Genomic DNA, 53909 nt, shown 5'->3' on the forward strand with positions numbered 1-53909 from the left:
GTTAAGTTGTGCCCTGAGGGTGTCAAACCGTTGTAGGTACAGTTAGTATTATGAGTTTCCGTTTTGTGCCTCGAGCCATAGTAAATAGTGCCAGGTGGCGATACTGGCCAAGTATTTTATAGGTGTGTATAATTTATTATGAAAAACTGCTATTACCGGTAGACAGATTTGCGGATACGTATTAGCGATTATGTTAGTAACGTTTTTTGGTACATGTTTCGAAATCTTTATGAAATGTCTGGAAAGTTCTTTCATAGCCTTAAGGTTGATATTAAAATTTATTTTAAAGCTTCGTTTATTAGTCATAAAGTATCATAAATATTTTGCTAATTTGATAAATTTTAATAATTGCAAATACCATACAAAACAGCATTTTCTAATTTCTAAATAGGACTTTAGATTTGAAAGTGATTAAAAGCGTATGATGACCAAATGAGTGTTCCGATTCTTAAAAGGCAAGCTACGCACTTCCGAGCACACCTACCCGTTTGCCCAAAATTCTATAAAAAACCTGCTCTAATAATTGTAAGTTTTCGAAAGTATACATTTGCAATCAAATGCGATTTAAATTTAAAAAGTTTTTTAACAGATTACAATATCAAGTTGGTACAAATAAATCAAACTTAACATACCATAGAATAATTGGAACATTATAAAGATAAAAGAAACAATGTTTATTTGTTAAACTAATTCACAGATGGAGAACTCTCCAGTGAAGAGCTGACGCGTGGCTCAGACATCAAAGCGACCTGACTCCGCATAATGCTGATGTAACTAAGCCAATCATTTGGACGTAAGTACAAGAAAAATATTCCCGCGACACATACACACAAAGTGCGTAATATTTGTGTATAGTAGAATAGTATTATAGGTTATTATAGTAATGAATGTCAACGGAAAATATTCTGACCAATTGTTCCGCATATCTTTTTTGTCTTTAAATAAATAAAACAGGCAAACCTTAATTTCCCAACCACTGATTTTATACGATGATATTACTATGTTTATCAGCTATTTCCTTATTGAGAAAGTCTAAAGCACTCAAAACTTTGAGTTGTAATGTAATTTCAATAGGCTATTTATAATATTTTATTATTATTCCTAATTCTTGGCGGTGGGTCTGTTTACCTACAGACGGAGGGAAACAAGAATTTCTGATGCTCACAGAACTATAATTTGTACCTATTTTAAGTAGTTAAAAGGTTTTGTATATGATTGGTTATCGGGATACAAAGGGTACAACTCACCTAATATCAAGTAATACCGCTCGTTAACGAAGACCTCGTAAGTACGTTACCGGCCTATAAATAAGCTATCAACCCTGCTAAGCACTTGATAGGACATAGCTGTTAATAAGTTATTATTAACTAGTGTATTGGAATTAATATAATGTATCTTGTTTTTTGGAAAAAAATAAGAGATAGAAAAAGTCCATGGACATAAATAATGGCAGTAGAGATTAGTAAAAAAAATATAAGTTATTATTACAAAAAGTACTCTAATATGTAAAGCTTTTCATTTTGCGTCCTTAATATCATTTATGTAAATTATACATGTTCTATGATGTTTTTGGGCACGCGACATGCCCTAACAAAAGGGTTCAGACCCCTAACTAAGGGTAGTTCACACAACCCTTGCGATTGATATATCAATGTTTATAGTACGGGAGGTAGCAACGTTTTCGAGAAAGAATTTCAGGTCAGCTGATTTTGTGATATGTCTTCCTTCTTGCACTTCCGGTTAGAGTCTGGGCAATCTGGCTGGCGGTAGCGGTTGCGTTCATTAGTGCGCATCCTATCTGTCCAGGTAATAATCCTGGATTTTCAAAGCATTTTAAGAAGCGTAATTTTTAATTTTTCGTTTTTAAATACGTCTACCTGACATACTTTTTTTATTGCCAGACATTTTTCACGTTGCTAACTATGTGCCAGACGCGATTTTAAGTTTTATTTTTATAAAAATTTCAAAGCATTTTAGAATGTCTGTAATTTTAATATTATGTTATTTAAATATAAGAAAAACTGAAAATGAATTTGCCAGACATTAATTCGGTTGTTAAGTCTTGAATTAAAATGATAAAGTATTGCAGTATGATGAAGCATTGCATTTTAAGAAGCGTAATTTTAGATTTTTCCTTTTTAAATACGTCTACCTGACATACTTTTTTTATTGCCAGACATTTTTCACGTTGCTAACTATGTGCCAGACGCGATTTTTAGTTTTATTTTTATAAAAATTTCAAAGCATTTTAGAATGTCTGTAATTTTAATATTATGTTACTTAAATATAAGAAAAACTGAAAATGAATTTGCCAGACATTAATTCGATTGCTAAGCCTTGAATTAAAATGAAAAAGTATTGCAGTATAATGCTTGTAGTACGAGCATAAAAAGGAATATAAAATAAGATTAAAATTAATAATCAACACTTTATTTAAATTGTCCTAATTACTAAATGTAAGTTATGAATAATTAATATTAAGTTTTCAAGTTGTTTTAGCCTATAGTGACGTCACAAAAAAGAGGCATCTTCATAATCATCATCATCATCGTCGCTGTCTTTGTCGGTGTCATTCATATCATCTTCTTGGGAACTTTCGCTATCTTCTACAACAGAAAAAAAATAAACAGTGTAATTTTTCTTGCTCGTTATTAAACATTTTAGTTATTATTGATAAATGTTCCATTTAACACTTACTTTGAACAATAATATCTGCAACTGAGGATGGTAATTGATAGAGTTTTAGAAGATAACGAAAGTTCCCAAGAAGATGATATGAATGACACCGACAAAGACAGCGACGATGATGATGATGATTATGAAGATGCCTCTTTTTTGTTACGTCACTATAGGCTAAAACAACTTGAAAACTTAATATTAATTATTCATAACTTACATTTAGTAATTAGGACAATTTAAATAAAGTGTTGATTATTAATTTTAATCTAATTTTATATTCCTTTTTATGCTCGTACTACAAGCATTATTACTGCAATACTTTTCATGACTTTTACATTTTAATTCAAGGCTTAGCAATCGAATCAATGTCTGGCAAATTCCTTTTTCAGTTTTTCTTATATTTAAATAACATAATATTAAAATTACAGACATTCTAAAATACTTTGAAATTTTTATAAAAATAAAACTTAAAATCGCGTCTGGCACATAGTTAGCAACGTGAAAAATGTCTGGCAATAAAAAAAGTATGTCAGGTAGACGTATTTAAAAAGGAAAAATCCAAAATTACGCTTCTTAAAATGCAATGCTTCATCATACTGCAATACTTTATCATTTTAATTCAAGACTTAACAATCGAATTAATGTCTGGCAAATTCATTTTCAGTTTTTCTTATATTTAAATAACATAATATTAAAATTACAGACATTCTAAAATGCTTTGAAATTTTTATAAAAATAAAACTTAAAATCGCGTCTGGCACATAGTTAGCAACGTGAAAAATGTCTGGCAATAAAAAAAGTATGTCAGGTAGACGTATTTAAAAAGGAAAAATTAAAAATTACGCTTCTTAAAATGCAATGCTTCATCATACTGCAATATTTTATCATTTTAATTCAAGACTTAACAATCGAATTAATGTCTGGCAAATTAATTTTCAGTTTTTATTATATTTAAATAACATAATATTAAAATTACAGACATTCTAAAATGCTTTGAAATTTTTATAAAAAAAAAACTTAAAATCGCGTCTGGCACATAGTTAACAATGGGAAAAATGCCTGGCAATAAAAAAAGTATGCCAGGTAGACGTATTTAAAAAGGAAAAATCAAAAATTACGCTTCTTAAAATGCAATGCTTCATCATACTGCAATACTTTATCATTTTAATTCAAGACTTAACAATCGAATTAATGTCTGGCAAATTCATTTTCAGTTTTTCTTATATTTAAATAACATAATATTAAAATTACAGACATTCTAAAATGCTTTGAAATTTTTATAAAAAAAAAACTTAAAATCGCGTCTGGCACATAGTTAACAATGGGAAAAATGCCTGGCAATAAAAAAAGTATGCCAGGTAGACGTATTTAAAAAGGAAAAATCAAAAATTACGCTTCTTAAAATGCAATGCTTCATCATACTGCAATACTTTATCATTTTAATTCAAGACTTAACAATCGAATTAATGTCTGGCAAATTCATTTTCAGTTTTTCTTATATTTAAATAACATAATATTAAAATTACAGACATTCTAAAATGCTTTGAAATTTTTATAAAAATAAAACTAAAAATCGCGTCTGGCACATAGTTAGCAACGTGAAAAATGTCTGGCAATAAAAAAAGTATGTCAGGTAGACGTATTTAAAAAGGAAAAATCTAAAATTACGCTTCTTAAAATGCAATGCTTCATCATACTGCAATACTTTATCATTTTAATTCAAGACTTAACAACCGAATTAATGTCTGGCAAATTCATTTTCAGTTTTTCTTATATTTAAATAACATAATATTAAAATTACAGACATTCTAAAATGCTTTGAAATTTTTATAAAAATAAAACTTAAAATCGCGTCTGGCACATAGTTAGCAACGTGAAAAATGTCTGGCAATAAAAAAAGTATGTCAGGTAGACGTATTTAAAAACGAAAAATTAAAAATTACGCTTCTTAAAATGCTTTTAAAATCCAGAATTATTACCTGGACAGATAGGATGCGCACTAATGAACGCAACCGCTACCGCCAGCCAGATTGCCCAGACTCTAACCGGAAGTGCAAGAAGGAAGACATATCACAAAATCAGCTGACCTAAAATTCTTTTTTTTCAAACGTTGCTACCTCCCGTACTATTATAAAGATGTCCCAATTGTGATAGGGCAGTTGACATGTACGGTTCTATAAAAGATAATAATAACATTTAATTAATAGATATAATAATAATGAAGCAGAGATTTTGGTAGTTATGGTTCTTTGGTAGTAAATTATAAATTGGTACGTGTTTATTGATAGAGATTTTAAGTATTAATCCGATTAATATTATTCTCATGTTTCGTATTTGGATAAACAATATAGTTTAAAACCGAAATATCCAAAACAATTCGTAATCAAGTATAATTTCTGTGCTTAAATTGATGATTGGACTTTGTAAAAGCTGTTGTCCAATTTGTAATGTTTTCTTATTATTTCTACAATTAAAAAAAAAATGAACTCTAGATTAATTGTCGTAAAAATGGTAAATTATCTACTATAACCAACATCAATGTCACACTATAAAATCGCTCTTTAGACTTACGACAGGGAATTAAAACCCTGGTAAAAGCGTGGGGCGGCATTTAATATGCGGGGATCCCATCCAGGGTGCCACTGTCAATCGCGGCCGCTTCGTGAACACACGACTTTACCTTACAACGTCAACAGTTTAGTGCCGAAATATCCAAATAATTGCGTAAACAAGGATAATCAACGAGTAGGTGGAGCCGCTGCCCGTACGCCCCTAATCTTTTTCCGTCGTCTGGGCGGCGCGGAGAGCACGCCTTTCGTCCCACGCGTTCGAACGCATCCAAAGACGCCATAGACAACCCGACGGCATCGTGCCGACGGCGTAAACAAACGCTTGATTCTAATCAATTGTGGCGAATTAATCGTGCCTGTGACCTCTGTCCCAAACAATTTGAATTTCGAATACCCGAGTTACAACAGTGTACGAACTCAGTGACGGAAAATGAAACAATACAAGGATGTAGTGTTGCCAACATGAGTTCCGGGGACAACCGCAGAATGACCTGGACAGTTCCAACGATAATAATTTTCTTATTCGTCCCCCTGAATATGGCGAGGTGAGTTATCGCGATTTAAATTGTACTCTTTGACGCAATTATAGTTCGTAGAGCTTGGTAATTTGGCTTGTATTAGCGTACTCTAACTAATCAGTGGTATAATGCATGGGGCGTCAGTGCGCGACACAAAACAGAGCACTAATCATGCAAATTGTAAGTAGACAACGACCGTTTAATGAATACAGTAATGCATGCAAATTTAAAAGGTGACGATCAGGTATCAGGCCACCCATAGGCCGGGGGTTTAGTATGTAAATTGCAATGAATATGCCACTGCACGTGGTCGTAAAATACATTAATATTGACTGCATAATTGACCACTTAACTATGTGATTGATACTCAACGCCGATTAGCTTTAAGCGGTTCGCGCAATTTATGAAGTTGTCACGACAAATATAAATTATTGTTCAATAATAGGAGTCATGCAGAACCATGCGCCAGTTAGACGGAAATATAATATCTTATACGTACTAAATAAGATAAATATTTCGAACAACGAACATTAACATCGCTAAACTTAAAAAAATATGAAATTTGCTTAAACGATTTCTTACAAAAATCAATAAAATAAATAAATTTTCTCTAATACATGAAAACCTAATGTATTTTAAATATATAGTATGGACCCACTGAAAATGTGGTGACAGCAACTTAAAGTTGACATTGACATTTAATTTTCTTTTTATTTCTTTGAAATATTGTAGTTTTCTTTAAATACAATCAAGTTGAACGAGTTATATTTTTATACCTACATCTTATTACTTCTTTACTTATTGGTGAATCACTAATACTGTATAGGGTTCCCAAGACGAAATTAAGACTATTTTTTTTTAATTGTGCAATATAAAATTAAAAACAAGAATAATTAAAACAATTTATATCCAACTTAGTGTACAAGTGCTTCTTCACTTAATAGCTTCGAACAAAGCAGCCAATAAATTCTACGCAAAAGATAAAAATGCACCATACATACTTATCAGAAGAAATAATTCCACTGCGATCGATTTCAATACTTAAATGACTCTGTTCTGCACGTTAAGAATCCCTTATCTGTGGTACTAATTGCCTATATTGGTACTTAAAGGTTACGCCAACAAATCACGTTTATCCATTGTAGATTATAAAGCTACAAATAGGCTTCAACCCATCCTACACATTGTTGGTACACGGAATTTCAATCAGTGCATTTAAGGCTCTATACGAAACGCTGAAAGCGCACAACTCTGATATGCGATTAACGGCTTTAATGTATAGAATTAAAGTGTAATTTGTTGTAGTCGTGTTTCGATTTAGGTTGTTACTGTGGTGTGGGGGTTGGGAAAAGTATGTGCACAATTGTCGGTATGCAGAGAGAGGCAAGGCAAGTAGCTGTAATTTGTATTGAAATAACCTCTCTGAATGAGTATCTAGACGTTTCATCAGTCCGACTCAGATTTATTATTTTTTACTGGCGTTCGTTTAAAGCACGAAATTATTGTTTTTATCTCGTCCCCGAGGAATTTTCGATGCAATTATATTAAGCTGAGCGCGGATTTTTAATTGGATCACGGAGTTAAACGACTCTAAAAAGCTGTTGGTTACATCCAATAATTGTGGGTTGATGATAACTCTGTGTTATTATGGTTATAAATACTTGGATAAATCGTGAAGAATTTTTTTTTAATATCTCCGTTCACCGCCTTTTGAGGCAAATTGAAAGGCGTAAACACCTTTCATAAGAAGCGAAATTGACGTGACACTATTTTTTTGGAAATATTTTAAGATATGATTGAAGATATAAGGCAGTACATTTTTACTAAACGGACGTATAGGACTTTATTCCATTACAGTGAACAAAAAGGTGTAAAATCCAAATCTACAAAAAAGCTAATAGAAAAGATGATTTAAAATTATCCGGGAATTTCCAGATAAATCAATTAATTTTTGAATTATATCTACGTAGAAACTATGTACTATGTAGTACACATTCGTTATCCGGGTTTTATGATTCATCGTTCATGAACCGTGACGATTCTTAATCACAAACATGTAGGTGATATATTTTAACCATATACATTTCTCTTTCTTCATAAAAAGTTATGAACTTATCATTAATAGAAAAATGCAAAAAATTATAACGATTATAATGATTGCGTTTCATTAAGTGTATAAGCGTTTTCCGAGCATCCCTTAATGATACGGCCGCATTCCCGCTCCGTGGGAAGACACAAGATAACATAAACAGTTATGCAAAGACGGAAAACAGTGTTTAACTTTTGTAACGATTACTTTTTGGCGTTCCTTTTTTAAAATTTAAAAGTTATTAGACTAATAAATGAGTCTACGTAATGTTTTATCATTATTGTCGTTTAATGATCAATAATTATGTTGCTATTCTTCAGCTACCCCCACGAACTTCATTTCGCCTTAATTTGATTTTTTACTCCGCCTACCTTTTCTATTATATTTATTAATTTAGGTTACACAATGTACACTTATGAACTTGTAAATTATACACATTTACTGCCAGTTCTCAAATCAAGGGCGTACGGACGAGAAGAACTGGCAATAAACTCTCCGCCATCCATTTTAATCGCCAAGTTTTTTGTTTTACAAAATGTTTGCAAGGCGCTGCAACCATTACACTAAGTTACACATGACATCTTTAAGTAGGTAGTTAAATTTAGTAGCTATTTACCAATATCCATCAATTGCAGCAAAATCATTCATAAATATGCTGCCATAAAGGCAGATCGCTTTTCCGGAATAAAACCTTTTAGCGTGCAATTTTTCCACTTTTTCTTTCGATAAACCCTCTCTCAGAGTTTAAGGAATTAATAAAAAAAACTCGAATTGGTCCAGCTGTCTTCCAGCTTATTTATATAGATGTACAACAATCTACAATATACTAATAGAGTAATGTTAAAACTATATTATTTTGACACAGATGTTTTATTAAAGTATACCGGTGGCTAGTGGCTTCAGCGTGCGACTCTCATCCCCGAGGTCGTAGGTTCGATCCCGGCTGTGCAACAATGGACTTTATTTCCATATGCGAATAAAACATTGGCCCGAAAGGTGAAGGAAAACATTGCGAGGAAACCGTGTTGCCTTAGACCCAAAAAGTCGACGGCGTGTGTCAGGCACAGGAGGCTGATCACCCACTTGCTTATTTTTTTATTTAATTGGGTGTGGTGTCGTATACGGATAAAATGTTGTGGAGGAAAATATGTTCTAAGTTCAGTAAAAGTATCTAGGATTTCAAAATATTCGAAAATTTCAAATATTCTAGACTGAAAATGAAGAAATTTTCTCTGTTTCCCTCTAAACCTCATGTAACATTTTATTTCAATATACAGAACCATATTTTTACTACGGTATATGGTTTTCAAATAGACGCCTGATAAGGCCTGTTCTCATTCATAGAAGTGAACTAGAAATGTACACAGAACACATATAAGTACCTATGAACAAACAGTTGACACACAGGTCACAATTATGTTTAACTTAATTATTCAGTTCAACTTCAGTTTTTGAATTAGGAATTCTGGAATTTGAATAATTTAATATGACAAGTGTTTCGAAATTTAAAAAGATGAATTCGAAATTTGAAAAGATGAATTCGAAATTTGAAATCGCAAAACAGTTTGCCACGTCGCTAGAAACTTTTAGTTATATAAAAAGGTTGACAAAGCAATAATAAAGTTAAGGTCCCAAAATCACGTATTAGATAGAATCTAAGGCATAATGTGAGCAAGTGTTGAATCACGTAAATGTAACGCCATCTGATTGACGTGCCTATCTGTCCCGGAAATATACAAGAATTAGTTTACCTCGCAAAAAGGCGCCATTAAAAATTTTGTAAATTGAATTTAATTCCCGGCGAAATTTGAACACAAAAACCTTGCCTTAAAAATATCAATGATGTCAATGATGTGTAACCTATAAACAATATATTTAATAATAAAAGCGTTAATTGGTATTAAACATAACATCATTATAATTAATTTATTCTAAACAGATGGTATCGCACGAGCGAACATTAATGGAACAATTTGTTGGGCTCCCGGTCTCGAAATTTCTGAAGTATGTGAGTTGTAGCTCAAGATGCTAATTAATATTGTGTAAGGATGGGAATTCAATGTATGGAAATAGTTTAGATCAAAGTTCAACTTGTACGACCACCCGCTTGGAGTTTCGAATATTAGTTTAAAGCAGAGCTTAGCCTCAGATTTTAGGTTTCCCAGCTGAACACCAATGGATTTTATCTAGATACAACTGAATCCGAAGATGGTAGCGCCAATAGATTGTTATTTTTAATATAAAGGAAATAAATTTCTTTGATACTTTTTCATCAATCCGCTCGTTTCCTCACGATGTATATACCCGTGTAACCTATGCGAAATGAACTCACTATTGACGACACTATTCATATCTATGAAATTTAAACATAAACAATACCTTCCAGCTCCAAAGACAACACAATCCGACTGAATTCAGCTCTCACTTGCCGAATAGTACGTGGTCTGACGAGAGAACAACGCTCGATATGTCATGAGGCCCCTGACACGGCTTCTGTTGCTTTCGAGGGTCTGCAACTGGCTGTGAAAGAGTGTCAGCACCAGTTCCGATGGCACCGGTGGAATTGCTCAAGTTTGATACTGCGGAGCTCGAATCCTCACGCCAGCGCGTTAATGAAACGAGGTGAGTGGTTTTATGTATGTAACAAGCTGTATTTATACATATACTAAGTAGCCCAATTTCGGCACTTTTATTGTAAATATTATGAGTAATACAGTACGGGTCGTTGAATAGAGTTTATAAATAACATATAAAATCAATTAAAACGCATTAATTAATTAATTATTATTTATATTTTAGTTCATGTTAAGTTTAGTTATTTATTTCAATGTATATTATTTTATTATTATAAGTATTTAATTAGAATAATTTCAGTGTACATTACACCTACATAATTGTAATAATGTATAAAGTTCATTTATATGCGATGCACATAGAGAGATGAAGTATATAAAAATAAAATATAGAGCTTTCTTTTTAGTTTTTAACTAAATGATTTTTTTAACTTTCAATAGAGATTATAAGATTTCCTCCCCAAATACTTCACCTTCGCAGAATACTCGTTCCAACAATGGAAATAATATTAAAACGCTATTTAGTAACTATTAAACTTAGTTACCTAGGCTTTTTTGTTCCTTGTACTTATTGCATTATAAATTAATAAATTAATTATTAGTGGAAATATACGCCGTATATACATCTTAAATTAAAGTAGCAATAAGTTCGTTTTGTCTGTATGTCTTATGTATTTTTGCAATCCTCGTTTCTTTTTTAAATTTCCTCACATTGTTGTCCTGGAAGAGATCGCTCGAAAGCGATAAGGCCACCAGTTGCCCTTCTTTTCATTTAATTATGTCAACTGTATTATATTTCTGTATGCAACGAAGTGATAATAAATAAAAAGAACTTACAAATTTTAATACGATTAATTATCGTATTCGCATACGTAAATAAAATACAATTTTACATATTTCAATTTTATACCTACGAAAATAATACCTGCCAGTACAACGGTGGCTGTATCCTTAAACTTTTAATTACAAAGACACTGGTCTTGGATAATAAACTGTACAAAGCGATACTAAACAAACGGGTTTATTCTTGAAAACCTTGTGAATGGTTGACAAGTAGGTAATTACTTTTCTCAATGTTGGTGGCAATATAGACAAACGTCAAGAAAAAGTTGTTTTATTCCGTAAAACATTGGTTTATGTAGTTATATACTTAAGTCGTACTTCAATTATCCTTTATGTATTTGAATGCTTATACCCCAACTCCGTTGCAAATCTTAATGCTCGATTAAAGGAAGATTGACGTTGGAAATCTGTTCATATTCTAAAGTCAAATCTAACATACATTCAGTATGACGACGGACGACTCATTGGTCTAGTGGTTAGTACCCTTGACTGCGAATCCATGGGTCCCGGGTTCGATCTCCGGCTGAGACGAACATCGATGTGATGAGCATTTGGTGTTGTGCTTAGGTCTTGGGTGTTTAAATATGTATTTATATGTGTAACTATCTATAATATGTATGTATATCCGTTGCCTAGTACCCATAACACAAGCTTCACCAGCTTAACATGGGACTAGGTCAATAGGTGTGAATTGTCTTTAAAAAAAAAATCAGTTATATAGTATTGTCTTTGATTTACATAACCTTTACACATTTAAAGAAAAACGCTTTTTACCGGATTAAAGTTATGTATTATTATTATAAATTTACAACTATTTGACATAATTTTAAATTTATCCGACGTTTCGCGTGCTTATTCTTTTCGACCCTCCATCTTTTAGTCGATACCAACTCCGGGGAAACAAATACAGATAAGGCAACTTTCTCTGCTGCTGTGATACCTTTTGACATTCAACATCTTTTGTCTTCAGTCACCGTGACCACGCACGCTGTAAAGCACGCGAAACGTCGGATAAATTTAAAATTATGTCAAATAGTTGTAAATTTATAATAATAATACATAACTTTAATCCGGTAAAAAGCGTTTTTCTTTAAATCAGTTATATATAAGAATTCCTATAAATACACACACAGCAATCAGCCCTCACAGATTACATAAAATCATTGATATTTCTTCATCACGAATAAAACCAATTGCAATTGACCATTCCAATCCGAATTTATTACAACAAATTATCCACGCATATTACAAATCTGGAATGCGGCCGCATTATGTCCAGTATTTACTGATCCCTTTATGTATCGGGTGTGAAGGGCATTGTGTTTGTAGCATCGCACACGATGGAAATTTACGAGCATGGAGGATGGAAGACAACAAATCGCTTGCCAGGTGGGTCCGCTCCCGAGGCTGCGATTTCATGCTTCGTGTGTGACCACGACGCCCTTAGCAATTAATATTTAAACTGAAGAGTGCGCTGTTCATCATCGGATTCTCACGTTCGCTTTATTACTTTATTGCTACGATATGTGATGGATTTTTTCTTCATCTAATGTAGAGCTTTCAGTAATTTGTTGAGCTTTAATTTGGCTTTGGTTTTACAAAGCATATTTGTTATTTCAAATATAAATTGATAAATATATAAGCAATTCAAATTGAAGATCTTACAAAAATAAATGTACAATCTTAGCAATGAAGTCATTATCAATATAAATTATTATATTAATACATGTCTTTGAAATTTGTTACAAAATGCGAAAATCCTATCCAGCCGTACTCAAAAGCTTTATCCCGTAATGCGCATTGTTGAATTCATAAGCAATACTTGGCAATCCTAACACGGCGTATCGACACCTTCCGGCCCTACAAACACGAAACTGTTTAAATTGAAAAATAGTGAAAAAATAGCGTAACTAAATACTTAAACATCTTTCTTAACTCGGCCATTGTTTGGATTGAATCCAAACGTTGACGGGTGAAAGAAAAAATCTAAGATGCTTTTAAATAAGATAATAGCGATCGGTGATCGAAGAAAGATAATGATTACGGACCGCTGGCTTTTTTCAGAAAGGCCTTAGGATGTTAGAATTTGTTCCGCTTCCCTGATCCTCCACACGTTGTTAACGCTCTTGTGTACGTGACGCTTATGTAAAGAGGACAATGTTGATGATTTAATGACTATTGTTGTACTAATGAAACGGATTTCTGCTCGTTTTTGTGGTGGACTACAAGCTACTCGTACTGGCTTATCGTATATAAGCAATGTCAATAAAACATTGGTTGTCAGAGAGTTAGTTATAATGAATTTGTTCATTAAAATTCCGAGATATAAAAATTGGTAGCTCGATATTATAGCTGAATTCATGATCCATCAAATTCAAAATCATTTATTCATTTAGGTAACACAATGTTCATGTATGAACAAATGTCAATAAAGAAATACATATTAAATGCTTCTAATTTTCATTTACTACCAGTTCTCAAATCAAGAACTGGAAATAGACGAGAAAAACTGGCAATAAACCCTCCGCCACCCTTTTTGCATTACTAAATCTGGAGCTGCAACCATTACACCATGTTCCACATGACATCTTTAAGTCATTAACTATAAAAAAAGCATAGATTTGACCTCTATCAGCAGTAGACATGGTGAAATAGGAGCACGCTATTTGCGTGGTCGTTGCATTCTTGTGGAAACAACACGCAAATCAACTACGTTGGGTACCTTGAGTGCATGGGCCAAGCTCAGGCGGTAAAGGAAGCTTACCTGAGCCGGCCTAGAGGTCCGAGAGCAGTAGGTCAGGCTAGGTACTGCTGGCTGGAGAGAGTGGAACAGGATCTGCTGCAGCTGAAGGCCAGCAATTGGAAGGAGATGGCACAGAACAGGGAGCGCTGAAAGTTTCACGTTTCGGAAGCCAAGACACTTTTTGGGTCGCAGAGCCGGCGGAGTAGTAGTAGTAGAGTAGAGTAGCAGTAGTGATTTACTCCAGCAGATATGATACTGTACTGTCATGATATACTACTGTATTCAAATATCTGCTAATATAGATAATCTTATTCTAAAGAGTATGTTTCTCCCTTTCGTTGAAAGCAAAGTGATAAAACTAACATTGAGTTGTTGCAAATTTGACTTTTCAGTATAAGTATTACCCAAAAGGTATTGAAACTTCATCGTCACAAAGTTGCTAGTATTACTTAAACTATATATCAGTGTTGTATCATGTATCTAAAATGTATCTAAAAAAAGACATCTTCATATGTCATATATATGAACAATATGTAATATTTATGCGTCGTTTTAGAGTCCAACTATATAGACCGATAGACCTTGAAGCGTTTTATACCTACACCACTCAGAACTCGAGCTTGCCTTAAATCCTCTACCCTTTTATCCTATTTAAAATAAAATTCGTGCCGCTCCTCAACCTACGCGACGTGACGTTAAATGTCGACAATTTAACGACTTTTGTGGAGCTAATGAGCCAATTGTTGGAAATCTTTTCAACGAGCGTTAATAGTCGATGAGAGATTAGCGCAGTGTGAGTGAGATATGTTTGTTAGAGATACAAGACAGTACCAGCCAGGGTGGCGGCGATACAATCATGCGCGTGACCTGAACGTACGTGTGTCATAAAAAAGTGACGTTTATTGGCATTTTATATCAACAACGTGTCAGGTGACAGACAATACACTGTGATGCTGCAAAAACACGATCTGAGGCGTCTGTCGGCTGTCGTGGGAAAGATTTGATATCTCATTCTGTTCATGTCTGGCATTTTGTAATATTATTTAGGATGGATTGCTATTAATATTTTTTGGAATGACCAAACAATTGTGCTTTATTTTATTTTAGGTAAGAAATTTTTTTATGTCAACACATACCAAGTTTAAACAAAAATTGTTACCTTATAAAAATATAATAATATCGTAGCAATACCTAACACGACAGCGGTGGTATATGACAAATACTATTTTTTGGCGATCATCTATCGCTCGCATTAATATGAATATTGCAACTTACTCTTATTAATTAGTATCAAATAATTATGTGGACGTAGCAGTCTCACGATGTTAATACGATCAATAAGTACAATTGAATTGAAACATAATAGAAAATGAATAAAAAATACCGATCAGAAGGCGTTCCTCAAACAGAAATACGGAATAATTAATGTGTCTATGAAATATGAATAGCTCCGTCCTAGTACTAGAAATATTCTTAAATATTAAATATCGTATCCATTAACTAGTTGTTAGCCTAGTGGCCCTAGCGTGCAAACCTTAATAAAGGTCTAAAGAGGTCCAAAGGTAGCGCGTTCAAATCCCGTAATCGATTTTAGAAAAAAAAATTATATTAATGCGTTAGCTGTGTGATATATGTGGAATAGTACAACATGTAATGTTCCTTAAACCTAAAGGGAGGTTCCTCGACCAGTCTAAATATTGTATATAATTTGTATCCGTCAATGAAGTTTTATTCAAACAAGTACGTATTCATAATATTCAATACGAATACTTGATGGAACTATCGAAGTTTAATGTGTGCTAAGAGTACGTGGTAGGATGATTGACAGCGAAAAATAACAATTTCGGTAAAACTAAAAGCGGACGTGTTGAAATGTCTCAATGTAAGGGCTCGAATAGAGATAAGATCTAACCGTTTCAAGTCGTGCTCCTTCAGATGCCTCTAAATGTGAGAAAAAACACACAAAAGGCCCATAAAAATATGAATTTGTCCAAAGTACTTCTAATACCTGACATTGAGTGATTTTTTGTTGTCAAGAAAAATTAAATAATTAAGTTATGATGATGCGAATTTCTCTATAATAGCTTTGAAAGTAATTTAAAAAGTCTTATTTAATAGTTTTGTTTATTAAGCGTAATAAAATACATAACATACAATGTTTCTTTTACTGGTTCTATATTAACCAACGCCTGTTTTTGAAGGAACAAGTCGAATAGATTTTTAGATGACCTAAGAACGTAAACACACACTTATTCATACCAACACATTATACATGCCCTCACACACCTCAAGCAATTTATTAGTACATAATTTTCGTCTGTATATATGGTGTAATGCCTTTAGGCTATAGTTTTAATGTAAACATTGTAAATATTAACTTTGTTTAAGCTGTAGATTGTTAATAAAGTGTTAATTAAATAAATATTTTCCACTTTTATATTGGTTTACGCAAGTACTGTAACTATTCAATCTAGCACGTAAATTACGTGGCATTCAACTAAAAGCTCTTAATCGAATAAAAAACTTAAATTAGATTATTAATACTGGTCCACGTATCAGCTTGCGTAGTCAGTGAGACACTTAATTTAACACCATGAAGTATGATTTTTTTATCACATCGCTTACATCTGGTACAAGCAAATTTGTTTTGCGGGTCACGCGGAAAAAGTCCGTCTGAGACGCTTTCCTAATGACCTTCAGCCGAACATCGAACTCTGGGCCCGTGAGGTGAACTCATTGTTCGGTTTTGGTGATTAGCAATTCGCAACGGACAATCTAAACACGTTCCAAGCACCTTAATTGGTACAAAATTCTGGGCTTGACGCTTTCGTAAAAAGTTAATTAAAACGTGTATAAGCTCGTATGTGTATTGGTATGTTCATAAACATGCCTCAATTTTAAAATTCACATTCCTTTTAATTTGGAGAGTATTTTCTTATAGGTATGAATGTTATCTAATATATAAAATTCTCGTGTCGCGGTGTTTGTGGTTAAACTCCTCCGAAACGGCTCGACCGATTCTCATGAAATGTGAATATTGGGTATATATGAGAATCGGACAACATCTATTTTTCATCCCCCTAAAAAAATTTTTTAATTTTAGATAAAAAATTTATTCTTTATTTTTTTATGATACAGTATTAAAAAATACATACAACCCCTAATTTTCAACCCTCTACGATCAACCCCTATTTTTTATTATAAATGATATACATGGCAAAACGACGTTTGCCGGATCAGCTAGTTGATTTATAAATGTGCTAGCTATTGGCTGAAACGGAAAAAACAAGAACAAAACACAATCTAAGAATATCGAGAGCCGAGACTTAACTAAGTATGACTCCCTTATGTCATAGCTTAACCCTAAACGTAAAGAAGTGGAAAGAAGCTTTGTATTTAATGCAGATATTATTATATGTACCGTCCTTTTGAATCCCTGATTCTATTAATACAAGCTACATTAATCACACACATCTACGCGTCCAGACGCCATTGTTTAAACTTTAATCTAGAGATTGTAACAATGATTATCAATAAATAGATTAAAGTATCAGCGCAATGAAAAGATAAAACGTGAGCTTTTAATAGAAACAATGGAAGTTAATTGTTAATTGATTGGGTCATTTTGTGAATTGACTAAAAGCCTGCTTTCGTGCCGGACTTGTGTTCCATCGAAGTATACGAGTTGTGGATATAGAGATATATCTACGCCTGCGCTTTTGCAATAAAATATCTCCTGCGTACATGGCCAGTAGAATGTTAATACTATGGCTGAAACGAAGGAAATTATTACTAAATTCAGAGCAGTGTTGGCCTAGTGGCATCAGCGTGCGACTCATACTGGAGGTCGCAGGTGCGATCCCCGGCTGTTGGAGTTTCTTTCTATGTGCGCATTTAACATTGCCGGCTTACCTTAGACCCAAAAAGTCAACGACGTGTGTCAGGCACAGGAGGCTGAACACCTACTTGTCTATTAGATTGACAAACGATCATGAAACAGTTACAGAAATCTGAGGCCCAGTAGAACCTAAAAACCTAGAACCTAAAAAGGTTGTAGCACCACTGATTTATTTTAACTTTATTAAAACTCAAGACAAATATAGCAAAGTTATATAATCTGCAAAATGTAAGTAGTTACGCAATCATTCAGTCCCTTGAGAAAATTTACAGTGCATGGTCGAAGCGTTGAAAAAAACATTAAAACGAAATCCTCGTAAATCACATCAAGTGCGCAGGAGCATCTCAACGGCGCGCACGCCTCAAAAACTGTAGCAATATGGAAAAAGACGACCACCTCAGGTGCGTTGGAAAAACCTTAATATGCGCATGCTATTAGTTCTAAAGTTAACTGACCACTGCGATACGCAAAGCGTTTATTTTAAACATATTGTCTTTATTTATTTGAAAAGGTTATTACGAAACAATACGCACTATTTACTACTCGACTACGATTGGATTAATCGGACTGACTCTCTATCTCTATCTAAATCATGAAATGGTTATGTTTCTTCTGTGTTTGCTTGCATTTCATCTTTTTTCATAACATTCAATCGGTCTCTTTACAAATATAGGTTCTTTATAAAATACGTGGTTTTATTAATATTATTATATAATAATATAATAACTTCGTTTATTCTTAAGGTGATTTTACTTATAGACAACATTTTGCTATGCTACCCCAGAGACTGTTCGGTTTTATGGAATGACAACTTTTTAGGTTTTTCTGTGATTTTTTTCTCTATAAATCTCAGAGTTCAAGTCATCAGATTTTAATTAACAAATAAAAAATAGGGATTGATCGTAGAGGGGTGAAAATTAGGGATTGTATGTATTTTTGTATGTTGTATCATAAAAAAATAGAAACAAAAAAAATATTCTAAAAAATAAACAAAAATTTTTGGGGTGGACACTGGACACCCCTTATTACTTAGGGCTTTAAAAGATAGATAGTAGCCGAATCGGTCGAGCCGTTTCGGAGGAGTATGGGAACGAACATTGTTACACGAGAATTTTATATATAGAGAGATTTATTCATTATATTCACGTCTAATTCCCGAAGGGGTAGACAGAGACCACGGATCTCCACGTGCTACCGTCCTGTACCTCTCTCACTTCATCCACTTTCATGACATTCACCATGCATGTTGATTATGGAAACTTTAAAAAAAATGTCTCCAGGCATGCTCTGTATTGATAATTTATAAAGAAGTGCGTTGTCACATGTCCATCAACGCTAGCTTCTTAGGTCTTTTGAAAAGGCGTGACTACACTGCGATATCTCAGTGTAAACTATCCTTAAATGTACTTGAACGTATTGTGAATAAAAAAGTTCGATATGATAATTGAAATTTGTGTTTATTTAGAGGCCTGTGAGTTTTTTTCTGCGCCGGCGCCCATTCCTTATACGGTTGAATGGAGATTTGCCAATTTAATCCGAGCTTCGAGGAATCGCGACTGTCCCTACTTTAGTATTAATAAAACAATCTAGTATTATGTACAATCTATAGATGGAGTTTTTTGGGCTTATGCTATAGAATCTTCCTAAGTTATTTAGCTGTTAGTATCTTTTAATAAAGCTACTAACGTGCGGAGTTTTATATACGTGAAATACAATATATATAAATCATTACAATGTTTTTTTTTATAAAATCCTTTTTAATTTATTTTGATTTTTAATTTTAATAAATTGTAAAATAGCATGCCTATACAATTATACATAATTGTTTCTCTTGTACCTTTTATAAATATATTTCCGGAGGGTGTTTATAAATAAGAACATAAATATTAGAAATAGATCGATCTGAAAATGTTATAACTTTTTTCGCTGACTGTACCGAAAATAATTACATATCATGAATTATTGATGTGTACAGCAAAAAGCTAAACTACAAGTGTAAGGGAAGAATTTAAAATCTGTCACCCGTTCGAAATTCGGGGTATTCGATTGAAAAAATCGAACGAATGAGTCGAATTCATTTGAATCGATTAAGGAATTCGATACATGATCGATCGCGACCTTAATTTCCTCGATTTTTCGTTTGCAGTATCTCTTTGACATAATCGGATATAAAATAAAAATGTAATTGTAAGTTAGTTACATAAATTTTTTTGCAATTTCATTAAAGGTGCCTCAACAATCATATCTTTATTCAGACATAGTTATTACCAGCCTTTTGTGATTCCATCCCTCGTCACTGATCTTAATTTTACCTTATATAATATTATTTCTATTACCTTTTATATACTTTTAAAAAACTGAAAGAATAGGTATTATTTAAGACTAACATTCTAAATTTAAAATGCCAATTATTCACTATTAAAACAACGCGGTAACGGTAACAAAAATACCCTTATTAGTACATTCAGAGTTGCTACCATCCTTTATGGGTCTTGCCCTCTCAACAATCACCTCCACTGATCTCGATATTACCTTTTAATAGCCAACGATATTCTAAATTCAAAATGGTCAGATTCACTCACCACCCTTACACGCGTAAAATAAACAAAGATTATAAATTTATCCATAACCGTACTCGACGATAACTCGAATCATCAAAATCGATCAATCGAGCGTGACATAAATCGTTTCAGATCGATACTATCGCGTTTCATCAGCAAATATAAATTTGTCACTGGCCTCTCGGAAAAAGCGAGTTGCTCTTATAAATAAACAATAATGGCCGTATATGGTAACACCGTAACATTCTGAAATGAATTCGATCTTATTGATAAAGAATTAAGAACTGTTCATATTGTACGACTGTTCTGACTGCCGACTTTATTATCTAGAGGTAGACACTATATAGTAGAATTTATTTGAATAATATTTTTTGGAAATTGTTGACTGCGTGTGACAGTTGACTTAGGTAGACTTTTCTACGTGTATGTACTGTGGAATTGACTCCCAGTGGGGGGTTTTCTCTGAGAGATACGACCTCCAACTATTCAAACTTAGAGTGTACTCCTCCTTAAAGTTCGGCAACGCATCCTCTAAAAATGGGTGTCCATAGGCTGCGATGACTGCTGTTTTTGAGCGTCCCGTAGGCCGATAATATAAAAAAAGGATAAATTGTCTAGGTCTTTATCTATATGTCTATTATCGATGACCTCTTTAATGCAATTGTGTTGGAGCTACCCCCGGTGGACTTGGTGAAGAAGCACAGAAGCACCCAGTTCTCTGAGTGAGTCCCAAATAACCCTATCTCTTTTGGTGATGGAGTTGCGTAACACATTTGAGCAGAGGTGCATCAGCCTCATTATTAGGAGATTTGGCATCTATCATGCTTGTCGAACGACGCGTCAGTGGAAGTCGCAAGTTGTAAAACGCTTTTCACTCGCAAAGTATTAATTCACTTGACAAGCGATCATTGCATCAGATAACTCCTGATTTATAATGATTATCATTATTGTACTTCAGTCATCCTAAATCATTTGCCGTCGACTTTTTGCTGCAAGTTTGATGACCTAGAACCGGGGAAACTGATACATTTTTCTAAAGTATTGTTCAATACGACACGACTTTTTATTTATAATGTTACATATATTCTTTTCTTATTAAAATAAACTTTATTATATTATATATATTATATTATATAACTATGAAAATCATTTTTGTTTTAAATACGTTCTACTAACGTGTAAAAATACGTTTACAATGTTTTCCACTCTCATATTATATATTTGCTAAAATTATTTTTGTTTCGGAACACAAAAATATTTTTTCTATTAAAATGAGTTAACCCAAATACCCCAGATAAGCGCGTATAAACCAACAAAACATCACACTCTTCAGATTTTTGGTATACAGATACACAAGTATATATAAACATCCCATATTTGCGGATTCATAAATTTTTCTTATAGAATTCCTAAAGTATTAAATCTTAAATGCAATACTTAAAGTATTTATCTATAAAGATTTAATACATGTCGTAAAAAATAATTATCACCTTTCCATACAAATATAATGACCAAAACACAAACAGAACTTGAGAACTAAAAAACAAAAACTCATAGCACGAATTCCATAAGAAAACTTTTTAATTTTAATCAACCGTATCTCGACGTCAATTAGAGTTGCTGCTCTAATCCATAGATAAGGTATCGTATTAATCACTCGATACAATAAATTAATTTATTCGATTCTCATATCGATTCATCAGACTCGAATGCTTAGCTTATAAAGTTTTATTTAATCTGTTTACTCTTTGGAAACATAGACAAACTTCATCATTAAAATGTGTTCGATAAATTTAGTACCGGGAAAAGTATCTACAAATAGAAAAAACCTTAAACAATAATTGAAACTATTATCAGAAAGATTATCGAGTATAAATAAACAATTCTTAAACATTGACTAGAACTCTATATCAAAGCTAATTTAAAGCAACAAGACTTTTTAAGACACTTTAAGATTGCACAGAGAATATATTGCTTGTAGTATAAGGAAAAGAATTCCGCACATTTATCAATTACAGATAACCGTAAACACTATAAAAACTAGAAATCGAATCGGTGAGCAGGTGGTCGGACGTTTACAGGGCCTTAATTGCCTATTAAAGCACTAGAGAACTTAAAATTGTTTTCAAACCCATTCAGTTTCGCACAAAGACATTGCAAGAATTGCGCATTATTCTAACATGCAACGATTAACTGACCTTACTCAAATGCAAATGGACGAGAGTTCTCTTTAAGGTAAAAAGATTACATTGTCCGATTCAATAGTTTATCTTCAAATAGCACCGAGATTTAATTTATTGCATAAAATAGATAAATGTTTTGATCCTACGTTCCGCATTCTGCTGCGGCAACGGGTAAGACTGACAGATACCAGTTGAGATATAGAGACGTCTTTGGATTATAGGTTTCTGATATTTGTGGCGAGATTAAGAATATGGTTTGAACTACTTAGATGGTATTTTACGCCTTTGAGATCGTGATGCTGTAAGGGATTAGACATTCCGACTTGCCATAAATATTATGGAATTGTTATATATCTGAAATCAGTGTGTGTTTTGAAGTTTTAACCAATGGATTTTCTATAAACATAGTGAGGGACCTGTATGTCTAAATCATCAAAATTTACGGTGACAGAGAAGGCTAATCATATTAGAAATGTTATTAGAAAAGTGATCAACTAAATATAGAACTTTCTGTACCAAATGAAAGCGCCATTGTTTCTTTATGACTGAACAGCTTATACCTGGCTGCTGCAGTAGCGCATTAAATAAGATCAAAATGAATTTAATTTTACGCAGTTTTAATTGCGATATCTCCCACTGAATCATAAAGTTTCACAATAAAAGTTAAAGTACTTGTAAACATAAAAGCCCTTAATTATAGGCATTACAAAATTATCGTTTTTACGACTTTGCCGTTTTATTGTGAAGGAATCTCGCTGCATTAAATGATACTTTGCTACATAATTGTTAATGACTGTTATACCGTTTAACACTGTACTAGCGTATTTTTCTGTTCCTATTTTAAATATTTTCATAAACTTCTACCCTCCATTCTTAATAATAAACATTAAATAGATATTGTATGTCCTTATCACTCTCGTGTGTCTTGACCTACTTGAATTAAAGATCTATGTCCCCTAATTGGGGCAGAGGGCATTCAGCGTAGAAAACCAGCATGATCGATCCGGGGCAGTTCTCTTAATTTCATTCCAGCTTCCTTCGCCTCTGCAATGATGTTTCGTTGCCAGGTCTGGCTTGCGCGGACTCGTTTTCTTTGGCCTTGAAGATTCCAGTAGAGGGCTGGCTTGGCAATGTGACTTGGATCCCTTCAGAGCGTATGACCCACTTCCACTTTCGGCGTTTTATAGACCTGTAATTTGGGACCTCATTGAATAGCTCCCATACCTGATTATTAGAGATTATCTCGGGCCAGAAGGGCTCATGTGTCGTAGCTAATTAATATTACAAAACATTATTTCTAATTAAGATCGAGTACGGCTTTAAGACCGGAAAGTTTATATAATTAAATCTACCGTCTATTATGTATCAAAATATATATACACTTAATAATATTGTAAGAGTAGAATCAACCTATACACTGTATGCCGGACATTTATAATATATATAACATAAGAACTATGTAATGGAAATTATAGGTACTATTATACAAAAATTAATCCACGATGCAGAGCTTTCTCTACAGCAGTTTCTTCTTGAATTGCCTTAATGCTCTTTATAATGAAATTTTAATTCCAGGGTTCCGCGAGACGTCCTTCCTCTACGCGCTTACAGCAGCGGGTGTGGCCCACGCAATAGCCCGCGCTTGCGCACAAGGTCGCCTACTCTCTTGCGGTTGTGACCAGCTGGGTTACAGGGCCTCTCACGATCCACGGGGGCGTGGGCGTAACAAGTGGGAATGGAGCGGATGCTCCCACAACTTGGCGTATGGGATCGACTTCTCGAAGAAGTTCCTGGACGTACGAGATCAAGTAGATGATTTGCAGTCGAAGATCAATGTTCATAATAATAATGCAGGAAGATTGGTGAGTTATACATACGTATATTTTTTTATAGAACAGTGGCAAACTGGCAGGAGGCTCATCTGGTAAATGGTAAGTGAGGCCCACCGCCTTTGGACACCCTTAATACCAGAGCGCTCTCGAATGCGTTGCTGGCCTTTTTACACGCTTTATATTAGCTTCACCTGTATGTGTGTATGTATGTATGTAACCGACTCCTTCGGACTCGATTTTGACCCACTTTTCCCGGACAGATTTAATTCAAACTTTGCGCACCTGTCAAAGATCGATGACAATGCAATAATTCGAAAAAAAAATGAAATAAATAAAAAAAATTTAACTAAAAAAAATAAAATAAATAATAGTTTAAAAAAACTAGAACACACGCTTTTTAAAGCACATCAAACTAAAAAGTGAAAAACTAAAAAGTGAAAGAAGCCTAAATTAGGAATTATTATTACTATTATTTATTAAATACTGACGTATGTACTACTACGAGGGTCTATTGAAACGTCTCTGAACATCTAAGACAATAGACGTTATTTATTCACCATTTTAAAATTAGATAGTTTATAAAATATCATTATACCTTATACGCCTATACACACATGAGGATATATTTTTTTGTAAAACTTATCTTTTGTATCTTCTATTCTGCTACGGCGTAGGATTTATTTGTATTTCCTTCCGATCTTACTTTTCTTATAAACGGAACAAACCCTTATTCAAGCCCTGAGTCATGAGATTGACTTAATGAGTAGCCGTTTGATGTTTGAACCAAAAGACTGAACTATTCGAATGCTCTCCAATTTTCTCTTTACACGCATAGAGGGTGAATATCAAATTAACGACTAATTGGAAATAACAATTGAAATTATTTTATCCGATTAAAATCTTTTTCTACACAAAGTATTTTTCTATTTATTTTACGTGTTTATAGAATGGTATATTAGGCATGTTAACGTAAAATTGTAAACACCGTTAGATTGTAATCTATCTCGCGAGATCATAAACTGTCGAGAGATTGTGAACCTCAGCGTACTGCTTACAATTTAACGTATTATTATTCGGTAGATTGTACTACACTAACTTAGTTATCATTCAAACTTCTTTGGTCAATTACAGATTAATTTTACTTCCCAACAATTTCATATAACTACCGAATAATAATACCTTAAATTGTAAGCAGTTCGTTGAGGTTCACAATCTTTCGACAGTTTACAATCTCGCGAGATATATTACAATCTAACGGTGTTTACAATTTTACGGTGACATGCACATTTCACGGTTTAAAAAAAATGACGGCTTTAGAAAAGGAATTTGCGTTTGTATGATAAACGCAAATATTATTATTATGTATGTAAACACACTAACAGCTTAATACGCTGATGCTCGCGTATTTTGAGATTTGGAGAAACTATCCAATATATTTTTAAAGGAGTTCAAAGATGGTGCACTGATTACACTTTCCGGAAGCCTATTTCAGTCGGCCACAACTCGGTATGGGAAAAAGTTCTTACTTACTTAAATATACTTTAGAAGTTATGTTAAGGAACGTACTACATAATTCCTAAAAGGCCGGCAACACGAACCTTCTGGCGGTGTCAGGTAATCCTCCTGCCGTTCTCAAAAAAACGTTACGTAATCAACTTTTCAGTAATCGTCAGCGAATATGAATGTCATGTCTTAATAATAATATTTTTTAAACAATGTCTTAAAATTGATTACAAATCCAAAATTGTTTCTAAAGCGTTAATCCACATTGAGGTGGAGTCGATCGTTGGGTGGTCTCAATTACGTCTGAGCTATAAAATATAATATTCATTTAATCGATTTTTATTACTATTAAGCTTATCAGTATCACATTCTGCTAGAAAGAAATGTTAATGAGAAAAATTAAACCTAAGACAGTTAATATGCCAAATTGGTTTCGTGTGTTATCACGTCGAAGTTTTTACACATTTCATTGCTTCTCTGTATGTAAGGGAGACTCTTAGGGTAAGTTTTTGATCAATAAATATGCATTTCCTGGTAAAGTAGAGTTTTGGAGATTATTGTAACGCGCCGTAACATTTTTCTGTAACCAATAGTAAAATGTTTCGTGACCTCGTACCATTATGAGGTGTAAAGTACTGGAAAGTCGAAAATAATATTAACAATAACGCGTAATTCAATCCCCGCCCCGCATCGTAACAATTTACAAAGCCTCCCCCCCCCCCCCCAAATTAGTTACATAATACTTGAACGCTCCCTTAATTACAGAAATGTAAGTTGTAATCTGGAAGATGTAATCGAAAAGAAAAATCATAATTACAGAAGTCTTGTACTCAAAAGGCTTTAGTTTACGGCCTGACTGACGGAAAAAACATTTGGTTAATAAACAGATTGATTTCATCACTGCCTAGCCGAGCCAAGTTAGTGCTTGACTACACAAGACTATTAATAATAACATATAATCTATTGCATACATTGAATGAACAAATATTTTTGTTCCGCGACCTAAACCTTGGTTAATCATAAATAACCTTAATATTTAAATTCAACCTCACATGAATATCTAATAAAAAACATAGCCCGTGGCTTAAGTTCGCTAAATCATTAAGTACAGTCGCGCACACGTGCCTGCCACATAAATATATCACTTACTGATTTGTTATTGTCCGTCAACTAATCCACAGCTAAAATACCTAGTAATAATTTAATAAGCTTCTGAATAATAAACATGTCAATGTTGCTTTGCCGGTATAAAATCTAACACGATTAGATAATGTACACTTATGACGCATATAAATGACAAGACAATAAGATTTTTAATCTGACGTCTGTCAAATGGCATTTATGATTTTGATCGCGTCTGTATCGTTTTTATTTAATATTGTATAGGTATAAATTATTTAATTAGTGATTCGTTTATAGTGGTTAATTATATAGTAGACGCCTAATTTATATCGTTGCTTCGACCGGCGGCTGCTAGTGACATTTATAGTGAGATAATTGCATCTAAACTGCTATTTAATTTTAATAATATAGGAAGAAGTTTATTTGTTACTGCCGGTGGTAAAGCTGTCAAATTGTGAGTATGTAAGTTTTGTTCACAAGAATAACGTATTAACGAAAGTAAGATTGTTTTTTCATTTGTTTATTATGCAGTTACAGTTGAAGCAGTGTTGGCCTAGTGGCTTCAGCGTGCGATTCTCATCCCTGAGGTCGTAGGTTCGATCCTCGGCTGTGCACCAATGGACTTTCTTTCTATGTGCGCATTTAACATTCGCTCGAAAGGTGAAGGAAAACATCGTGAGGAAACCGACATGTCTTAGACCCAAAAAGTCATAAAAGGCATGGGAGGATCACCTACTTGCCTAATAGATTTAAAAATGATCATGAAACAGATTCAGAAATCTGTAGCGCCACTAATTTATTTTATTTATTATGCAATAAGCTGGTAGGCCAAGTCTTAGCAAGCACGTAATTAACTTGTTAGCTTTATGGTAGCGTATACGCACGTATATACCCTGACGTCCTGGACTCCTAAGGCCGAATAATCATTGATTCGGGTTAATAGGTTTATACATACCTTCTCACAAAGTTACCAATAATTTAAAAAAATACCTTTCTACTATTAGTGAAGTCCACAAATTTAATGTATAAACAAGAATTAGCATTAATTAAAAATCGTTTCAAGAAAGCAACTCTCTTAACAGCTAACATTGTCTAGGCCTGGATGTTGAGAGAAGAGAGCGCTTGGAGCTCCAACTCCACATTTTACCACAAATAACTCCAATGTTGTATTAAGTAAACCAGCAAAGTTAATTTTCTTTTAGATTACATACAATATCTTAATGAACGTTAAAAGTTAACTTTGTTACTAATTATGCATGTGCGAAGTTAAATTTTTTAAACAGACGCATGAACATAAATTAACATAATTAATGTTGTCGATTATAACGCTGTCTTGACCAGTAGCAAAAACCTTTATTGCATAAATTAAAATAAACACATAGTTAAATTTGACAGTTTATAGCCTACCACTGTGGCCTTAGTAATTAAGTTACAAAGTTGCATTTATGATCGTTGATCAATAAATTAAAGAATTCTACTTTTACAGCTTAGAAGTTTTTCCCATTTTTACGGAAAAGGGCGATATTGTTTAGTATTTTATAAGTTTATAAACAACATTTCTTCAAATCAAAAAAAACTGGCGCCAACTTTCTGCTTTCCGATAACGATAGAACATAATGTTGTATTTATAAAATTTTACATATAAGGTTGATAATTGGAAATATTACTATGTTATGGTAACACTGAAGCATATCAGGTCGGGTTCATAATCTGGATATTATGGAGAGACTGAGTCTACGGGTACCAAGTAGAAACCTGAGGCGGAAGTCTCAACTTTTGGATGTACCGCGCGCACATTCCAACTTGGTTAGCGAAGCACCACTCACGCGAGCAATACATATATGTAATAAATAGAATTTCTGTTAAGGTAGACCTATTTGTTTGTACACTGGCTGAGTTCACAAGAGATGCTTCCTATATTATTAGTTATAAGATTTAATATAAATATACTTTTTTTTAATGTTTTTTATCTAGGTTAATTGGTGTGGGTATAAATATTGTGTAGTTCTAACGAATTAGTAATTACTGTAAAGTGGAATATGGAATAAATAAATAAAAAAAATCTCTTGTCTACGTAGAGCATAGAAGACCACTTTCTATTTAAAATTATTTTATTTTACGAACAGCTAAAAATTAATTAGTTAATTAAAAAATTAAGAATTCTTCAGTTCTCTTGTTGAACAATATCCTTCAATATACTTTAAGGTAAACCTTGCTCAAAATGCAGATCGCAAAATGCATTAGAAAATAATTTAAGAATACAGTAAATTACATAACCTACAAGATATAATTATTATACCGACAAAAAAGATTAATACATTTTCAATAAGTAAAACATGCAATAAAAATTTAATCATCACCGACCTATCAAGAATGAAATTAGCTACAAATATGTATCACAGACGGTGGTCCGACCCCACACTTGACTATTGTTCGCCCTCTAATATTTTGTTTTGTGGGGATATAATTAACAGCCTCCCATGAGATCTCAGTTAGACACGCTCGCCGTAATAACCCGCGATGATATTTATATTAATGTCAAAATAAAGTCGAACGCAAATACACCGATGTGTATCATATATGGTGTTCATGTTTAACCAAGTTTGATAATAATTCCGAGTGTCGGCCAAACAGATCTCAAATTTTAAGTTGACTAACTTTTTGAAAATTCGATGATATAGATTTATAAAAAGTCATATAAGTGCAAGCGACGAGCAGTTTTAGGCTGCTTCATTGTCAGAGAACCTAAAAACTGCTTAAGGCCTCACAAATTCTGAGGTCGTGTGTCCAAACCTTGAGCACCAATAGATTTTTCTTTTTATTGGAGGTAAACTTATATATTATCCTTGTTCCTCCAAGGTCGAGTCCGTGTCCTTATAAACTAATTGAAATCAAATAAAACCTTAATTTAATACATCCAAATTGCTACCATCAAAATGCCTATGGATTTAAGCTATATGCATATAATTATGCGTGCGACTCTCATCCCTGATCAATCGAAGGTTCGATCCCCGATTTAACATTCGCTCGAACGGTGAAGGAAAACATCGTGAAGAAACCGACATGTCTTAGACCCAAAAAGTCGACGGCGTGTGTCAGGCACAGGAGGTTGATCACCTACTTGCCTATTAGATTGAAAAATGATCATGAAACAGTTTCAGAAATCTGAGGCCCAGACCTAAAGTGTTTGTAGCGCCACTGAATTTTATTTTATATATTTTATATAAAATAAAATATATTATATTATTTGGTATTGAAGTTTTCTTTATATATTAGTTTCATATAACTAACATTTTATCAGAGATCTTTGAAGGTATAAAAAATTCAAGACAAAGTAAGGCATGAGTCAAGTTCTCTTTATGATTAATACATTTCGGTGTAACGGCGGCCATGCTTCCTCAGCGGGACTATAAAAGATGTTGCATTTCAACCCACCACAATTAGGCACCGCATTGGAGAGCCGAGGTGATAATTATGTTACAAAAAATCTATTCGATGAGTTAATATTTTGTTATTTCGATATTAGCCAGTGTAGATTTGATTTTAATTATACACTTTTATACACTCATGATAAAACGATAAATTGCTGTCTAGGTGTGGTTTTCTTATTAAATTTAATTTGTATAAGCTGTCTTTAGCTGGTATATTTTGTTGTCTTTGAAGAATTGTTTTACACGCTATCTGTTTCCCAGTGGCGGGTTTACCAGCAGGCTGAGTAGAATGGAGTCTAGGGCGGCAGATTTCTAGGACGGCAAATTTGGGAATCGATTTTTTCGCTACCTCATAGAAATCGAAAAGATTTCTGCATGACGGTTTTCTGATGTCTGCAACAAATTTTGCTCAAGTTTTGTATTCCTTAACCCTTTATCCCTGCCGCTCATTTTTTCGATGAGTACTTTTAAACAGAACCAGAAGTTTCTTGTAACTATTCCGTAGTTCTAGTATAAAGAATTGTTACAATAAATGTCCTAATATCTTCATTATTTCAAAAGGCAGTTGTGATAATGTTTTCTATAGAAACTGGCGCCGGAATTCTGTACTTGAGTAGTTGGTCACCAACAGCGGAAGTTCCCGACTTAATTATTTTTGTTTACGTATTCCATTTATTTTAATAATCAAGCGCTGATGTGGCAAATTTAAGGCAGTTTTTGCCGCGCACCACCACTATGTGGAACCAGGTGCCCACTGAAGTATTTCCGAACCAATTCCACTTGGAGTACTTCAAATGAGCATACGACTCTTTAAAAGGCCAGCAACGCACATGAGCTCTCTGGCATCGAGTGTCCATGGACAGCGGTGTCACTTAACATCAGGTGAGCCTTCAGCCCGTTTTTCGTTCTATAAAAAAACATACCTAATGATGTATCGGAATTCTTGTTTAAGAATAGAAGCGAACATTAAGGTCACAGAGAAAACAATTTAATTCTATTATCTGTAGGCTTATGCCATGTTCGTATTACGTGATCGAACCGACACTATGTAAATAAGATTTCAAACATTTTTTATTAAATTAAAATAAGCATGAAAATAGACGTTAGGACGAATAAAACAGTATAGGTATAATAAGAATATTTACTTAATATACGAGTACATTATTTCGTAAAGATTACTATATACAATGAAAAGTTAAAAATAAATCTAAAATATGTACCTGTCTTAGAGGCATTGTGAAACTAAAAATGTTTTCTAGTGAAAAACGTAAAGTTTATATGATTTATCGAATTACCAACTTATTTATTTAGTAAAATATTTTAGTCAAACAATGTGGGCGCATAATATATATAACTATGATTTTCATTTCGTTCATTTTAACATTTAACATGAAAATTACAAAAAAAAATTCTATATAAATTACTTTCCATTCAAATTCACCAAAACAGTTTTTATGTGTTTCTCTGACCTAATAAAACAATTATTTAAACGCCATTTTACGTATGATTATTACTATTTCCAATTAATATCTAAATCAAATCAATCTTTGTACTAAAATTCATCGATTAAAGTCTACATTATAGTTGAGTCATGAAATTGATAGAGCCGCGATTCGAATGGAGAATTCCATACCTCAAATGGTGGTGTGTGCGGTTAAGTAATGCTTAATTTGTCCGTCAGATTAGTCTTGGTCATCTTAAACCTATTAGCGTTACTCAGACTTAATCGCTTGCTAGATTACGATTCATGATATTGGCTGATGCTAAATTGTTGCATGCTCATTTTATCGATAGGCTAGACCACGATTAGTTAAGTTAAGCGGCATTTGCTGTGGTGCTTGTATTGATGGGTTACTATTGGTTTGAATAGATCAGATTTTAATATCCTGTCACGTTAGATTTTTTTTTAAATAACTCAACGATTTTGATATCATCATTCTATTTTGCAATTTAAATTGCAAAATTTGATTCTTGATATTGGCTGATGCCAAATTGTTGCATGCTCATTTAATTGATAGGCTAAACCAGGATATGTAAGTTAAGCGACATTTGCTGTGGTGAATGTATTGATGGGTTACCGTTATTGGTTTGAATAGATCAGATTTTAATATCCTGTCACTTTAGAATCATTTTTTAAATAACTCGTAACGATTTGGAAATCATCATTCTATTTTGCCATTTCAATAATAGCCTAATAACTTAACCGACTTCAAAATAGAGAACCTTGAGACAAAGTCACCTCCAAGATAAAGACGCGTCAAACAAAATTACATACTTCGAGCGTTTTTAATTGGACTATTGTATTTAATGGTGGGTTCTCGTACTATAATTATTTGTCTAGTTTTTGCTACCATGAACCAGTTCTTAATGACATCATATTTACTCTTCAAAATACCATTATTTTAAGTACATCCATCGGCACTGTATAAACACTTAATACTGGCTAATGATTTAATTTCAAGTACCTGATGACATGTTATTGAGTTTATATTTAGTGATTTTAATTTGCATTTATTATTTTCTCGTAATATAGTTGATATTATAATAGAGATCGTGTTAATATACATACATATGTAATATGAATCTATGTAAAAATATTTGTCTTTATTTCCTACTGATTCTTCATAAAATTAGGTTATATAAAAATATTATCAGTTGATATATTTTATGATGGAATTATTTTTATTCATTTGAACACTGAAGGCACATAATATATGAAACCTCATCAATTTGAAGTTAATATAAACTATACGTGTGCCAAGTCAATAGCTAGTTCTATTAAAAAGAAAGGAATAGAAACACAAAACGAATTTAATAATTATTATATGTGCTTTTAAGACTGTACCATATTTAAATAAACCGCGATCCACCACAAAATGTAAAGCCATAAATCAATACAGCATACAATTAGCCGCTCCGAAGCCAGCTAAAGTGTAGAAAGTGGCATTATTGAAACTATTGATAGGGTCGAACGCGCCGGCCTCCGGGGCCATATTAACCCGCCGTATTTCACAAACAGCCCGCCGAGGTGAGAACATAATAAGCGGTTCGACTCCATTTTTAATATTCCACCTTCATTATGTCGTATTACAATCGTCTTGGGTGGCGAATTCTATCGCGAACTGTCTTAATTCCACGCCATTAAGGCACCGGGATGGAAGGGCGGGCCTTGCGCCGATTTATTTGAATTTTTGTACAGCTTCAATTTGGGAAATTATTTCGCTTGCGGCGCTCGCGAAATTAAGACGTCAGCGTGATTGCTGTGAGGCGTTTAATTATGTAAATGTTATGAGCTAGGTGGGTGGTGCGGGTAATTGTGCCAAGATGTGGTCACGTTCAGATTTATGATTCAGGCCTTTGAAAAATTACTGGGCGATGCAATAAATATATCGGAATGAATGCGAATGGACATTGTATGAGATGATGTAGTTAAGAACAGCACAGCGGTATTAAAAAAATATATTATATCTAGTCTGGGTCTTTCGTCATTTATGAAGATTTGGCTGAGGAACTTTGATGATTTTAATCTTATAATAGCATTGTAGATTATAGATTATAGCAAGATATGGATATATATACAAAGACATTCGCTTCATCGCTTTCTTTCATACATCTTTCTTAAATATGGGCAAACAAGTGGAAACACTTTTCATTTTTAATTTTTATACGAAGTCGTTTTGATAATTCTAAGTTCAACGTTTTAATCATTTGTATTTTAATTTGATTTATATTTTTTTCTGGCGCTTTAGATCCTTGCATCACACATGGAGGTAAGGTGTAAGTGCCACGGATTATCTGGAAGCTGCCAGCTTCGAACTTGTTGGAGAGCCACTCCCGATTTCAGAGTCGTCGCCACTACCATTAAAAAACAATATCGTAAAGTAAGTTAAACTAATCCACAAATGATCTATCCATCTTTGGTTTACGCGAATACACATTAAAAAGCTAGATGGCATTAGAAGACCTTCTTCAATACTCTAAATCATACAATTTGATAGTACGGCACTTGAATCGCCGTTCATGTTTAACTTAGTATTATTCTACCGTTGTCTTAAAAGCCATCCAAAATTTTATCAAGGTCGCTAAAGCTGCTGGACTGTAAGAGTTAAAAATTTAAGAGTTAAGAATTTATCCGAAAAGACAGTCATTACTTTACTTAAGTTAGACTTACATAAGTTGACTATAGATCCAATAGAAGATAAAAATGTTCTTTACTGTCCTTTCTTTCTGTTGTTAGCTTATCGGGCATATTGTGAATGCGTTGTACCGTTCTTTTGTTTTTAACTGCAATTTGAGATAGTAGAGGACTGTAAAATCTAATGATTCAGACATATTTAAATTAGATTTACATTAGGGTGCTTTTGCAATGTTCTACATATTTTACAGGCTCTAATGGTAGCACAAGAAGGTCTCAACAACGGCGAATCAGTGCTGCGAGGCAGACCTCGCGGCAGAAGGAAGAGTAGAGCTAGACCGGCACCAAAGACAAGTTTACTGTTCTTTGAAAAGTAAGGAATTTAAGGGCATAGTAAAACTCTTCATCGTATATATCTAAAAATAAAGTATACCATTGATAAAAGAGATAAAAGTAGTAAGCTTATTTTAAATATTCTATTACTTGTAGCAGTTATTATGTATTATAAATATTTTTCATGCAAAACCAAGCCTACAAAAAAATGCAAAAATAATTTCTTTAGAATACACTTTCATTGTAAATATATAACATCTATACATTTTTCACCCTCTTACGTATAGAAATAAAAATAGATATAAATAATGCTAAAGAGATACAAACAACATTATAAATATCTAGACGTAGGTTTTGATGATTATTTCAATTAATACTATAATTTAAATTTTAAAATAAACTAATAACAAATATTTATAGATCCCCAAGCTTTTGCGAGGCGGATCCCAAGCTCGACTCGCCAGGAACATCGGGCAGGGTGTGTCGCATCGGAAGGACCTCGAGGACGGGCTCATGTGACCTCCTCTGTTGTGGAAGAGGTCACGATCTTATTCGGAAGTCAAGCGTTAAGCCCTGCAACTGCACGTTCCATTGGTGTTGTAAAGTCGATTGCCAAAAGTGTAAAGACGATAAGTGGATTGCTGTATGTAAGTAAGAGCGGTAAAATTTAGAGCAAGCTGTTCTAACTCTCTAAAAAATTCTGGAGAGATTTTCGACACTAGGTCGTGCGTTCAAAGCTACTTTTAATGGAATACATATAAAAGAAACCGTCATGCAAAAAAACTACAAATTATGGAGAAGAGACAATTTAAATTTAATATAAATTTAAATTGCGCTCTGATTTAGTTTCATTAAACTGGTATGCACAAATACACGGAATTATTAGTTTGTAAATAAATTGTGGAATAATTATGATTTAGATATAAATTAAAAATTTTGATAATTAATTAGGCTAATTTAAATTAAAATAACATAAATTTTACTCTTTACAATTATTTTCATTTACATATCTTACATAAACATAGCTTTAACATAGTAATTGTTATCAGTATTAAATGTAGACTATTATAACATTCCGTCTTGTAAATATTAATTCCATATTCTGTGTAATATTTAATATTTATTTTAGTACTAGCTAATGCATTTTGTATCAAATGTTCAAATAAACGAGGTAAACGCACTTGTTTTTTTTTAATAGTTCCTGAATATTATTTATTGCAAAATTATTTTGTCAATTGTCAATATTGCCATTGTATCAGCGCAAGGTTGGAGCATAAACAAGATACGAATACTTCCCACGAAATTGTATAGGTATTATATTAAAAATATGGAGACAGTAGTATTACTTAATGCCGTTTAATTTCAATGTGAATCAGAATTAACGATTAAAAGTATTTAGTTATTAGTAATAGAAATCGATTGTCTATGGTTAGTCTTAAGCTCGCAAAATTTAAGCAAAATAAGCCTCCATTTAACAACAAAATGAACTAAAATATTTTCGCTCTGCACTTATAAGAAGTGCCTATCATTCACTAATCTATCACTTCAAATTATGTGAAGCGGAAACACAAACAAACATGACAGATTAGTGATGTAATATTTTTGACAGCTCAATGGACATATTGTTACTGACAATACTTCAATTGTATTCGGTCTTTGAAAATTCTTACAAAGATTTTAATTCGGATCGTAACGGTGATTTTAAGAGATCGATTATTCCCATAAGTACTTGAAGTTACGTTAAATATGCCGCAATAGGATGCAAACTTAAACGTTTTGTTTAAAATACTTGATTATAAATTATTTATAATTTACGTTATATTGCAAACTAAGAGTTGTTTGGAAGGATTGTCATCCAGCACATGTATTTCTAGCATTAGTATTTAACGTCAAGTATTAATATTAAAATACTGTAATTATAATTGCTTTAACGTGCGACTTTTATCCTTTAAGTCGTCGGTTCTAACCCCGGCTGTGCGCCAATGAACTCTGTATATATGTCTATGAGCACTTTTAATACTCGCACGTATTGGAAAGAAAACATCGTGAAATGGCCTTATATCCAAAAAGTCGATGACGTATGTCAGACTTAGAAGGCTGATCACCTACTTGCCTGTTTGAGAAAACAAATGATCACGAATCAGATACTTTGAGGCCCCAGACCTTAAAGGTAAAGGTGCCGTTGTATTTTTATTTTAACTATTAGCAAATAAGTAATGCTTTTGAATAAAAAATTGTCATATTAGGATAAGAAATTATTTATTATTTATATTACCGAAGGATAAATATGGTTCTAAAATCATCATTATAAAGTTATGTTATTTTTTCATAATAATTGTTACACATACAGTGTTTTTCTGAAATTTTACTTTTTGAGAATATATTAACTGTGGGCAAACACTGGTAGACGGCATTGCCAAAGGACTCGCAAGTGACTCGCCGGCCATTCTTGGCACGCTCTTTTGTTGAAAGACCCTCAGACGAATTGGTACCGGAATACGGATAGTGCGCGTGTGCGGCAAAAACTACCTTAAAAACGCTCAGTTGTGGAACAACGAACATCGAGGTGATACGGGTGGAATTTCGTAGTCTGCCATGTCTGCCATAGTCATGTCCGATGGTGAAACTCGATTGAATAAATTTTCTTTTTTTTTTTTTCGTACAATGGAAATTCTATTATCGCATAGCTATGTGTATGCGCAATCGCTATTCAAAGTCCGTAATGGTGTTAGTGGTATCGTAAACGGATTAAGTGTACTTAATTCCGCGAAGCCCCAGCACTTTTCAGAGTTCGCAGCTACCTATTCAATTTTTCACTGTAAGTCGTGAAACCGTGGTAGACGGACTCGGTAAGTGTTATATTTTATTTGACCATCAATTAAATATCACATTTGACTTCTCTTTTATAGACTTACTAAGTTAAAGTATTGAAAAGTACACATGAATCAGTGAACAATGTACGAAGTTAGAATGAGGGATGGCTTGAACGTGTCATCGTTATCAAGCCCTCATGATCGCTATAAAATTGAAAAGAAACTCGGATCTGGTATATTCGGAAAGGTATTTCAAGCATCCGACGATCAGGCTGCTGGCAAATCGGTCGCCGTCAAAGTAATCAACTTAACAGATACAAAAGAACAACACATTCATGAAGAATGTAAAATATTAAGAGATTTTACGAAACACCCAAATATTATCGACTTTTACGGTGTCTTCTGCGAACGTTCCGAATATGTCAAGAAAATATGGTTCGTCATTGAGGTAAGTTCTTCACGACTTAATATTATCAGAATTGGTTATGTCCTATCGAATTCGATATAATGAATCGCTTATTCCCCAGCTATGCGAATTCGGATCTGTCATCGATATTGTCAGAAAATTGAATGCGATGGACAAAAAAATGTCCGAAGAACACATCGCTTACATCCTCAAATATACGATTAAGGTGAGTCCAATCCGAATGACTATAAACATGTCGTTCGTCACATACAACTCGACGCTTATAAAACAAAGGCCCTGCCAGTCGAGCTTTCAAAGGCTGAATCAATTGGTAGTTACTTTGAATGCAAACTCAATTGTTTTCGGATGAGTTGGGATTGTTGCCCTCGACATGGAATAAAATATAGCCGAGCAATCCTCCGCGTACTAAAATCTAGGGCCATTACTTAAACGCAGCCGCATTATTCGATGTGATTCGAGACGGAACGCTCCAAGTTGTCGATGTGAATGTCCGATCGCTCTACAACACCGTGATGCCCCCCCATTGCGAAGCATCGCTCAATTATCGTAAATAATGCTCGCACACGGAAGATATACGACCTTGCTGCGGTAGCCGCGGGTACCTCAGACTCGTTCCTGCTGCCACAAAATATCCCTTACAACCTCGTCTATACAGACCGAAATAACCATAACGCTATTTAGAGCTCTTGCTAAATTAAATCGACTCAAATGGATATTATCTTTATGTAAACCACTTGGCTCACAATGCTCGATGCCTCATTTTACGTGTTGTCTTGTGTATTTTTCATATCATATATAATAAAATATACAATAGTTATCATTAATAGTAATTAAATAAATATTAAACTACAAGTCAAAAGTCAAATTCATTTATTCATATAGGTCACACAATGTGCACTTATAAACGTCAAAAAATAAATATATATTAAGAAACGTTAACAACGACCACATTAATTAAATTATTTACTTTTTGTTACCTATGACGATATATTAGGTATTTGATGCCTGTAGACTATCGTGCAATTATTGTTTTTGATTAGTCCTTAATAATTTACTTGGTACAATTGACATCCCTACAATAAAACGTGCAAGGAACACATTAAGCGACTGATATATCAGTATATGGGACAGGCTGGCGTATGCAAATAGCTCCAATGAATCACATGGGCGTGGACCTCTGAGTGACGTTGATGGTAGCGTCATTGAGGCGTCACAGGTCATTTGTTAGGGCGGTCGCTCCATCACTCCGTGTCAAAGAGATTCACTCCCGCCATTGGCTCCCTTTAACAATGTAATCACTTAATATATTCACTGTTATTACAATATAACAGTGTTGAGTCGAGGTACGAATTAACTATTGAGAATATAGTATATAATAACTGTTTGTACCTAATTTATATCCTACTAAATCATTGTAAACCACACGTTTTATACATAGTAATATGTTTTATTAAAACCACATCACATATCCACCACCAATAATTTTCATTTATATGATGGTGTGCTATTAGCCTTTTGCACCCTCAAACCCAAAGTATTCCTTTTTATGCTGAGCGTTACTAACTTTGCCTACAAGTCTTAGGTCATATAAAAATCACTTATGGAAATTATTTTGGCATTTTAGGCACTCGTATATCTCCACGAGAACAAAGTTATGCATCGCAATGTACGAGCCAGTAATATACTTATAAAGAACAATGGCGAAATAAAAATCTGCGACTTCTCATTGTGCTGTCAATTAAAAGACGCTTTAGATAAAACGACATCTTATATTGGATCGCCGAGTTGGATGGCCCCTGAAATGGTAACTAGAGGTGAAGAGGGATATGACAATAGGGTTGATGTGTGGGCCCTGGGAATCACAACGATTGAAATGGTTGATGGAAAGGGACCCTTCGAAGAGATGCATCCCACTGGAGCCCTGTTTCAAATTCTCAGAAATCCACCCCCAGGCGTGCTGAAACCAGCGATGTCGTCAAATGAAATTAATGATTTTATAAATGAGTTAGTATAAATTAATTCTTATGTCCCATGGGACGAATATCCTTTTCCTCACACGAATAGCACGTCACTCATTAAAACAAAAATAAAATTTGTATGTGAGATAGAATAATTTTTGTTCAAACTATGTTTTCTTCGTGGACCAACACTTTGAGGAAGCGAAGTATTGTGTTAAATATCTAAACATAGTTTTAGTTTGCTTCAAGTTAATGGCAGGTCATTTTCAGGTGCCTTGAGAAAAATCCAGAACACCGACCTTTTATTATGGAGTTGGAAGAACATCCATTCATTCAGTCCGTCCCAGAAAATGATTTCCATGTGAGTTTAATCGTATAGAAAAAACATTATTATATGTCCTTTAAACCCAATTAAAGAAACTGGTATTTATAAACGGTAGGATATGTATAATTGAGTTGCTATTTACCACCCACTAATTGATGTTCATCGGTTTAATTACTACCACTAGCAATTAAATGTATAGCCTCTATTTAATTCAAACGTCAAACTTAAAATACTCTCTTTTCTTAAACGATTACAGCTTTCTACGGAAATAAAAATGCTAGCAAATGACCTGCAAGAAAAAGAAGCACCACCAAGAAAACCAGAACGCATTATTAAAGAAGGTCTTCTTATTACGCAAGGCAGACACGAACCTGAAACCATGCAAGTAGAAGACTTAGCTGCCTTAGAATGCTTAACTGAGGAAAATATTCTAAGCGAAATACATACTAAATTAGAAAAGGGATCTTTTATGTCTTTCATTGGAGATATCTTGTTAATACTTAATCCTAACTCTTCTGACGATATTTATAATGAAGAGGTAAATATATAATTATTAATAATTAATGGACTGTTCTTTGACTAAGCGGGTGTTGTGACACTTTTCACTAACATAGATATAGTGAACCCGGACTAGTTACACCCAGACTGTTGTCTGTTTTGAAGGGTCGGTACTCTAGTGTTTGCTTAGAAAATGTCTAACTTATTCCGAGAAAAATAACAGAGACGGAATTTTTAATCTAATTTGTAATCTGAATTGTTTTCAGTATCACAAAAAGTATGAATGCAAATCTAGATCAGATAATGAGCCACACATTTTTTCTGTCGCTGACAGCGCTTACCAGAATGCTTTGCATCACAATGAACAGCAGTATATAGTGTTTTCTGGAGAAAGTAAATCCGGAAAGACGACAAGTGTACTCCATGCACTTTCGCACTTAACATTCTTGGGTGCTATGAAAAATAACACAGGAGAGCGAATACAAAATGCAACTACTATAATTCTTGCCTGCATAAGTGCGGCTACTCCAATACACTCAAATTCCACGCGAGGAATTTTCCACATACAAGTCACTTACGGAAGCTCAGGAAAATTGAGTGGTGCCATATTTTGGTTATATCAACTTGAGAAATGGAGGGTATCCTCGACTGATATGTATGTATACCACGAAATAATATTAAAATGTTTAGAATCATGAATTTGAAACGTAATGGTTGTTTCAGGTCACATGCTAATTTCAATATAATGTATTATTTTTATGATTCAAAAGAAGCTGATAATAAACTGAGTGAACTTTGTCTAGAACGAAATAGAAAGCACAGGTATCTGAGAATACTGGACGATTCAGTAAGAGGCATTCAAGGTGCACGGGAAAATCCTCGAGACAATGCTAAACGATACCAGGATATAATCGAGTATTTGAAATTGCTTGATTGGCAAGAAGATGAAATCACGTTCTTTGAAACTGTATTAGCAGCGATATTAGTTCTTGGTAATGTAAGATTTAGGGATGGTAAATCTGGTTCGGCGGAAATAGAAAACCCAGACGAAGCTAAAAAGGTGGCAAAACTATTATCTCTTGATGAGGTAAAGTTTATGTGGGCTTTGCTTAACTACTGTTTGATCGAAAACGGTAATGCCGTAAAACGTAAACATTCAACTGACGAAGCTAGAGATGCAAGAGATACATTAGCAAGTACTTTATACAAAAGATTGGTCGATTGGATGATAAACTTGATTAATTCAAAATTATCTTTTATGCGACAAGTTTTGTAAGTATTCTTTATAACCCCTATAATTAGTATTACAAGTAGTATTTAAGAATAATGAATGCTATCATTACTATTACAGTGGCGACAAGTATTCGGTCAGTTTAATTGACGTATTTGGTTTTGAATGCTATCACAGAAATAGACTGGAACAGTTAATTGTAAACACAACAAATGAACAGCTGCAATTTCTCTACAACCAAAAAATATTTGCTTGGGAAATGCAAGAAGAAGAGGAAGAAGAAGTGCCAGTTTTACCTCTACATTATTACGATAATAAGAACTCGGTTGATCAACTTTTGGCGAAACCGCATGGCATATTCTACATTTTAGATGAAGCCAGCCGTACAGGAGGTGGACAGGATTTTATTATGAGTAAGAGATGTTTTATCACATGTGTACAATGTACCTTCATGCTTTTTGAACGAGATAAATCTATGCTTGTTTAAATAAATTTGAAAACTACTAGAACGATTAAACAAATTTTTCTCAGTTAGGAAGCCGATGAATTGTAACTTTCTTTGTATTTAGGCACAGTAAGAGCTTCCTGCAAAGGGCCATACGTGAAGCTTGCTGGCAGTCACGAATTCAGCGTTGCTCACTACACGGGAAAAGTCAATTATGATACAAGGGAAATGGCCGACAAGAATAAAGACTTTTTACCACCTGAAATGACTGAAACTATGCGAGCCTCGACTAATCTTACGATGCAGCAGTTATTCAAAAACAGGCTCACAAAGACCGGCAATCTTACCTTGGCTCCAAATGAAAATGAATCTTCTGCTAATCGAACCAAATCACAAAAAGAACAAGAAAATATCAAGGCTAGGGTGAGTTCATATCAAATTGTAGTCAATAAGTTTCTATAATTTAGAGTCAATTTGGAGTTTCATAAACTTCTAGAACTTTTTGTTAAGGAAATAGAATTATTATTCTATTGAGATCGACTCATCAATTCGATGTGTATTTTTTCACTTACAACATTAAATCTGGTAGATAGGACAAGTATCGAACTGCCTTACCTACATAATTAATCATAAAGTTAACAAAAAAATTATGATTTTAATACGTTACGATATTTACTTTCAGTGCAGTGTTGGCCTAGTGGCTTCAGCGTGCGACTCTCATACCTGAGCTCGTAGGTTCGATCCCCGGCTAATGGACTTTCTTTCTATGTGCGCATTTAACATTTGCTCGAACGGTGAAGAAAAACATCGTGAGGAAACCGACATGTCTTAGACCCAAAAAGTCGACGGCGTGTATCAAGCACTGAAGGCTGATGTCCTACTACTTGCTTATTAGATGTAAAAATGATCATGAAACAGATTCAGAAATCTGAGGCCAAGGCCTAAAGAGGTTGTAGCGCCACTGATTTATTATTTATTTATTTTATATTCTTTCAGAAATTCAACACCGTGTCAAAGGGACAATACTCGCAAGTGCGAAGAATGAGAACTGCAGCAGCGACATACAGAGTAACAAGTTTGGAAATTCTGAAGCAACTTTCAACGAGCAACGGTTTACACTTTGTCCGATGTGTCCGAACAGATCTAAATGACAATCCTCGGGGATTTCAAACTGAAGTCGTAAAGCAGCAATTGAGAGCGATGGCGGTGTTGGACACAGCAAAAGCTCGTCAGTGTGGCTTTTCGTATCGTATACCGTTCGCTGAATTCATTAAAAGGTATTCCATATGTAAATGTATCAATAATTTACTTTGACAATAGTAATAATAATTTATTTGCAAGAATATGGTTCAAAAATGTTCTTGATGAAAATGACCGCATATATTCTGTCACATATAATGGCGTGCAAATTTGCCTTAAAGAGTAGAATTTTACATACAAGTTACATATTACATTATGAATCATATCATTGTAGTCAAATCTTATATTATTTTATCACTACATCATCACATTATTAAAATATATTATTATTATAAATGTTATTCCGATTTTGTAATATATAAACCCAATAGGTGATAAGACGAGCTAAGATGGTAAGTTACTTGAAGAAGGATACTTAAAAATATATAACTATTGATTTCATTTGTCTCTTTACAAGTCTACTATAATCCAATGTTTCTTCGAATGTTTAAACGCACACGTGTTAGACAGGCTCCCGACGCACGAGACAGGCTCTCTTCAATTGTAAAATTTTCAATCAGTGTCGAATATGAACAAAGATAAAAAATTAAAAATTTGGCAGATACCGTTTCCTGGCTTTTGATTTTGATGAGAATGTCGACGAAACAAAAGACAATTGCCGTCTCTTAATGATCAGACTGAAAATGGAAGGATGGGAATTAGGAAAATCGAAAGCATTTTTGAAATATTACAACGAAGAGTTCTTATCCAGGTAATTCGGTTGTATTTAGAGACTGTTAGCTCCAATCTACTATGGTAGCATTTTAATATGCAGATTTCAAATAAACAATGCATTTTACTCGTTAATACCACAGAGACGTTACATAACAGGGCGTTAAAATTGGCGAATTAAATAACAGTTTTCATTGTGCAAAACTGGAGCATATTTTTGCAGCTATTTCTCTGATCTTCTTTTCACTGCTTCCTTTGCTTTCCCATTTGAATCAAGTCTAGAATCCCCGAGCTAGGAGCTTTAATTCAAGTCCAATTAAGAAACATAACAAATAATTTATTTATTATTAACAGGTTGTATGAGACACAAGTGAAGAAAATAGTTAAGGTGCAAAGTATGATGCGTACCTTCTTAGCGAAGCGGAAAGCTGTGCAAAGCAAATCCAAGGCTATGCATAGTGAGTGAATACAGGGGCTAATGCATAGAAACGGACGGACATTGGTTCAAGAGCTTGTTAACTTGCTAGCTAGAACTGCTTACGTGGCGTTGCTTATAGACACTGAAATGTACTACTGAAATTATGCTAGTAACAACTGTCCAGAAAGATTAGCCAATTCCATCCGTTTCTATACACCGTAAAATATAAACAAATGATTCATCATCCATCTATTTCAGTCAAGGAATTAAAAAAACAGAAGTCGGCAAATATGAACGATGAGGAGGCTGCTTTGGTTATACAGAAAGGTAAGTGTAAAATAATACAGAATTCCTCGAAAACCATGACCCGTATCGCTTCAAACGTAATTGAATTGATTAACTGAATAAATAATGTTCGGGCAACATTCGAACCGTACTTGCATACCAAAGTAAACATGACATTAACACGTTAGAAGTAATCTCTATAGACAAGTTGGTGACAGTTTTTGGTCTATCGTCTAAATCTTAATTGAGGACAGAAATAAAAAAGAATCACACTACCAAGGTTAATTGTATAAAATTTTGGGCAATTATAAATACATATAAACAGCATTTGATAACACAAAAAACCTGCTATCTTCTAGCGTACAGAGGTTTCGTTGTCCGAAAGGCATATGGACCAATAGTCAACAAATCAACTGGCGAGATCGATGAGGAAACGTCGTCTTTTCTGAAGCGCTTTGCGAGGAAGTGGAAGAGTAGATCGCTTTTCCAAGTTCTTCTCCAGTACCGTGCTCTTCGTTACCAGGACCTAGTTAATTTCTCACAACAGGTATTACAGATCAATAAAACTAAATAAAAAAGTTTGATACAAAACGGATATGATTGACTCCTCCAACCAAACTTTTTACAAGCGCCTACAAGATTTCAACAATTTCAGATACACATGTACAACCAAGTTTTAGTTGAAGGATTATTGAACACAAATTCATCAGTATTACTTGAACGTATTGATCCACATGCCAGGAAAGAATTCCTTGGAACCCCGCGTCCAACTGTCTGGAAGCTGCCCTTCAGACTTGATGAAATTCAATTTTTCGACACCTCGCACATGTGCGATCCTAAAGTCAAAAGCAAGTACGTATCAATGTTTTTAAATACAACTATACGATGTAAAAATATTCTCCCAATTGGAAAATCATCGTATAGTAATTTTTTCATAAATGACCATATTCTTGATTTTTGCTAGTAGTTCCTGATTCAGGAACATTATTAGATCTAAAAGGTAAACTGCGACTTATTTTTCATTATGATGTACTTTATCTTTATTGTTGTTAGAATCAAAGCCTTTTTTCTAATACTAACATAATGCATTTAAGTTCGCAGAGTGCCGTCCCCTAATTCTAACCTACTGGTTTCTCATTATAGCGACACATTTGCCAGTCAATACGATTCAGACCACGAGCAGTGGGACGAACCTTTCAAACATCGGTTTAGTTCTTCAGGATCAACCACCAGAACGAAGAGTACACAGACCCTCCTTAGCGTGCCCTTCTGCAGAGATCCCACGCAGCCTATGCCCAAGTTGCCGGACGAGCCCAAGATGGAGTACGCTCCCAATAGACCCGTGCTCTACAATAAGAAGCACGTCTCTTCGCCACAAAAATTCTATCAGCCCCCAACTCCGTGGGCGACAAATAACGAAGATATCTTTGAACCTACAGTTCCTAGACGCAGCACCAGCTTTTACGGCCCTGATTCGGAGGCGTGTGATCCCGTTCGCGAGCTGCAAGCTCTGGCCAAGTCTACAGGGGATTTAAACACTGACGATGACAACCCTCCGTTTAATTTTCAAGCTATGCTAAAAAAAACACCAAAAAATAGAGCTTCCATGAAGCGTTATGGAGAGAATGACGGTGGTTTTGAAAGAGCTCAAGCGCCGCCAAAACGTATAATAACTCCTACGGAACAAACCTATAGAGGTCCGAGGCGCTCAGAAAGTGGAAATTTGACCTCTGCGCCTACAACACCAACATCTCCCTCTGGTAGGTACAATTATGACGACCCGGTATCGAGATCTGATGACTATCTTAAGCCCAAAAACAACTTTATGGACAACAGAGATGAGAGCAAAACAGTTGAAATAGCACCGGGCATTTCTGTAGAAGGAACAGTGACGGACTTGTAAGAAAACGCTTGATAGTTCGTAAAAAATATATTTGAATCTTCTTTGTCTTAAATACATTCTCACTGCATTACATCTGATTAACTTTAAAGCCATGAGTTACAGGTTAGATCATAAGATTGTTATTTTTAATTGATTTCAAAGAAACGGATTCCATCGCCCTAAGATATAACTTTAAACATGTATCAAATGTAGTACTTAAAAAATTTTGGAAAGCACTACATTATTAGTATTTTAATGACATTTTAATTAAAAATCTTATTGATATATCAAAGAGCGATAAAACCTGTTCACTATATTTATATAATTACGTAAAAACGCTAATTTCTCGTTACATATTACAATTTTGAATCACCGTGCGATCATCATACAAAAATATACTATATGACTATGTAGATCTTACATCGAACATTGCTTTGGTAACTTACGATTACTTAAAAATATTGCTTATGTTTCCTAATTTAAGTGGTCATCTTAAATTAAATTATTATATTAAAGAGTATTTAGACAAAATGTTTATGCTATTATGGACTTGTGTTAGCGAGTATATTCTTATAGGACATTTATTGTTTTAGATTAGAAATATTACGAATAAGCTCATCAATCATTTGTACGAGTTGATATGTTTCAGAATTCTATCCAAAATAATTCATTATGTTATTTCTGAGAGTAAAATGTTTGAAAAATCTATTTCTCTTTCATTATTATGTACCACATATGTAAGGAGAAAATCTGTCAAAAATATCGACAAAACCAGACTCTCTTATACGTTTTAATTGCTCAAATAATTGCACTTTTCATTAAACACACATCACTTAACTATATGGACTTATTTTGAACTTTAAGCCTCGTCCCGTCATGGTTTATTGATTATTGCATCTGTTTTGAGTTGGTAATCAGTCTTCAGAGCCGACAAACTACACGGTTCTTGGTAAATCAAACATAGGACAGTCGGATAATACGTCCCGTCAGTATAGAGGCGGTATATAACCATAATTCTCGAATTACAAAAATATTTTGGTTAATTCATTGCTCATAAGATAGGTTCAATTCTTATACAATATGACACACAATTTATTAAACTCGTCCTTAAATCTAAACTCTGACTTGAGTAAGTGAGATCAAAATTAATGTTTATGTAATTCACAAGTTAAGTATAGATAAATAAGGATCGACGTACCAATTGTCACCGCTTTCTTTCTGTCGTCCCTCACCATTACATTTCACACATAAGCAAAATCAATTATGATTGTTTTTTTTTTATGGCTCTGGCACGGTTTGTGCATTAGCCAGCGTCAAGTATGAGATTTTTATCATTCGTGCTTTTTGCCTTAGAAATTCGATCATGTCCTCCATGTACGGTTTAGGCACTCGCCCGGTACCGCACAACCCTCCCAAAGGCCGAGAACAAATTAAAATTAAATTAAAACTTGCCCTCGAACCGGGAATCGAACCCGGTACCCCTCACCTAGCTGCCACTTAATAAGACCGCTAGGCTATGAGGCCCCCATTATAATTGTTTACAACACATGACACGTGCGGCGAACATACCTTCCTTCCTTATTTATCTATCCCATAGAAATAAGATCGCCGTAAACAATATGGCGTCAAACGAAATATTATAAAATTTATAAGTGTTACATTAATATTTTATGTATGTTTTCGAATCGAATTATATATAATATTATTTTTAAAATTTCGTCTCACCGATCAATTAAAAGCAAGAACACCAAAATAGTTTTATCTTAAACACACACTTATATTATTTTAAGACCAGGCTTATCTCACTAACATTGCTGATGCCAAAGGATTTTTTAATCTGTGTTCAATTGTTTTTTGCTTAAATGACAATTCGTAATTCATAAAAAATAAATCAAGTTAATGGCACTTTGACTAAAGACACCAGTCTCTTTTCGTCACAGCGAAACCAGAAAAAGACAAAATAATACTCAAGTTGAAAGATTAGATTAAACTTGTTTATTTTTTATGAACAGGGACAGTATTTTAGGCAAAATTAGATAAGTTTTTTTTAGACCTACATTTTAAGATATAATAACATAAAAGACAAGCTTATCAATAGGATAAAAACAGAATCATTGAAACATTGCATTTATACCTTTGGCATATGTACAATCGGTGACCGATATAAAATATTGACGATAATTTAATTGACGATTTTTTATAAAAATATATATTTTGTATATATAATATACTGTAGTAAACTTGCTTTCGCCGTACATATATAAAATACATCGAAAATATAGTATATAAATTTATAATGAGCCATATCAATAAATATTCTTATAAAAATTTAGATATAATATATATGATAGTAAAATTCATACGAAAAACAAAAATTTTGTGACTTGTAGGAAACTAAAAAACGTCTCAAAACGCAAAGTATGAATAGATATTATTTGTTTAAGTCAGAAAGGTTTTCCATTATTTGTAATTTAAATTTTCAAAATAGACAAAAATTACAGCCGTTCGAAAACATTTATTTTATAGAAATGGGCAGAAGGCACCATATGCCTCATATAGCTTCATATATCTGTCAAAAATTCATATTTTAGTTCCTACAAAGCACAATACGATTTTAAACAAATTCATTTCGCACCACCAGATGGCGCCCCTGTCAAAGCGATCTCCGGTTGCAATATTAAAAAATGATTATATTAAAATCCCAATAAAATTAAAGCCAACTGCCACAGCCAACAAGCCACAGATTGACAAGTAATGTAAGATTTTAATTTTTCAGTTTTTACTTTTAAAGATTATAATTTGGTAAATTTACGCGCTGCGATTGGTAAAAATGTATAAATATCTAATTAAAGTAAAATATTATATTTTGTATTTGTATATTGTTGATGGCGTTGCGAAAATCATCTTTACAATGTCAGTTATATCTATTTTAGGATTCGAAGATACTATCTTTTTAAATATGACATTTTTATATACGTATAATTATTTTATTAAAACTTTTCCTTCGATATTTGATAGTTACCAAACAAGTTGGTGCCATCTGGTGGTAATTTGTAAAAGCTATTTAATTTTTCTCACTCACAGTTCCATTAGGGTCCATGCCTACTTGTCCCAATAATTGGGCTACACTAGGCTCGTTCAGGGTCAAAACAGCGTGAGCTTCTACCATCACAACAAGTGAGTTTCTGGCTTCTTCGTGGGGAACCCCATGGGTTTTGGTGGCGTGGGAATACCACGCTCCAGTTGTTGGTAATACAGATACGCACCATTTGCAGGATAGTCTGCAATTAAGATTTTTGAAGTTATACTTTTTTAGGGGCGTTATGAAAAATTGATGAGAGTTACGAAAAATATTACGATGCGCGCGCACCGTGACACAAAATTAACAGAATGAAGTTGCCCACGGAAGATGCTACGGAACTGGACATAATTTAAAAACAACATTCGAATAATAATAGAATTTATGTTACACTTAATGTAAGAGAATAATAATAAATATTTATTTATTTAATTTTTCAAATGTAAACTGAACTTTATTGACTATAATGACTACTTTTCCAGTCTTTGATAATTTAATTGTAATTAATTATTTGCATGCAATCAAAAACAATTTTTAATAATGCCAAAGAAGTATAACTTCTTACGCGCGTACATAAGTACACGCACCCTTTTTTTAAGTTAAAGGTCTGCTCTCAAACAAAAATGGTTGTTGGAAAATCCAGTAATTTTTTAATGGATCATATGAGATAAATTCAAACAAAATAATAATATAATAATTTATACCTGTTAGTCATATGTCGAGACTTTACGTGTCGCCGTCGATATCCCCAGCTATTGTAGACTCGTGGACAGAATGGGCAGGGAAACGATGGATTTGCATAGGAAGTACCGGACTTATCTAAAATCATATGGATACTGTTGAAAATTGAATTCAAGTTTATTTGCCTATAACTCTAAAGTGACTATATGGTTAAACCATGAAAATAAATTTTTATCCTCCTTATAAATGATGATAAAAAAGATATAAGAAATAGACATATAATAATAATCAAAAAAGAAAAATAAAAAAATTCTTTGAAAAGAAAAAGGAATAATAATATTAATTACGTATATAAATATCGAAAACTTACACACACACTTTTGCAGTATTGTTTTTAATTTTACTTATATATTTATTAAAAGGCAATATTCTAAAATTTTCATATGATGTACTACACATGACATGTATTATTGATTCTTAACAATGGTAAAACTAGCCACTTCAGACTTTTCCTATCCGGGTAAACTCTATTTAGTGACAATGTTGTAATAGTTCAAACTTTACTTCATTGTAATTAACATAGATCACACCTAAAATTAAATCATCAATTACTTTGTAGGGGTTTAAGACATGACAGACCAACTTAAAATTCGACTCGGCAACAAACTAGGATAGTGTACATTTTATTATATTGACACCTTATGTCTTAAGAAAAACAAAACTCCACAAACAATGCCATTTATATGCTGACACATTGATAGAGTGAATAATGCTAATTAATTATATAAACCTACTTACCTTTAATATCCTCATTTGACAACAAGTTCAAATTCTCTGTGGCTATATTAAGTGATTCCACTATTGTTCCACTCTGAATTACAGTTTCCACTTCCTTATCAATCTCAATCTCTTTATCATCATTATCACAAGTGTTTAAACATGGCTGAGTACTGCTGACTTCGTTAATGCACTTCTTTCCATTAGTGTCACTAAAGTGGGATTTCGGTGAAGAGGTGATAGAGTATTTCTTATCCATATTGTCATCAAGAATCGCTATGTCAGTATCATTTGTGTTTTCACCAGAGTCATCAGTAAGAGGCGAATCAACAGGTTCCACTTTCGGCATTATATTCTAAAATTGTAAGTAATTTATAAAAAAATAATATTTATCAACGGTTAAAGCCAAAATAGTATCTTATTATAGTAGTAGTAGATTACGGATCTATATACAGAAAGTAAAAATTTTTTTGCTATAGTTACAACAACTTTAAAAAACATCACAGCACCATCAAAAAATAATTCTTAAGTGTAAATTTATCATGTTTTGGTATGTTAGATGTCTTAGTAATTTGGTTTTATTTTGATATACAAAAACTACTCTTAATTTTAAAGGACTTTTTTAAAATTATGATTTAGCCAGGTATGGAATACCATGCCATGCTAATTTATGTTTTCCTAGCTTTTTTCTAGTGTCTCTTTAACTGATTCATAATAGTGTAATGTCTGTGTTAATAAGTATATTAATGCTACTTACATTGTTTTTTATATCAGGACTTAAATTACATGCATCAACTTTCGCATTGATGGAAGGTTTTTTAATTTTGTTATTATTGTCCTCTTGTTCACTCTTTTTACGTTTTTTTGAGCTTGTCTGGGTAGTACAAGCTGATTTCTAAAAAAGTTATAAACATGTGAAATGGTTTCAACTTCTAATTTTGTAAATAGTAAAATAAAGTGGATGTTCATATCTTAACACATACATACTATTTGATTATTTAACAGTTTTATTTTCAATATAAAGTTAGATAAAGATAATATTTTATAATTTTAGTTAGACAATTTGACCTTTTTACACATAGTCAAATATCTGATACTGAAATGCTATGTATGACAATACAGTTGAATGTAATAATATAAATATATAATTGTATAATACATATTAATAAGTTACCTCAGCATCACGGCTACCTTCACTACCTGTAGAGAGTCCACAGATTCTTAGTGTTTCAGCTGTTTTTAACAAAATTGGTAAAGATTCCTCGGTAACATTCACTTCGCCGTTATACATAAACGTTAGTAGTGTCCTTAAAGAGTCCGTGTTGATGTCATGAAGTACTATAATTGGATCCCTGTGGGGGTTTTGCTACGGAAAACATGTGGGCGTAAGAATCGTTATACAATTTGCAAAATGTTTCCGCATACCTCATTACAACAATGTTCTACTGTTTACCTGGAAGATAGTTCTAAAAAGGGAACTGTTAGCCGATAGTATCACTTTATGAGCTTTAAAGCTTAGTCCTTCAGACACCAGGGTGACATCACATAATCCTTCGTCTTTAAAAAGCTCTTTGACGTTACACAATATGTTATTCTGATAGCCATTCCACTTTAAACTAATTTCTTGATTCGACATGATATTCCTTCATGCAAAAGTTGTAAAAAATAAAAAAATACAAAAAGTAAACAACGCACCGAGTATTCAGCGTTGCTAAAATACTACAAACTTACAAAGAGTACTCTGTACTGACTACTGACCACAGAGTACATACTATAAACTCAATACTGCTTATTAGTTTGACAATTAACATTTCAATATGACAACCTGGCGATTCAAATAATCGGATTGTGTAAACAGTTTAATCGATTTTAAGATCGAATTAACATGCATACGCATTTTCAAAATGGTAAATTAGAAAATGTAATTTTCTTTAACAATTCGAACAGTGTGTGAAAGATACTAATAAAGTATTCAAGTGGCGCCGAGGAGGCCACTGCTGTCTGGACTCTGGACGATAATGTGTCCGGAACGGGCATGCGTGTGACCTAACTCTTACGGCGATTTAGTAGGTTTTATTTCTTATTTATGGAAGGAATACAACAATGGGTATTTCAATTGTTGTACTATATTCAAATTCAAATTAAAAAATCATTTATTCATATAGG

At 33.5% G+C, this 53909-nt stretch overlaps 3 protein-coding genes and 1 long non-coding RNA gene across 5 annotated transcripts; 3 read left to right on the forward strand and 1 right to left on the reverse strand.

Annotated features, from left to right (window-relative positions):
* Positions 1-5333: 5333 nt before the first annotated feature.
* On the forward strand, positions 5334-36178 carry LOC125051365 (protein Wnt-10a). Its single transcript, XM_047651620.1, has 6 exons — positions 5334-5794; positions 10243-10478; positions 24233-24519; positions 34295-34426; positions 34932-35053; positions 35434-36178. Exons 1-6 carry the CDS (start codon positions 5712-5714, stop codon positions 35666-35668), a joined length of 1095 nt encoding a protein of 364 aa, XP_047507576.1. The 5' UTR covers positions 5334-5711; the 3' UTR covers positions 35669-36178.
* LOC125051366 lies at positions 11940-12570 on the forward strand. The gene is made up of 2 exons (XR_007117269.1): positions 11940-11984; positions 12372-12570. It is a non-coding gene; the product is annotated as an uncharacterized LOC125051366 (long non-coding RNA).
* A 1577-nt stretch (positions 36179-37755) lies between the features above and the next one.
* On the forward strand, positions 37756-47912 carry LOC125051061 (neither inactivation nor afterpotential protein C). Of its 2 annotated transcripts, none has more exons than XM_047651202.1 (17): positions 37756-37862; positions 37923-38274; positions 38354-38458; positions 39878-40257; positions 40482-40572; positions 40793-41074; positions 41301-41689; positions 41758-42306; positions 42386-42678; positions 42835-43133; positions 43707-43987; positions 44512-44661; positions 44976-45079; positions 45298-45366; positions 45684-45871; positions 45980-46176; positions 46468-47912. In XM_047651202.1, exons 2-17 carry the CDS (start codon positions 37969-37971, stop codon positions 47225-47227), a joined length of 4443 nt encoding a protein of 1480 aa, XP_047507158.1. In that variant the 5' UTR covers positions 37756-37862; positions 37923-37968; the 3' UTR covers positions 47228-47912. The 2 variants fall into 2 exon arrangements, with proteins under 2 accessions (XP_047507158.1, XP_047507159.1); XM_047651203.1 differs by having other exon boundaries at positions 46537-47912.
* Positions 47913-49549: 1637 nt separating this feature from the next.
* LOC125051177 (protein abrupt-like) lies at positions 49550-53490 on the reverse strand. Its single transcript, XM_047651356.1, has 6 exons — positions 53197-53490; positions 52918-53109; positions 52501-52638; positions 51765-52098; positions 50990-51104; positions 49550-50487 (listed from the first exon to the last, which is right to left on the reverse strand). The coding sequence occupies exons 1-6, from the start codon at positions 53377-53379 to the stop codon at positions 50271-50273; spliced, it is 1179 nt and encodes a 392-aa protein (XP_047507312.1). The 5' UTR covers positions 53380-53490; the 3' UTR covers positions 49550-50270.
* Between the last annotated feature and the right edge of the window lie 419 nt (positions 53491-53909).

Source organism: Pieris napi, chromosome 7 (assembly GCF_905475465.1).
Source record: "Pieris napi chromosome 7, ilPieNapi1.2, whole genome shotgun sequence".
NCBI classification, from domain to species: Eukaryota; Metazoa; Arthropoda; class Insecta; order Lepidoptera; family Pieridae; genus Pieris; species Pieris napi.

Bases quoted from the DNA above. Each gene is read 5' to 3' on its own strand.
- LOC125051365 (XM_047651620.1), top strand. From the start codon at position 5,712: ATGAGTTCCGGGGACAACCGCAGAATGACCTGGACAGTTCCAACGATA. The intron at 5,795-10,242 runs GTGAGTTATCGC...AATACCTTCCAG, and splicing joins GTCCCCCTGAATATGGCGAG to CTCCAAAGACAACACAATCC. The intron at 35,054-35,433 runs GTAAGGAATTTA...AAATATTTATAG, and splicing joins AGTTTACTGTTCTTTGAAAA to ATCCCCAAGCTTTTGCGAGG.
- LOC125051061 (XM_047651202.1), top strand. From the start codon at position 37,969: ATGTACGAAGTTAGAATGAGGGATGGCTTGAACGTGTCATCGTTATCA. The intron at 41,075-41,300 runs GTAAATATATAA...AATTGTTTTCAG, and splicing joins ACGATATTTATAATGAAGAG to TATCACAAAAAGTATGAATG. The intron at 45,367-45,683 runs GTAAGTGTAAAA...GCTATCTTCTAG, and splicing joins TGCTTTGGTTATACAGAAAG to CGTACAGAGGTTTCGTTGTC.
- LOC125051177 (XM_047651356.1), bottom strand. From the start codon at position 53,379: ATGTCGAATCAAGAAATTAGTTTAAAGTGGAATGGCTATCAGAATAAC. The intron at 52,639-52,917 runs GTAACTTATTAA...TAACTTTTTTAG, and splicing joins AAGGTAGCCGTGATGCTGAG to AAATCAGCTTGTACTACCCA. The intron at 52,099-52,500 runs GTAAGTAGCATT...TTACAATTTTAG, and splicing joins GTCCTGATATAAAAAACAAT to AATATAATGCCGAAAGTGGA.